Here is a 60,948-nt window from a genome sequence, read left to right on the forward strand (position 1 = left end):
GGACCAACAACCTAATGGAATCTGCAGAATACTGCCAAGGCAGAACTGACTGGAACCTCAGTAGTTCAAAGAGAACTAAAGGAGAGAGAGAGAGAGAGAGAGAGAGAGAGAGAGAGAGAGAGAGAGAAGAAGAGGGAGATGGAGGGAGAGGGAGAGGGAAAGAGAGAGGGAGGGGAGGGGAAGAGAGAGAGAGAAGGAGGAGGAGGAGGGAGGCAGACTGGGAGACAGAGGTGTGGGGGGAGGGACTGGGAGTGGAACTGGGAGGGGAAGAGAAGGAGAAGGAGAGGGTATTTCAAATAAACAATCTGATGAAAAAGCTCAAGGCTCTTGAAAAGCAACAAGAAATCAATGTCAAGCCCAGTAGATGACAAGAAATAATCGATTAGCAAAGAAATAAGAATAGAATTGGGAATGAAACAGATACTAAAAGAACAACACACAAAATCAACCAGACAAGAGTTCTTTGTAAAAGATAGTAAGATTGACAAGCCATTAGCTTATCTGTCAAGAACAAGGAAGAAGAAAGAAACCAGTAAAATGAGGTATGAAAACAGTGTACATCTAACAGAGTCTAATAAAATTCAGAACCCCATTAGGGGATACTCTAAAGACATAAACCTCCAAAAGCTCAAAACCTAGAAGTTGCTGAGTGGTTAAATGCATAAGATCTATCAAAATTAAAGCCAGAAGATACAAATAATATGAACAAATGCATTACAAACAATGAAATTGGAACTAAAGTTTTCCCTCCCCGAAAGCCAGGGACAGGACAGGTTTGCTGCTCCACTCTATGACCCTTTATTTATTTAAATTCTATTTTTTTCACTAAACTTTACTATTAATAACTTATGGGAAAAATGCAGAAACTTAACCAGGCCATAGGTTTCCACAATGAACTTCTCTGCTATTGGACTAGTCAGTAGAAACTGTGAATTTTCAAATTATTGAATGTATTCATGATCAAATATATTTTTATGTACTTATTGCTTATAATGGGCCTATTGAAATTATTGACAGTTTTGCAAAGGTACAAGGAAGTTGTAGAAGGTTCGGTTTGCACTGAAAAACTGTATTTGTTAACATTTATGTTAAAACTTTCCTGACTTTGCTATCTGTTGTGTTGGAGGCGGGGCTTGCCTCCTCTCCGCACGCACCCTCACATAGTCGGTTAAATTCCATTGCTCTTTCTCTCTTCTCAACCCGGCACTAGGAAAGCCTCTGAACAGAAAAAGTTGACAAAAAGCCTAGTCCCACATTCCTGACATTCCTGAAAGCTGTCCCAACCCCCCTCACCTGGAGTCAGCAGCCACCCCAGGCCTCCCCACCTCCACTCGCAAGCAAGGCTTGTGGCAGAGAACAGAGTTGAAGACAAGTGGGCTTTCACTGTCTTCCAGGCCATGCGTAGGTCAGACCTGAAGATGCTGTAAGACTTGCACCACCCTTATCTGTTCTGCCGGCCCTGTCTCAGAGGGGAGGGGCCATGGGAAAGAGGGCCGTCAGGGTAGTGCAGGAGTCTGTATGAACCCCACAGCACAGCAGAGACCACACCCTGTGTGGTCTGCATCTTCCTGCACCTGACTCACCTTTACTGAGGCCACCTTGCCACCTGCCTGTGGACCTTGTTTAGTTTCCTCTGCTAGCAGTTCCTTCCATATTATCCTCTTCCAAAACAGAAGGACTCTCCAGGATCCCACACTGGCACCATTCTTTCAGAAACCTTTTATCTGTCAGTGATACCCCTCCTCCTCTGAATGGTTCGGTTATTTATATCATTTTTATTTACTTTAAAACTGATAAGGCTGGCTCCTTTTCATTATGAGTTACGTTTTTCTTTCTGGGTCTTATGCTCATGGTCTGAGGATAGATTTTTTTTTCTTCCTACTGACCCAAAAGAAGTTCATGAATTGATTTGGGAATAAGAGAAGTTTATAGGATGATAAGAAAATAACAACCAAATCCAAACCATAACCAGCAAAGGAGCCAGGAGGTTTTGTTCATCTTAAGGCCAAAGTTTCCTTGGTTCCTGTAGATGTCTTGGCATTTCTGACTAATTCTGTTTCCGCTTACTTCCATCCATTCTTTAGGATGACTCTTATGTAGTAGGCAACACTGGAAGAAACACTTCTCATATGTGGAGAGCCTCATTGAGACCAGAGTTGATGATGAGTTAGGAAGTAGATATGTCAAGAGAACTTCTTTGTCTCAGACTTCTTGAACTTGGAGGATTGAAAAGACGCCAGGAGAAACCAGACTGTGTGTGACTCTGTTGTTTGTGTGTGTGTGCGCGCACATTTATATGTGTGTGTACATACATGTGTGTGTGAACAATGATTTAAAAAATAAAAGAACAGTTATGCACACACACATTTATTAAAGCAAATAGGGCTCAGTGTAGTGAACCAAATAAAAGCAAGAAATAATATTTCTGTGACCACAAAATTACCTTTGAAAGGAGTAGGTTAGCCTCAAACCTAAAAAGCCAGGCAGGCCACCAAAGCCAACCAACAAAGGAGAAAAAAACTACCCCGCAAGGGTTGGAGTTTCAAATTAAGAAACTACAGTGGTTCTGCACCAGCTTGTACTAGGAAAAAAAATGTTTTTGTTTTTAATGTGCCAACTTTTCCTAGAGTCTCGCCTTTGTTTTCTCTTCCTTGTCCCCTTCCCCGCTGTGTTTGTGTCTGGCTTTGGTGGTTTGGAGGATGGCGATTGGGCGGGGAGCAGGACTCGGTTCTCTAGCTGAGCAGGGAGGAGTGGGAGGGACTCAGAACGGCGGGTTTCTCACACACCGCCTTCCAGGCAGTCCTTCTCCAGTGCCAGCCCGCCGGACCCCAAGGCAAAGAGCAGCAGTGCACAGCCTGGGGAGCCAGCGGAGCGAAGACACCTGCGGCCCGATGCCTCTGGCCTCCCGTGACCGCATCATGGTGGGTTTGCTCAGCCGCTTGTTTTTTCTACTGTTTGGGGACTGGAGAAGGGGGATGAGGCATGGTACATGGTACGGAGACGTGGGAAAGAAGTCCTGTGTGGTAGGGAAGAAAGAGTCAGAGGAGAATTCTTTGGGTTTTGGCAGGGAAAAACAAAGGCGAGAAGTGACAGTTTGCAGCACGGTGGGAACCGGCTCTGGGGGTGTTCCGTGGGTCCCTCTGCGCCCCTAGCGCAGGTTGACCGGGATGTGCTCTGCGTGGCCTTGAGTGCCCTGGGTGAACCCGCTCGGGACCGACAGGTGTGACACCAGCATCACCTCTCGGTCCGTCGCCAGCGCCGCCGCCCTTCATCTGTGATCCAGTGTGCCTGTGCTCTGTGGGGTGGCAGCTCCAGGAGGTCGCGAACCACTGTCGGTCCCCAGGTCTGGAAGCTACTGAGTAAGTGATAGCGGTGTCCTCGCCGGCCAGGACTCCCCAGGCATAAGGCCCTCTGCGAGTCCTGGCTAAATCCTTTCCCACACTCTCCCCGGATCTTGTTCATCTCTGGGAAGCAAGATCACCGTTCCCACGCTGGGGAGAAGCGAGGAAGGGATTCCCGGGAGGGATAGCGGTCAGCGAGAGCAGCTCTGGCTGGGCTCTGTGGGCCCTCAGTGCAAGGCGTGGGCGACTGTCTCCCACGCCCGGCCGCCAGCCCTGTGCAGCTGGGTGGCCTCCTTCACTCGGGTGCAAAGCAGGGACACCGGGACCTACTGAGTCCAGCTTGTAGCCCCCATGCCCAGAGAATGGACAAGCCGCTCAAAGCCCCAGAGTATGCAAAATGCAAAGTTCCAGCCTCTGCTGGGACCGCAGCAAAGTGTGCTTGTGTGAGCCTGACTGCTCCTAAGCTGCTTGTCTCTTGTTATTGACTGTGATACATTGGAAGGCAATGGTTAGGCATCACGACATTCTCCTGGGCCTATCTGAATGGACAGCCTGTCCCGGGTCTTCAGTGTTATCTCTAAGTGACTTTTGTTTGAGGGACTGCGTCCCAGTGTGGTCACATGATTCCAGGGTATGGGTTTCCTGAGCCTTTGTTTTGCTTTCTGGGAGTTGTTTCTTCGTTTTGTATTTAAAAAGTACTTTACATCTTCTGAGGAAAATCAAATGGTTGTCCTGTCCAGCTCACTTGCAGAAGTGACTAGATGCATCTTGGTTTCCAACATATTGCTCCCTTTAAAGGAAGATAGTTTACCTACATTTAAGTTTTCATAATGGTTTTTTTAGGATCATCGATTCCAAAATAATTCTTGTCTATATTTGGACTAGCACCAGGCTTAGTAGAAGCAGTGTTCACCTTCCTATTGCATGTGCTTTGGAGACACTTAAAAACAAGCAGTTCTGAGGGTTTTGTTCATAATAGAGCAGTCTGTCATTTTTCCTAGACTGTCGATATTTTCCTCCTTCAGGAAGGATCTTGTCAGGTATTCTATTATGCAGAGTGGTAGTAATCAAGGGTAGCAAAGAATAACATGAAACTATCTAGAGTTCTGAAGCAACTCTAGTACTTTGCCTTTACCAGTTATTAAATGGTCTGGTCTACGGATTTGTTTGAGGAGTCTTGTAGTCTCAGAAACTATACCCAAATATTTGAGCTGTTGCGTCTTAAGGGAGATGGAGCAAACTCCGTTGCAATACAGAGACTTTTAGAGTCCCACAGCTAATAACGACAGAAGTTAAAACCCGTAAGCTGAACATTTTCTAGTGCAAATCTTAGCCTCTGCACACAAAGTGTGTGGGCGCAGACTAGCAGAAGACTCCAAGGGTAGTGATACAATAGCTAAACATTTCAAAAGCTGGCGAGGCGGTGGAGGGTGAGGAATCTGTATACACTACCTGGGGAAATATAAACTAGGGAAGCTACTGTGGCCTTCAGGATGGAGGTTCCTCAACATATCTAAAAATAGAAATACCACATGATCCAGCTCTACTCCTTCAGGTATATACAGGAAAGAGTTTTGTGTCAGCCCACCGCAGAGATAATTACTAGACCCTGTAGCCAAGATATGGAGCTAGTCTAGCACCAAGCAACAAGTGACGGGATAAAGACCATGCAGGATGTGTGCATGATGGGTATTTACACATTCATTCCTCTGTAGAGTGAAATAGAATTATGACATCTTCATGGAAATGAATGGCAGTGGACATCCATGAGACACAACAGACGTTCTCATATACTGAATCTAGAGTTTTATATGTATATGAATGAAATGACTGTGAGAAGGGCGGGATGGAGGGAGCCAATGAGAGGAAGGGTGGAGACGAAGAAGGACAGCTGGATCTATAAGATGTGAAAACACAAGGAGGAACCATTTTGTGGAAAAAGAAGACCCACATGATGAGGAGAGCAGGGGGGCAACTCTGAACAATGTATATCATATACACACATGTATACAAAAGGGCACAATGAAATCCCCTGCTTTGTATCCTGAATAAACCAATAAAAGAAGAAAACTCATATGTTATAGACTCATAAGTACAGTATTAAATGTATCACTTAGCAAGCTTAGCTCTGTGACATTTATTTAATAGAGCATGTAGTGCATCGATGGGTAGATTTTTTATTAGATATATTCTTTATTTATATTTCAAATGATTTCCCTTTCCTGGATTCCCCCTCCCTGAAAGTCCTATAAGCCCTCTTCCCTCCCCCTGTTCCCCAATCAACACAGTAAGATCTTTCCAGTGTATGACAAAAAATAAAAATACATTTTTCTCACTGAAATATAAAGTAGTTTGCTTGCTCGGGTGTCTCATAATGCATAACACAGAAACAGCCTCATAAAGAGCCCATTGTACACGTTCAGGTAAAATACATGATTATCTTTGACCATAAGGAAGAAAAGGAGTTATGATCTACACCCAGCAACGGGAAACAATTCACAGTACTTACTGCTGGTGTCTCATAACTATGGCTTATTAGGAAGTCTTGTTTCGAGAAATTCTGAGAAGTTGTTTTAATGTGTAGACTTCCCTACAAGCTTAAATGATGACACTAAATTATGTTGTTATGAGTAACAGATCAGTAGAATACTTAGAGGATTAAAATTTCAATAATTTGTCATAGATATTTTCAGACTTAAGAAACCTCTTTAATCGAACAGTTGAAACCATGTAACAGTGGATTGTGTCAGAAATCATGAAAGAAAAGTGAGGGCAATGGTGGCGCATGACTTTAATCCCAGCACTTTTTTTAAGTATCATTTTTTTAAAGATTTATTTATTTATTATATGTAAGTACACTGTAGCTGTCTTCAGATACCCCAGAAGGGAGCATCAGATCTCATTAAGGATGGTTGTGAGCCGCCATGTGGTTGCTGGGATTTGAACTCAGGACCTTCGAAAGAGCAGTGCTCTTAACCACTGAGCCATCTCGCTGGCGAATTTCTGAGTTTGAGGCCAGTCTGATATATATAGAGAGAGTTCCAGGACAGCCAGGGTTACACAGAGAAATCCTGTCTCCAAAAACCAAAAAAAGAAAAAAAAAAGAAAAAAAGAAAGAAAGAAACGTGAATTCTCTTATTTATATTTGCTAGCACTAGTTAGTGGGTGTCTGGGAGAAGGGAGACTATTGATTTTGTCTACAAGTTAGTTTAAGATAGCATGATATGTTCTCCCAAGTCTCTAGTGAATCTTTAAGAAATAAACAACAAATTAGCTTTAAGAATGGGTCCCCTTAAGTGAGAGGAAATGGAAAGGTACTGTAATATTTGGACAAAACAAGCTAAAATCTGTTATTGATGGAGATGTGGGGGGAGGGGTGGATTGTAGCAAATGGTGCTTTAGAATTACGGTCAGTGTCAGATACACAGGGAAATTGTTTTCCTTTACTTTGGGAGGATAGTCAACCTTTATGGAACTATTTTGATGCCACTTGATTAGAACTATTTACCTGAGAGTCTTTCCCAGGCATATCCTATTCATTATGTCTCTGCACATTTGTCTGTCATTTGAGTCATCCATAATGACAGTGATTGTTCTTTCCAGGCTGTCTAGGTCTGGCCTCTGTTGAATGTCTGGGCAGCAGTTTCTTTAGCTCTCACCCTCTTACTGTGTCACAAGAGCTTTTAGCAACCTTGAGTTCTTTTGTTGAACTTATATTTTGTGCATTTTGTGTCTCATGCCTAAGGTTAGATTATTTAAGAACAGCATGCAGAGCACAGTACTTGTTTGGGGAGCACTGTGGTGGATTGTGACCAGCATGGCCATGCTGGTGTCCTTCTGTGCTTTTACATAGGCTGTTCTACATGTGCAGAACCACCTGATCTATCATTTCTGTCACCACTTGCACTTTCAACCATCATGCCTATTACTAGCTCTACTGTCTGCATGCATTGACCTTTTGAACGGTTCCTCTTATAATCCAGACTAACAGAGACTTAAATCGCTGCTTTCTACTCTTCCTATGTGGTCAGGTCTTCACTCAGTATCTACCAATGTGATTGGTTTATATTTAGCCTTGATCTTAGCCTTCTCTACTCTCTTAAAGGACCATCAAGTTCAGAGTCCCCAGTGGTTCTCATTACTTTAAGTCTTAACTAAAACAGCAAACAAACAAACAAAAACCCTTAAGAGATCCATCATCCTTTTTGAAAGCAAATTCTCCTGTCCTTTCAAAAGCTTTCCTAATTTAAAACTACTTGATATCTTTCTTTCTCATCTTTTCTCCTTTTAAAAATGTTTCCTGTTTTTACCAGTCCATATTAGACTATAATTTCAATGTTGCACAACTCCCAAATCTTTATCCAAAGACCCAACAGACTGTGAACTTCCTTAAAACGTCTGTTTTAAAGCCTTCCTTGCTGTGGACAACCTAGAGGAGCAAGCCAGCTGCCTCTACTGCTTGACCACCCACTGGCTGGCTTGGCCTTTAGCTCAATGAATACTTAATGGGTATCATTGATTTTTCTTTAAGTGTTGACAAGGCTATGAAGTTAGATTTTCTTCTTGATTTATCATGTACCTATTACCTATACATAGTACACGTCCTAGATTTTTATCGGTTTTCTTAGACTATTCAGATAACCTTCAGTCTTTATTCTTAGTAAGTGATCGTATTTCCTAATTTCAGTTAGAAATATTGAGCTCACTTTGACAAATTATTGTAAGACTCCTTGGAGTTGGTCTTTCTTTGGTAGGCCAGTTTTGAACATAGACTGTTTTCTTGTACCAAATGACATATTACTTAGTTTTTAGTATTTCTTTTCTCTTGCCTTTTGAGTAAAATTATTTACATGTAACAGCTCTTGCAATTTCTGAGATAATATTCAGTGATTATTCATTCATATTGATGGGGGGAGGCTCTTCACTATAGAGAAACTTCTTTGAATGAACTTTTGGCTTCGCAGGAAGTGTAGTTCTCACAGCTGAGCACACACATGTGAAGACCGTGATAATGCAGTCAGGTACACTAGTTCATCGCCACTGGATGCTGTACTGTAAGTGCATGTATCTCTGCCTCCATTTCTCTCTCCTTTCTTCATTGCTCTCAGTTTTCCTTTGTTCTCTCTTTTTCATTTTTCATTTCATATTCTTACTATAGTACTGATTCCCACATCTCTTTTGCATATTCTTTCACAAATGCATTACTTTCCCCCAATTTTCTGTCTGGCTGCCTGATTTGGATTCACTGTGGCCTTGAACTTCAATGTTTCTACTTCAAAATACCCAGGGCTTGTATTAGAGATGGGTTGCTAGTGTACCTGGTTTAATTTAAGAATTGAAACACATACTTAGCACAATTATATTTAACTTTATTCTTAGCTGGTAATAACCATATTTCTTAATTTCAATTATAAAGATTGAAGTCACTTTGACATACTATTGTAAAGCTCATTTGAATGGGTTTTTCATTGGTAGGTCAAAAGAAATGTTAGTCTCTTTGTATTTCAATTTGATAATATAGATTAAACATTTCTTTCCATAGAGGCATTAACAAATTTTATCAGTATATAATTTATCCAAGTAACTATAGAATTAAGTGTAGGCAGGACTGTTAGTAGTACGGTCCTTTCTTTCTGTTTTAAAGTTATCAGTGAACTAACTGATCATTTTACAAGGCAGTCTTGCAGGTTACTAAGGCTCACGCCTTTCTTAGAGTTTGCATTCTTTGTATGATCCAAGAGTTTATGAGAATGGACAGACCTGGTCATATTCCTAGCTGGAATCTGTTTCCACTTTCGGCAGAATTGATAATAGATAACTCTATAAAAAACCAAAAGCAGTACCACTGGGTTCAATTATAATGGCCTGTTAACAACATGTCACATATCACTGCTTAAATAGTACGTTTTTAGGAATCATTTTGGAATCATGTCTGGTACTAACATTGAGCTCTCTGGGTCAGAGTCAGTGGAACGTGCTCTCTGTTTTGAAAGTCGAGGCATTGGCTGGATTTCTTGTTCTCTGTGACTTTGTATTTGTTTCCTTCCTGTTTTCCTTTCTTCCTTCTCACCTTTTCTATAATGAGATATAAACTTCTGATAGAGCTCACTCTATCAGAACTAGTGACCTAGCACTCATGATCCCCCTGCCTCAGCTTCCAGAGTGTTATGGTCACACTTACCCCCACCCAAATGCACCACCACTGAATTTTTTAAAAGAACACTGACAATTTCATTTTCAATGTATCAAATATATGGTGAATTTCATTATCTTCCCCACAAATCCTGTTGGTACTTTGTAGTATAATATTTTTTCCTTTCTTTGTGTTTAAACTCACTTAGAAGGTTTTATTGCATTGTAAAACCCAAATAATATATTTCTAATTCTACCTTTTGTCTCAATATTAACCTCTGTGACACAGTCTAGAGTCACACAGACTGTCTAGGATGTTTTACCATTTGACCTTCTTTGTCTCCTTGAAGGCAGGACACTTTTCCCACATCTAATAAAAACGGCATCCTTACTGCTTTATCTAGTCATCAGTAACAGGAATCAAAAGGCAATTTTTGTTATTGTAAGTTTCAAAAGCTTCGGTTCGTTTCATGCTTTGTAATTTATGGTGCCCTTCTTAGCGGACCAGCCGCTCTTTTGTTCTTCGCTCAATAAAGTTTATTACAGATTATACTTGTCACTGGGGAGACACAGCCATGTTGATGACACAGTCCTTGATTGGTAGGAATTTAAAGTCTGCACATGGCAGCTAGCAAAAGCAAGAAATAGTCTCCAAATTACACATGTCAGCCCTTAACGAGCAGCTTGATATGTGTGTGGCAGCTCTAATGGATTCTAAAGAACTGAGAAGGGAGACAGCTCCGCTCCGCAGTGGAAAAACTGAGGAACGGTTGTTTCAAGGACAAACCAGGAAACGGCCAGGGGACTGGGATCCACGGGAACCACAGGGCTTATATTTTAGAGTACTGGGGAGTGTGTGCCAGGCAGAGGACTAGGCAAGAGGCACTACAGGGAGCAGGCGAGTGGGCCTGATCAAAGTATCGGGCAGGTGGGGTAGCACAGGCATTTTGCAAATCACAGCTCATTCTCTTTTGAGACAAGGTCTTACTCTGACTGGCCTATCCCTAACTCATGCCTCAGTCCTTAGAGTAGCTACAGTTGTGTACCACTGCCTGGTGGGGCCTCTTCTTTAGGAGAGAGCATTTCTTCTTACTCTGCCTTGGTGTTTATGCTTCCTCCTCTTCTTGCTCTAGTCTTCTGCTTTACAGATTCAGTTTTCCTGTTATCCAATTCTGAATTGAATGTCCTGTTACACATTTTCACAACACCCTGTGATTTCCCTGTGCATTCTCTTACTATGGTATAATTGTATTTGGAATTGTCTTTTCCCCATTGGGATGACTTGGGTAGGAGATGTTAGCCTAAGTCCCCATTGTTTGCACAGACACTCAGGGGAAGTGCTGAATGTCTTATAAGCACATGGTAAAGTGTGTGGGGTGATTTGGCCTGCTTGGAGCCATGAGATTATCTCAGAGTACGTTTGTGCAAGGCACTCAAGATAAGAAGGGATTAGAGCGTAAGATCAGGATGCTAGGCGGAGTATTTGCTTCATTAGGTAATGCTGAACTGTGCTATGCTTTTTTAAGGGTGGGGGATGGGTGTTGAGGTGTACATAACAGTTTTGACTACACATTCATAAATCATTTCTAGTCTTCACAGTTCTAAATTTATTTTGGGGCTTAATCCTAATATTGTCTGGTATCTTTACATTGTTTCAGGCCTCTTACCATGTGGTAAGAAATGGTCATAGACTGCAAAGCTTTCATTCATGACAGATTTCGTACAAATGCCATCATGGTGGGAGTGAGTGGTGGGGAGGCAAACAGTCAAGCCTTGCCTGATGCTGTCTGTCCTCGTAATAGGAAAAAACCTCGACTTCACTTCTGCATGGTTGTGTTAAGGATGTTTATTTTTCTAGTCTAAACACACACACACACACACACACACACACACACACACACACAGAGAGAGAGAGAGAGAGAGAGATTGTTAGCTGCTTAGTTGTCAGTCATCAAAATGAAGCTTCAGAAATGCTTTCTTAGAAGCAGTTAAATATATATTAGAATAGTGTTCTTAACTTTGGTTTTGATGTCTGTAGTTTGTATTTCTGAAAAATATTAAATAGAAGATTCCAGAAATAAGCAATCCTTAAGTTTTCTATAACGTCTATGGCAATACATTATTATTGATTTTACTAGAACATAATATTTCCTATCTCTTGCTCTGTTGAATTTAGAAATTGATTATTATCATAGATATATATGTATACATAATAAAAATAACAGCTTTATAAATTTGGTCTGAGAGTATTTACGATTTCAAGAATCTGAGAAATCTCTGAAAATGTTACCCTCTCAACCAGTGGGATTATAGGATTGAGTTCATATAGCACTGAACAGGGAATTTCAATATTTCATTGGCAGAAGTAATTTATGAAGTTGTGCATTTGTTATCATGATGTTTCACAAAAGTCTCTGCTTGTGAAAAGTATTGAGAAGGTGGTACGCATGGCAGGGAAGGAGATTTGGATAGATGCAAGAAAGTGATCAGCACCGGAGACGACAAAATTTAATTTTCCTATATGGTGTCCCTTTTGTTCTGCTCTCATTGGAGACAGAGCATCACTAAGTTGCCTAGGTCAGCCTCCAATTCACTCTGTAACCCAAGCTGGCTTGAACTCAAGCCTCTGCTTCTCAAGTGCTAGGACATTCCACTATAACTAACTTAAAACAAGATATTTTTATACCGGATTGGCTGTATATGTTTATAAATGTGATTGACATAGAGCAGGAGTCTTTAAGACATTTTAAAATGTCTCGAAAGACTTGCCGCCACTAATTATAGCTGGCATTCCTCCTTGCCCACTTGGATGCCAAGCAGTAATTGAATGTGTGGTACAGCATCTATTTCTGGGTCTTTTTCTAGTGAATGGCTTTAGAGTAATTCTTATGGCCTAGATGTGTTGCCTTATGTTAAATATTCTGTCGTGTTTGGGAGAGAGTGGTGGTAATTCCTGATGGAGTTTGTATCTTACTTGAAAAGCAAATCAGCCTAACTGAAGCCCCTGGAGCCTCTTTTACCCATTGTCCTCCAGTATAAGGCTATGGGGTCATTTGTCTTCAACCTCTCACTTGTAGGCATGTCCATACATTGGGGTACTTCCCTTCACCCAGTTTCTGTCCTCCTGGTCCTGCCCTTAGCCGTAAGTTCCTTTGGGTTGATGTTGTCTTTTCGAATGTGCCTCTAGGCCTCCACAGGGAAGCTTTTATCCAGCGCTTCTTTGTTTGTCATAGAGCGATTGCCAGCTGACTTCAATCAAGAACATTACATGTGGGCAAAGACTGTTAACATTAAAGAAAAGTTAATGAACAAAGATAAATGAATGATCCAGCATGTGGGGCATAGGTAAGAAAGGAGGCCCAGATACAGTGTGCTGGGGAACAACCTGATTTGTCTGTAGCTTCGTTGTGGTGCCACCTAACAATTGTCTTCATTATTGGGAATGGCTAGGACATTTTTCCAGATTGACGGTTTGATTATCTAAAACCACAATAAGTCGGATTAGGTGCTTCTGGGATATCACGAAAGGTGTTTTATTTCATAGTAGAAATCATTAGCTGTTGTGTCCTAGTCAAGTTTTACACAGTAAATTTTGTATGGCTATAGTTGCATGAACCCTCCTTGATAAATGACACTTGGTTCAGGGAACACACATCTCAACAATTTTTGTTGTATGCCATGCATGTAGCACCATTTTAAATGGAATTAAATTTCACCTGCTCAGACGGTCAAGCTGGTAGCTTCACGGCAACACTGCTGTTCCTGCTGGCTTGCCATCATCTTCCTCTTTCTTCAAACCAATTTCCTCAGCTGTGGGTTTTAATCACATTCTTTCTTTCTACATCTCTGTATTTGGCCCACTTACAATTTTTTTTTTTTTTGTTTTTGTTTTTATTTGAGGCAGGGTTTCTCTGTGTAGCCCTGGCTGTCCTGGAACTCACTCTGTAGATCAGGCTGGCCTCGAACTCAGAAATCCATCTGCCTCTGCCTCCCAAGTGCTGGGATTAAAGGCATGCGCCACCACCGCCCAGCTCCACTTACAATATTTTATCCTGGAAAACCCTCTCTTGTTTTCTCTGCTCCCCTGTCTCCTACTTATATTACATAAACATAGAAGCTCAGTTTATGTATGCTTTCAGAAAGAGATCTCGAATGTGACATGAAAGTGTTGATGCAAGCTTTTGATGTCACCATGAGCCTGTTTGTTTTGAAACACCTTGAGCTGAATCTGTGTGGCCTCAGTCTCTACATGCAACCTTTGCCTTAAGGGTGTGGTCCAGGGTTTTTGTTCTAAATTTCTAAAACTCAGTTTCCTAGAATGTAGCAATGGCTGACTGGCAAGTATTGGCGAGACCTGTGGATGACTGAACAAGTGGACAATAATGAAAGAATGTATGATTGACAGGGTTGGTGGGAGATTCTAAGGAAAGCATAGGTAAAGATGTCATCAAAGACGGGTCCTGAAGAATGGGTGGTGTGATGGAGTCTCGAGCTTTGAGGACATATCTGCTATAAAGTGGAAAGAGCTGTCGTGTGTGAAGATGATGCATTCACTCACACTGGGTTACATGTGGCATACGGTAGCATCACCACAAGGTTAGTGAAATATAAATTTAGAACATACAATTTCTAAATAGATCGTAAGTTTAAATTTGGTAAAAGAATCCCCAATCATGTTATATGTTTATTTGAAATAATAAAGCAAAGATCAAAAGGATTTTATTACTGAACAAATGAAGATTGGTTTCTTGGAAATAAATGGAAAATAAACCATTATTCTGATACATATATAGAAAGAGTATGTTAGTAGGTACATAAATTGTAGTGTCATACATTTTTGGTATGACACTCAAATTAAGATATGCCAATTTCCAAAGGCCACTGTGCAGTGTGGGCCCTGAGGATCCCAGTACCCTGAACTGCCGCGTTCTCTGAACCACTGCACTTACCTGATGTCATGCAGCTCTGTCAGGTAACATGCTAGTCCGCTGGAAACTGTAAATGTATTGGAAATTACAGGGTTTCATGGCAACATGATCCATTACTCAGTACCAAGGAGTTACACTGATTATGCTTTTGCTGTCTCATAGGAATTTAAAGTGTTATGAAGCCATCAGTCGAGGAAGATAGAGGTGCTAGGGCTTTAGATTAAGGACATTTTTCAGTCTCTTCTTTCTAAGTCAAAATACAACCTTCATGATAAGAAATACTTGAATAGAGTTCCTTTAAATCCATATAAATATTAAACATGAAGATACAGCTTTAAATGAAAAACTTAAATTTGAAATGTTAAAATGATCTGAAAATTCCCCAGAACAATCATGTATAGCTTCCTCTTGTGTTGCCATGTAAGTACAAGAAAAAAATCCAGTTAACAAAATACTCATGTTAATTAATGGATATTAATAAGCATTATTTAATAACTATTAAGAGATTAAAGAATGTAAAAACATAACCAAGAAGAACAGAATTACTGTTGTAGTTTGCATATTTTATATAAAAACATTTCAGTTTTACAGTTTATCCTCTCCTGTGCATGGTGGCATTCACTCACAACAATGATTTTGAAATCTGTTGATTTGGACATGTGTACACATCCTCTGAGGATGAACTGTGCTAATCTCTAATGCACACAGTAGCCCCGATGTAGAAAATTTAACACAGCCATAGAGGCTCTCAGAATGATGATGTCATTGTATGTCATAGTGTCCAGAAAGCTTTCCTGTACTAAGAGAAAATGTCTACAGAAGGCAAGTGAGTTCAATGTATTGTGAGGAAAACAGTTGAGACCAGTGTGCTGCATCTGCCCAGCATGAGAGACTTGAGTCTGCAGAGCCCTCTCACAGGCCAGCACTTTCCTGCTTCCTTGATCCGGGGCAGCTGTGAGGAGCTGGGGCCAGGAAGCAGCCTGCTACCCTGTGATCAGTAGGTCACATATTTCTTTGAGTTCTTGAGTTTTGGGATCTGTTATTGCTGTAAATAGCTTTGTAGTACAAAACATATGTACAAGAAACTGTGCGTATGGCTAGATATAACTGCGAAGTAATGGCTGAAATAAAGATAACAGACCCTTCCATCACCTTGACAGTTTTCTTGGGTCATTTTGCAGTTCATCCTTCTCCTCACCTCTGTCCCAGGCAGCTGGAATTCTGCCTTATGTTTTTGCAGATCTGTTGTAGTTATCATGTTTTATATAAAAACAACTTTATAGTTTGTGCTCTCGTATGCCAATGATCACAATAATGATTTTGAAATTCGTCTATTTGATCTTGTGTGTATCCTTGTAGTGATATTCCCACTCATGTGTGGCTTCCCCGTGTTTCATTTGTGCATTTACTCTGTGATGGACATTAGAAGTACTTTCAATTTTTCTTTCTTACAAAGGAAGCTGGAGGGCTTAGCCAAAACCACAAATAAAGCTGCCACGAACATTTACATATAAGTCTATATTCAAATATAGATTTATATGTAAATGTTCGTGGCAGCTTTATTTGAATATAGATTTATATGCAAATGCTCATAGTTCTCTTGAATAAATATGCAAAATAGAAAAAAAAACACATCATGTTGTAGGGAATGTTTAAATTTTTATAAAAATGCCAAACTTATGTCCTTGTACCACTGGCCCATCAGCAGCATATGGATACACTAGTCATTCCACATTGTAAAAACCAGTGCTATTTTCAAACTGCATCTAGATGTGGTGGCACAGGTGTATGATCCCAGCTGAAGAGGGGCTGAGCTGGGAGGTCTCCAGCTCAAAGCCTGCCTGGGATACCTAGTGAGTTTAAGGCCAGCATGGATAACTTAGTGAGACTCAAACTAAAAATAAGTAAAAAGAGAACAAGTTATCCCTGTGGTAGATCATTTATGAGGTCCTGAGTTTGATCACCATTAACACAACACAACATAGACACACACACACACACACACACACACACACACACACACGAATTTTAGGCAGCTTAGTGTATTTTTCCTGATTTATAATACTCTACATGTGAGAAGGTTGTTTACTGGCTATTCAGGGGCTCTTCTGAGTGGAATGTAGATCAGGTGCTTGCCTATTTTTAATGTGAATCACCAGTTTTCTTACTGAGCTGTAATTTCTTACTGAGCTTTGTATATTCAAGAGTCAACTCTTGCTGATAGATATGTTTCTGCCTGGCTGCTGTCTGTCCTCTCAGTAACTTAGTGCCATATTCTAGAGAGCAATAGTGTTTGCCTCGTGCATGGCCACAAAGTATTACTTTTACATTTTCTTCAAGTAGTTTCATGTTTTAAACAATTACATTTAAGTTTCTGGTGCATTATATTTAATTTTTGTTATTATAATGTATTAGATAAGATCTTTCCAGTGTTGATTTCTAGTTGTTTCAGTGTTATTCATTAAGAAAATGTCACTTATTGTAATGCCTGGAAATTTGGATTGACATTATAATTATAATGCTTTCTTAACTGTCCTGCATGCATATTTGTCTGATATATTTGATCTTTATATCATCCCCTTCAAACTCAAACCAAACACATTCTTTTCTATCTCCCCTTCTCCTCTTCTCCCTTCTCTTCTATCCCCATATCCCTTTTCTCCTCTTACCTTCTTTTTCCTTTCCTTTTTCTTTATTTCTTGCTCTCCTGTTATTCTCGAATGGAGTCTGGCAGTACCTCCCAGGCACATCTCCCTGCCCTGTCAGTACTATGATAGCTGTAACTGCAGGCATGTACAACTGTAACAGACTCCTAACTCTCTAGAGTATTCTAGCTTTATTCTAAGTTTTTTTTAAGGCATTAGCAAATATGGACAGCTTAGCAGGAGTTAGATGTGTGCTCCTGAGAATAGGGGTGAGCAGTTGAGCTTTGAGGAAACAAACATGCAATAGTCATTTGAATTTTCAATTATATGTGAGTCCTAATGCTTTGAGTCTCATCCTAATATTGATTTAGCTAATGTGTGTCTTCCACCCGGTGTTAGTATCATTTTGGCAGTTTCTACTGAAGAGCTCTGTGAGATTTTGACAAGAATCACCATCAATCCCAAACAGCAGTTTAAGAAAAACTGGCCTCTTAATATTTTTAAAAAGATATCAACAATATTAAAAATGATCCCCAGTTCTTGATGCTTTCCCTAATATGTTTCATCGACATTTGTTGGTAATTTGGCATCAACCTTTCTAGCCTTTGGTTAGACTTAATGTGAAATATTTGTATGCATTGACTTGATAATGTTTCAAAGTAGACATTCCCAATGTTTACTCTTAGTATTAAAGTTGTAGTATACTTTCCTGTATCAGCCCTGTGGACCTGAACTCTCATTCCATTTTCTTCTTGATCTCACATTTGCTTCATAGATCATTTCAGAACTTTTCCATGATCAATTCTCCATGGACATAAAATCCAGACATTCTGTGTTGTATTTCTTCTTGACACAGTTCAGTAGCCCTGGTCTGACAGTATTGTTGGGTTAGAAGTGGGGAGAAGAATCATTATTTCTTTGCTCCTTAAAATGGTGGGAAGATGTTTGCTCTCATTGTTAGAGGTAGAGATGAGAGTATTTTGTGATTTTTCTTTCAATTGATCAGAATCAATGACATCACATTTATTGTCGAAGTTAGATTTGTACTATGTAGTAATTGTCTTCATTTATAATGACTGTAGACAAATGAAAGAGACTTCCTATCTTCAACATATTTTCATTTGAGCTTGCTGTCTGCCAACCAAGTCCGCATAACAGCATCAGTATCACTGTTAGTATCCATATCAGTATTTTAGTTTCATGACTTTTCACTCCACCACGTTGTGGCGCCTCGATTTTCTTGTTTAAGCTTCATGAATTTCTTTCCAGTCTGAAATGCTAATGATTCCCTCAGACTCCTTCCCTCTTGCCACATTCCCTCTTTTTGAACTCATCTCCCCTTCTGGGTTCATTCCCATCATATTTTGCTAATTGCTACTTCTGTGTCTAAATCATAACATTCTTCTTCAGTCCTAAAACAAGATTGGTCTCAGAGTCTAAATTTAGCCATTTTCATTCTCTGTGTGTCCCATTTAGCCTTTGAGTTAAAGTCCTGGGTTCACTGGCTTCATTAGTGGGGAAGGGTCACAGGTTAAAGGCTGCAGTGTATGGCTCTTGAAAGGACATCTCCCAGATTCAAATACACTTCTCCCTAAATATTCTGTTTACAGTCAAAAGCTACTAAAACAAAGGCACAAGGCCGCAGCCATTTGCACCTCCTGTGCGCCTGCTGTTACCCCTTCCTATTAATGTCCTAGTTATCTTTTCAGACAGAACCCCAGAGCCACTGTGGTCCTCAGATCCTCACTGCCATGACATGTCCTCGGCAATGTCACACTATCTCTAGCAGCCAGCCTTTCCTGCCTGTTTGCCACAGCTTCATTCCTGCATCCGGTGGGCAGTTCTTCTGTGGTCCTTTGCCAAAGTCTGTGTCTAAACCTAGTAACCTTCACACTACACTATTGCTCAAAGTCTACACAATCCCAGCTGCTAGTCTACTCTTCCCAATGCTCAGTGCCTGAAGGAGATGTTTCTAATGTACATTACCCATTAATGGTTTCCTCTCCCACTCTGCCTTCATCATAGCCCTTTAAGGAAATTAGCATAGGTGTGCATCATCCACATTCGTATTTGAGGGATATGAAAGAATATAATTATTGTGGCAGTCTCTAAATTCTAATTAAATTATAAATGAATTTATAATAACAACCTGTGTTTAACCTTGTTTCTGAGAGGTGATGCATAAGCTTTGATCTAGCTAAATTTTATGTATATTTTGTAATTTTTATTGCTGCTGATTTGTCCTCTATGCTATTTATAGTTGATAGCTTAATATTAATATATTTATCAATATTAGCTACATTCATTGAATGTTCAGTGAGAGCTTAAACTTTGCAAAAAGCTTTTCAAAATGTTTAGAACCATAGGGAACAGGCTCTTTGTTCCTAAGATTATGAACCCATAAAATGCGAAGGAACTAGTATGTTTCATGAGCATCATAGACTTCAGTGGCAACCACAGATTTTAGGGAAATTTAGAAACCTATTTTTACCTCCACAAAACTTGAAAGATTTAGTTCCACAAAACGTAAAAACTACAGGTGAGAACAAGAAAGTATATAAGAATCTTTAAAATTAGTTTCTTCTTAATTCACGTGACATTTAAACATGTATGCTTGAGTTGTCAAATATAAAAGCTAAGCAAATTAAATGGAAATGAGTCAAGTTAATAATTGTTTAGGCCGCCATGCCTACTTTGTTTAGATTATAATACAATTACATCATTCCTCCAGTCTCTTTCCTCCTTCCAAATCCTTCCATACATCTTTCCTCGTTCTTTTTCCAATTTATGGCTTCTTTTCACCCAATAATTGTTACTACATATATCATTATATCTATATACAGTATTCATAAATACATATACACAATCTGCTTAGTCTATACAATGTTTCTTGCATGATGCTTTCAGTGCTGACCATTTGCTATTGGATAGCCAATTGGTGTGCTTTTCCCTAAGGAAGGCAATGGTTCTTGGTTGTCTGTAGTTCTTTATGCAGAGTGGATGATGCCTTATGTGCTTTCTCCCACCCACTTCAGTATGTCTATCGTTCTTTTTCAGATTATTTTTGGGCAGTCATATAGGTGAGACTTTATAGGTATAGCTCTAGTTTTACTGGAAGACAGAATCTCAAATCAAACACCCTTTTCTTTGGCTCTTTGAAAAAATTAAAGGGCTGGTTGATCTACCATGGATAAATTTACTCTGATCTACACAACTAGTGAATGAAGGCTGGAGTCATATCTGGGCTTTAGTAAAGTGACAAAGACAGAATAATGAGATTTTTTTAAAAAAAAAAATTAGATTTGAAGAATTGAGAGGTGACTAAAACTACATTATTTAAAATGTATAAAAGATCAGAGTATCACGCAAAATAATCTGGAAAAAAGAATTAGGAAATTATAGAGAGTCAAAGTCTCTTAATATTCTGTGTCATGCAAGTAATGATGCTCAGTCCTCCAATTCAACTGAGATGAAAGACTCAATGCTAAAAGGTTGCCATATAGACAACTGAAAAGAAATATGGAGGGGCCAAGTCTGTTTCGATTATTGCAGGAACAGCTGCCCAGCATGTGTGAGCTGCTGTGTTAAGGTTAGGGAGTCTATAGGAGGAGTGTTGCTGCATTTTGATTGAGGAAGTAGTCAGGGTGAACCATGTGAGTTTGGGTTCATAGGTATATTGAACTCCTCCATCCATCACCTTTGTCTTTATTGAGCTTTGGGGCTTGTATCATTGCTAATAGCTAGACACCTGCCATCTTTTAAATATAAGAGACTGCAGACAAAGATCTCTAATACCTATTTCAGTTCAATTCTGTTATCCAATTCATTTTCAGTGACTTTATGGAAAAGATACCAAAATTAAAGTAAAAATTGAGGTTTACTGTGATTTTTTTTTTAGTTCCCTATTTTGTATCAATATGGGAGCAGAAAACATTTAAAATAAAATACAGTTGTGGTTTTGAAAGTAGGTGGGAAAGACTCAGCCTTTCCTCACACATTCCTCTCTAGTATCTAAATACACACCTTAAGTCCATGTTAAGAAGCTAAATGCATTTTTGGTCATGATTTTTTCAGAACTAATCATTATTTAAATATTCGAAGTGGATTGGATTTGTCCTAGCATTTTCTGTGTCTGCTGCTTGCCCAGGCCTAGCATGACTTAGGAAGATGTGTTCCACTGATTCAGTATTAGTAACCAAAGATCATTTTCTACCTTAAGAATAAGAGAGAACTGTGCTGTTGGCCTGAAAACTCAGGAAGGCTCTAGATGTTCACAGGGCCAACTGGTCAGTGGCTCAGCCACCAGACAGCCTTGGGAGTAGAATCCTCTCTAGGCCTTCATGACTCCAGGAAACACCTTCATTGCTGCCTCTACTGCCTTCCTGACTGACACTCTTGTGGTTGCTCTCTCCAGTCTCTCTCTGCTATTTTCTCTATGGCTAAGCCTGCTTCTTGATTAATTAGATCTTGATCATGGTTGATAAGTTTCTGTTTCTAATAGTGCATTAAAGCACAGACTTGCTATGGCGAGGTCACTGTGTAATTCTTTTTGTGAAGGAATTTTTTAAAAATCCCCAGTGTTGCATTAAAATAACCCTGTTGTCCCTTATTTTAGGCTCTTCTTTCTAAATAAGATAAATCAGTACACAATTAAGAGGTCAATTCTGGTCTCTTAGTCACACCCTAGCTTCTTGTCAAGAAGCAAGACTTCACTCCCTTGGTATTCTTCAGTCTTCAAACAGATACTGCTTCTGAGAAGTTCATGGCAATAAGCTCTTGATATAACCAGAGTTCCCTTAAGCAGTCTGTGAGAAGGGGTTAAAAATGCTCTCACAGGTATAAAACAGCACTGAGTCTTTCTGAGAAGTGAAAAGATTTGTCAGTAACAGAGTTCATAATGATTATTAACATGAATGTTAGGTGGAGTTTAGCGTCTGCTACATCATGGTTATGTTGGGTGTAACCCCAACAGTCGTATGGGCTACTCTAAAATTAACAACCACACCCTCATAATTTTATGTCTGAAATAAGAGTGTCAGATAAGTAGTAGAAGTGACATTAAATCTGATGCTTTTGAAACTTGAAGGTACATTTTGGATTTTTGTTTTTAATTTTAAAACTGCATATCTGTGGGAACCACTGAAAGTAAGGTACTGTATTTAGTCTTCAGCTAAACTGTATTTTATCACCATTTCACCATTTAGTGGGGGCGATAGCAAAAGCTTAATGTGAGGTTATGAAATTGTCCAGTGCCATTATCACCACAAGCTATACAAAGCATGGACATTACGACTGGACACATGGCTTGCCACTTCACATTTGTTGCTTTCTTTACCCTGAAAACATACTTAAATGATAAGTAGTATCAGCAATCTTATTTCCTGATGGAGATTGTTCAGTTGAGATTTGCTTTATGCCTTGATGAAAACACTGCAGTTTGTACAGGCAGAGGAAAATCTGATGCTATTACCTAAGCTCTCAACTGGCACATTAATTTCACATGTAATCATTATGAAACTAAATATGTCAGTATTAAATGAGGCATAAATATCAAAGTCTAATATATAAGTAAATATCCCAATTTTATTTAATATACCATTTATTCCAGTTGTTTAATAATCAAGGATTTGTTTTCTTTTTGAGACTTTCATCAATTTTATTATATAAGGCACAACCAAAAGTGGTCTATTAGAGCATGTGCCCTTAAATAATTCTGATTTTTACCTAACTTACAAACTTCAGTCATACATAATTGAGAGCAGAGATGTTTTTATTGCCCAAGAATTTTATATATGCATAAACTTTTTGATCAAATACACTCCTTTTAGCCCCATTATCAAGCTTCACCCCACCAAAACTGTTACTTCTAACTTTTTAACTCTTTTTAGCCCACTGAGTCCATTTGTCTACTACTAGACAATGTACCTTGATCAGTCTCAGGGGAAACATCCCTGAAGAAAGCTGACTCTCCTTTTCACAGCCGCCGTCAATGGCTAGCAGCTCTGCTGTTAGGAGTAGAATTTGATACACCAGGGAGGAAGCTTAGCTGGTGCAACACGATGCCTCAGATCTGACAAAGCTTTCTGGAGTACTACAAAACTGCATACCACACATACAAGACGTCTGGGAAAGAAGGCTTGGTTCCGTTTGGTTTGATTCTGCTTCGTCTCTGTGAGACTTCCACATCATCTATGTGTCTTAATAAATGCAATGACAATTCTATAAGGCACATAAGCTCAGTTAAAAGGCAAGTGTTACATTCCGGTGCACCTCACCCAACAGGAATAAACCACAGACTTTGGTAGGTTTGAGTTAAGAGGGGAACAAAAAGTCAGCAGTGACCTCCTGTGAGCGCCTCTCTAGGTAGAGACCTTCCTCTACTCACGGGTTCTTCCGAGCCATTCGGCATGGTAGACATGCATAATGTCTGTTTGAACACTAGATGTTAAGGACGTCTTTTTGTTTCATTGTCTTTTGTGATAAGGCCGCAGGGACTAACCCAGCCTAGCACTCATTACTTTGTTCCTCCTACCTTAGGCTCTCGAGTATCAGGATTACATTGTATGTTTCCAAACTAAGAGAGATTTGTCTGATGAACTCAAGTGCTCCAACTGCTGTAAAACACTACCAGAACTAATAGAACACTGAAACCTCAATTCTGAACATCATTAACATCAAATAACCAAGGTCAATGAATTTTTTCCTGTATTGATTGCACTCTAGGGTCTGCAGAGAGAGATTGCCTTCTGTAGCTGTGGTTAGGTTGCCATCCCAGGAAAGTGTCTTTTGGCCAAGGTCTGTGGGTTTTCTATTCAAATCACTTGTGGAGTTGGTCAACATCCTCAGAGTTTGTATTCAAACCATCTCAGCCCTATTATTTGTGTAACTCTAACCCAGTTTCCACTAAGCATCTCCAATAATCTACTAGAAAAACAGTCAGTTATTCATACTTCAGATCCTTTGAATTGAAGATCTCACTGGGATTTTCCTTGTTTTACTTAGTCACAGAGGCCTGCTGTAATGGTAACCTACATTCATTTAACCTTTCATCCCATCCTCTGGTTCTCCTTCCCAGACATCCTTTTGTGTCAGCCTAGAATCACTTCAGGTCCTTAAATGTGACCTCTTAATATTCAAGCCTGGTATTTATTATTTTTCTGAAAGTCTTTTCACATGGCTGAGCTAGATGTTCCTCTAAGGTAAATCTGGGTCCCGATTTGCATCCTTACAACACTGAGCACTAACTCTGGGAACTGATGTCCCAGATGTACATTATCTATAGAGCATATGTTCTGTTAGAGCAGAGGGCCTTTGGCTATCACTGGGCTCTGTGTCTTGAAGACTGCCGGGCAAGTGGCAAGGCAGTCACATTTGTGGAACAGAATAAATGGAGCAGAAGGAAATCTTGTGATTTTCTAAAGATGGCATGGTTCACAATTATGTAAAGGAAATAGAAGCAAATAAATGAAGAATTCAGATTTGTTGAGAGAATCTTGATGTTTGTCCTGCGAGCATCACGGAGTTAACAAAGGAGTTTCAGGCACTTCTTGGAAGCAGAACCCAGAAAGCTGTGGCCTGGCAAAGAGATGCTGTGAGGGAAAGTGAACTCAGCCACAACCCCTACCTCCTAGGGAGTGTATAGACTCTGAAAGTTCACTTTATACTGAATTGTCTCACCCTAAAACAAACACACAAACGAACAAAACAGTACTGGAGAAACTTGGACATGCTCCCCAGATTTTCTACTTGTCTTGCTTTTCTGATCAGAGGAAAAAAAAGATTTTTTTCTACTCATTTCCTACTATAGAGTGAAGAACTCACTAAGGTAGATCCGTGATTATTTCCATTCTAGTCTTTCAGTCTACCTGAGCATTTACTGTTGTCCTTCCTTCTACTTAAAAGTTAAAATTTGTACTGTAGTGTGCAACGTACCACGATGTTGAAATTTTACTTTTTATATCCCCTACCCTCAACTTTGAGCCCCAATGTTCAAACAGGCACATTGCTTCTGTAACAGGCATGTCCGGGCCTTACATGCTGCCCTCAGCACTGGACATGGTTGATACTTGTTCTTCAAGTGGAAGCTTTGCTCCCAAGCTGTTCTTAACCTCAGAGCCACTACTGAGTTTAAAATCTGCTTTTCTTTTCTATTTATTTATTATTTATTTATTTATTTATTTATTTTCTATATTCCTTGTTTACATTGCAAATGATTTCCCCTTTCGCGGTTCCCCCTCCCCATAAGTCCCATAAGCCCTCTTCCCTCTGCCTGTTCCCCAATCAACCTCCTCCCACTTCTCTGTCCTGGTAATTCCCTACAATGCTACACCTAGCCTTTCCAGGACCAGGGCCCTCTCCTTCCTTCTTCTTGGGAATCATTTGATATGTGAATTGTGTCTTGGGTATTCAGAGCTTCTGGGCTAATATCCACTTATCAGTGACTGCATTCCATGTGTGTTCTTTTGTGATTGGGTTACCTCACTTAGGATGATAGTTTCCAGATCCAATCATTTGCCTAAGAATTTCATGAATTCATTGTTTTTAATTGCTGAGTAGTATTCCATTGTGTAAATATACCACATTTTCTGTATCCATTCCTCTATTGAGGGACATCTGGGTTATTTCCAGTTTCTGGCTATTATAAATAAGGCTGCTATGAACATAGTAGAACATTTTTCCTTATTGCATGCTGGGGAATCCTCTGGGTATATACCCAGGAGTGGTATAGAGGATCCTCAGTAAGTGTCATGCCCAGTTTTCTGAGGAGCAGTCAGACTGATTTCCAGAGTGGTTGTACCAGCATGCAATACCACCAGCAGTGGAAGAGTGTTCTTCTTTCTCCACATCCTCACCAACACCTGCTGTCTCCTGAGTTTTTAATCTTAGCCATTCTGACTGGTGTGAGGTGAAATCTCAGGGTTGTTTTGATTTGCATTTTTTAATGACTAATGATGTTGAACATTTCTTAAGGTGCTTCTCAGGCATTTGAAATTCTTCAGATGAAAATTCTTTGTTTAGCTCCGTACCCCACTTTTAATAGGGTTATTTGGTTCTCTGGAGTCTAACTTCTTGAGTTCTTTGTCTATATTGTATATTAGCCCTCTGTCGGATGTAGGGTTGGTGAAGATGTTCTAAGGTCAAGAATTGACAAATGGGACCTCATAAAATAATAAAGTTTCTGAAAGGCAGAAGACACTGTCAATCAGATAAAATCTGCTTTTCAATTCCCTCTATGCAAGAGGCATTTGCTGTTAGGCATGGCAGAGAAGCTCTTGCCTAAGGTCAATAAGACCCTGTTGACATCAGCAAACCATTGTTTATGATTTGCCAAATGTCAGGGTTTATTAGGAAGAGTCCCCTTACCTGAATAATAAATTACCTTTGTCATTAACATAAACCCAGTGAAAGTCTATTATCTTCACCACATAGGAGTTAATGTCTCACTAGGAAAAGGAAGAGACATTTAGTAATTTGTGGGAGGGTGCTGTTTAAGCATCAGCTTTTGGGACAGCAAGAAACTCTTCAAGTTTCTGAGACCACACTCTATCCCTGTTTGCCAAGACCTTGTCACTAAACTTATTTTATTTGGTTTCCCCTTAGCATACCCCCCACTTCTCATCCAGCCCTATACCAGCCTCATTAAGTGACCACACTGTTTCTAAAGTGGGTGCTGACATTATACATAAAAATAATATCTGGTTTAAAGGAAGAACATCTCCTGTGTTTCTGGCAAACCCAAGACAAGCAAAGGTTTCAGGCATACTGGTGCTTGTACATCTGTTTCCTGGTGTAATTTCATCAGTCACAGATGAAGAATGCTAATTACTCTGTTTACACATGTGTGATTTAATGAGGCTAAACACTTAGCCAGTCTTCAATAAATGCAGCTTGTTTCCCATTGCTGTTTTTAAGTTAATAAAAATCATGCCAAGCACATTTTCTGGAAATGAGAACATTGTTCAGTTTAAGAAAAGGGAGAAGTTCATGGGCAGTTGGCAGGTTAGGTATAAAGTGCAGAAAGGCTGAGCAGGAGAGAACCTGTTAGGCTTGGGTGGGGGGTGGGGTTCACATCCAGTAATGGAGAAATTTATCATAAACGACTCTGCCAAGCCTCCAAGGCCAATGTAAAAATTCTAATATGTGTTAGAGGAACTTATTTTAAGAAGCACTATATTTCTGGCAGATTCAACCCACAATCTTTTTATCATTGTCTTCCTTTCGTTTTTGAGTGCCCTTTTCTAGTTATTATATTCACACTTTAAGAGAGCTGAAAATTCTGAAAATAATTACAGCTACTTCCTTTGAATAATGATGTAAAAAGAATATCATTTTAAATGGACTTTTTACTGCTTTGTGGCTTCTTCTTTTCTTCTATCCTTCACCCCTTGTCGTCTGCCCTTTCATGCCCCTAACACTAGGTAAGAGAGAAAAAAGGAAGAGGGGAAAGGGGGTAACTGTATTGTTAGACTACTTTCTGCTGTTTAGGGGTGTTAAGTCCCTTGGGACAAGTTTGATCTTCGCCTTCAGGAAGAGCAAACTGATTTCTTCTTCTCGTCTCTTTGCACGTGTCTACTTCACAAACTGTAACCAACAGCATCCAATCACCAAGCAGTCAATCAGCCCCTTCTAACGAAGCTGTAGCATTTATATACTCTCTGAAGAGTCCCCAGAATTTCAGACATCACACATTCACAGAAACTATCTGCAAAGGTCAAAACCATGCCCCTACTAGAACATGAGGCAAATCATAATCAGCTGCTGTGGACAGTCTAAAGGAGTCCCATATCTCAGAACTGGGATTAAAACAAAAGCACTCTTACATTTTTGTGTTTTTAAAGATTTCCAATTTCTCACTACCCATTATTTTTTTAGAAATAAATATGTATTTGCAATTTTCTTTTATTCTGCTTACTTTCAAGTTATCCAGAGCCAATCCATGTTCTGGGATCTAGGTCAGGAGGAAGGTATTGAGCCAGAATGTGTGATGTAGCAGGTTCTTCCCTAGAATTGTACATCATATCCACCTACACTGATCCATGTGTTGGGAAGGAGCTCAAGAGAAAGGTACTTGCCCAGCAAGTGTGATGTCACTATTATTCCTCGCAAACATTCATAACCACATTGGATCCACGTACCTGAAGCTTTTAAAAGAGTAGTGGGTGGAGAAGATGAAAAAACATTCTGTCCTTTCATTTAGATTCAAGTAGTTCCAGTGTGTGTGTGTGTGTGTGTGTGTGTGTGTGTGTGTGTGTAATTTTTTAAACTAGTGAAAGCCTTTCATGGCTTTCATGAAATACCATGACGGATATGAGTTCCATGTACGTTGTGAATCCACACAGCTATTCTTTATATTGAGAAAAAGAGGCTGAACTTTACATTTTGACTTATTTTAATGTAGCTATTTAAATTCTATTTTCAATATAAGCTAATCTTACTTTATGAACTCAGCCCATTGGAGTCAATTTGTAGTAATGGAAAGCATGCTAGTTAGAGAGACAGATGGACTTTCTTGAGAAATGTTACTTGCAGTTCAAATGAGGGAAAAATCACCTGAAGTTTCTGGCCCTCTGGGGTGGTAATACCTGTATTCTGTGCTATAAGGATTAAAAGTACATCTGAAGTTTCCGGTGCTGTGATAGACACGTAAGAATTAGCAGATGTCAAGGCTTTTCTTTTCATTTTTAATTTGTGGTTTTGATATTTCAAGAGTAAGAAATCGTTAATGCACCCAGTTGATATTGTTGATACGCTGAATTCCCGCTAGAACCTCAGTGCAGCAAGCTAGCAATAGTGCGTTGGGCTTGTGTTGGAACTGGAAATGATGTCATTAGCAGAGAAGCACAGGGAAAGCATGCTGAAGGCAATGCGTAGGACCTCAGCCTGCCTCTGGCATCGTAGCTTCCCTGGTTTTACTAAGTGTCACCTGTACATGTCTAGACAGAGATCTCTGCAATACCATGAAGAATGTGAGGCCCATGTATTTATAGACAGTACTATAAAAGCCAAAAGTGTAAAACATACAGCTGTTGTTTTTTTCTTCAAAGAAGAAATTGATATCTCTTTTCCGTCCAGAAAAATGGAAATGGTTGTGTTAATGCCTGGTTATCTTTGCTTTTTTTGAAATCCAGTCTTCACTGAATCTCCCAAAATCCTTATATTTGCTTCTCAGTCAATAGAATTCATTCTTGTAGAAAAGGCCCGGGTGCTATGCTATAGAGATCTACTTTGCAAAGGAGTCTCCTGGATGTAACTATACTGAAAGCTTTGTTGTGGTAATTGTCATATGGAAACATTTCCCCAAAGTTTTACTGTATTTCAATATGGAACAAATAAATTTCTTAAGGTCAAACTCCAGAAATATTGACCCCGTGCTGGCTAAATAAGGTGTAGCTAAAACCAAATTTCATTCTTAAGCACAGAGATAGTTTCTCAATACATGTAGAATAATGCATTAAGTATTTAAGGAAAACACTAGCATGTGCTATTCTGATGTTTAGACAGGACACACATGAAATACAGTAGTTCTAGCACTAATGAAGTAATAATGAAGATCATTCTTGGGTGGAAAAGATGGAAACTGATAGTTTGCGCTAAGGACATTTAGAGAAAAATGAGGTTTATCTTGAATTGATACTCTTTTGGCAATTTTTTTCCTTTGTGCACTGAGCTATATGTCGCATGTAAAGTCATCTATCCTTTCCCTTCTGACTTTCCACCTATAGATCACTGTTCACTGGTGCCCTTGAGTCAGCAGAAGCAGATCTTCTTCAGTCCACATCAACACCAGCTAGTCAGAAGGAAAATCACTGCTAAGCTCCAGGAACACCATGTTCTGCAGGAAGTTCAAGGATCTCAAGATCACAGGGGAGTGTCCTTTCTCCTTACTGGCCCCTGGTCAGGTTCCGAAGGAGCCAACGGAGGAGGTGGCTGGAGGCTCTGCGGGTTGCCAGGCCAGTCTGCCCATCTGCCAAGACTTTCCTGAGAAGAATGCAGAAGGGAGTCTCCCCCAAAGAAAGACAAGCCGCAACAGAGTCTACCTGCACACCCTGGCAGGGAGTATTTGCAAGCTCATCTTCCCAGAGGTGAGTGTTCCCCCTTCAGCAATGATAGTGGTATTTCAAACTTGGAAATGCTAGGGCTTACAAAAGAAAATATTTAGAAATGACGTTTCTCACTTTTAAGAGCACAGTAAACAGAATTCCTTTGAAACATATGAAAACTGTCTTTTTACATAACAGTATTCTAAATCGTGTGTAATCGTCAAAAGTTTACAATCTTGAATTCATTCCAATAGATCATCAGACTCTGAAAAAGTGTTGTCTTTGCTTCCTCTCTCAACCTCAGCTTTCTTTACCTGGAAAGTGGAGTTGTATCACACCTACCACTGTGCGTTAGGGTGTACTGAGTGGGGTTGGCGCTTGATGGGGAGATTGATGAAACAGAGACTGAAAATGAAACTCTGAGGAAAGATAGAGTTAGCAGAAAGTTGAAGACAATGATTTCAAAGATGGTATTTATTGCATGCTGCAATAAATGTATTTCATGGCATTTGGGAAAAAAAAGTATTTAATCATTTTTCCAAATCTCAGTCCTTAGATATCCAGGTTTGTTAAGACTGAAAGATATAGCTCTTCTCACTGAGGTGACTTGTCCTGCAGTCTGGGATGTTTCACCCCAAAACAGAGTGAGACACAGCGTGACAAATGAACGATGCGTAATATTTTCCTCAACGATCTCTGTTCGTTGATATCTCTTTCTGTTCTGGATAATTTTCTTGTATTTGATGTCTGCATTGTCTGACAGCATGTTAAACTTCCTCAAGATTATTATTTTATTATTCTGAATTCATTGTCATATCTTTATGGTTGATGGCTGGAGATTTACTACTGCCCTCTTTCATATTCTTCTGAATCTTCATATTACTTTACTTTGCTGGCTATGTGTTGAAGAAGAATCCAGATCGTCAACTTCTATTAACTGATTTGGATATTGGAAGTGCCTTAAGGGACTGGCCAGTCACAAGTTCTGGGAATTTTTTGAAATCCTTTATATGCCGTGTACTTTCTTTTTCTTTCCCTACTTCCTGGAGGAGAAGCCACATGTGTGCCTTCTCAGAATCTGAAAGAAACAGGCAGACTACTGCAAACTGCTCTTCTTTTTCTCTTAAGAAAAATCTAGGGTGAGGTGCCAAACAGCCTTAGTTAGAATGAGTTGTGCTGCCGTTTGTTTCTGAACTCATAAGTGCGAATGTTGAGCTCTGACCAGAGTGCCATGCAGCTAAGAGGAAGAGTCTATAGGAATTCTCACAGGGAGGAATACCTTTGGCACTATTCTTTGGCATACTTCCACAGTTAAGGTCTTTTGCTTTATGGTAGTAAATGCCCCCATGTTGGATGTGTTTGAAATATGTAGTGAACAGTCTATACTACTTTATCAACTGTCCAAATATCTACTTGGTCTTTTTTATAGATACATTGGTTTTTCATGAAGTATTTCTTGGTTGGCACATTTAATGCTCACGTTTTAGTTTCAGTTACTTCAATAACCTTGTGAAAGATATTCGAGATTCAATTTGACATCCTGGTTCTTACTTTAGATAACCACATTTAACTCTCAAATTATGTTTTCATGGGGGATGGTAAGTATAAAAATTCATTAGCTTGAGCAGATTTGTAGTAGGAACTCTCATTCCATGGAAGAGAGCTGGTTGAGTTTAAGGGGCTTTCTTGATCACCCAGTGAAACTTACCACTTCTAGTTGAAAAGCAACAACCCAGGCACATAGAGTTGTATCTTTTTCTCAAAGTGAAAGGGATAACTGATGATGGAGAACTCTGCATCTCATTGATAATTCATAGCATTATTATTTATCCTTATGAATTAAGTAATATTTGTTTAAAGAAGCATTAAAAACCGAAGAGGCTTTCAGTGAGGTACCTCAGCTGGCAAAATGCTTGATAAACAAGCATGAATGAGAGCCTGTGTTTAATGCTCAGAACTCACATAAAAAGCTGGATGTGGTGACATATGCTTGTAATACCAGCACTAAGGAGGTGGAGGATGGTGGACCACTGGGGCTTTCTGGCTAGCCAGACAAGCTTAATTGGAGAACACTAAATGATGTATCTTGTGTTACTATGGAAACAAAAACAAAGCCAAAGAAGTAATACCCATGCTTGATCACTGGAGTTTACTGGTATACACAAATGAACCTGTGTACAGAATAACACTCCACACATGCATACACATAACTGCAGAAGGCAACTGGAATCACGGCTCAGCCATTAACCTTAACAAGGGAAATCTATATATCAAACTTCAGAGCATTCACAAAAGTGTTGCTTCTAACAGCAATTGTTTCTGAACTGTCCTAGTGATGTATTCATGGCTGAGGCATGCTGGAACCAGAATTCCTACACATTCTCTATCAACAAATGACAATTGTTAAGACAAATGAATCTGGTAATAATGCTGGCTTTACTTCTAGGACAAACTTTCTGTCATTCAAGAATTCCATGAGCCAACATTGCAAAACATAAAGGTTATAGATAATTTCTTCAAATCTCAGAACAGAGACTTCTCAAATATAAATAAGGCACAGAGAACAAGCAGCAAAATAAAACAAAACCCAATAGAAGACTACTACCCTATGTATATACTCAATTCTGAGATGCATTTTAAAAACAAATAGTAGATTTAGTCCTAAAGTATTACACTAAACTTAAAAAAAATAATGTATAGATTCATTGTGTATATAAAGAAGTCTCACTCTGTTTGAATTTATACCATGGACCTGGAATTGACTTTTTGTGATGGGCTCTACTTTGTGTGAATCTTGCCTAAGGCTTTAAAGTCTAAACTCACCACAGTGTCTAAATTGATAAATCAAAAGAAATACAGCATAAAAAAAAAGAAATCCATTCCCCAGCCTTTGCCAGGAAACTCTGCCTAGAAAACCTGTGTATTTTATTTGAACCTATACCTTTTCATAATAATGACTGTTGCCCAATGTTTCCCAGGGAGCTATGAGAAAAAGCCCCAATCACCCTAGATAGGCTATGATGACAGAGCAAACAAGTGTAAGAATTCCACCCAAGTACAGCTTCAGGAACTGATGAGTTTTTTACGTTTACTTACAAGCCTATGTGTAGCACAAAAAAAGTTATGTCATCCTGAACACAATGTGAGTGATGACTTCACAAAGCTAAAAAAAAAAAAAAAAAAAAAAAAAAAAAAAAAAAGGAGTCTCATCCTTAATTCATCTTCTATGTCTAAGGATCTTCTACCATCCATAATTCCTGCATCGTGCAAAATCAAGCACAATTGTGGAGCAGCAGAAAACAATGGCTAGAATCCTAGAGAAGGGCTCCCTATGCCTGCCCCAGTTTCTGCAGCTAAAGAGTTTTAGGAACCTCTATACCTTAACTATAGACTTGGTTATCACTGTATTGCTTTATTCCCTTGCTATATTTCTGGTGGCTCAGAGTAGCAACTTCTCTTCAGTGATGGCTGATGGTCATGTCATACTCTGGTCTGGTCTACTCTAGAAGAAGCCACCCACTACAGCATTGTTATAAGACAAACTTAAATCCCCACAAGAGTTCACTACAGTAATCTACTCATGCCTCCCTAAGAAGTCTATCGTTTTATTTAAAGAAAAAATGAGTCTGATCTGAATGGAAAATCTGGAAAAACATCTGCTTCATATACCTCCTGCAATGCTGGAAAAACGTGTCGACTTTATTCTTCTCCAACTATGCCAATCCATATTAAGAGCAAGGACCTAACAAAGTCGATCTGGAGACCAGACCATGGCAAGAGCCAAAAAACACAAGAAAGGAGCTTTCTTTCTTTTTTCTGAACCTGTCACTCAGCTGTTCTTTCAGGCTTTTTGCTGTAACAGAGTCAACAGGGTCTGCCTCATATTTTACCTTCTGGACTCAACTACTACTTTCTATCCATGCTGTCACAGATGTCCCCATCTCCATTCCTGAACCATCAAAAAATGTGCTCCTCACTACACATTTAAATTCTGTTTTAATTTCTTTTTAGTGATTGCATTTTCGTTGAATAAATTTTGAATGTATTTTCTAAGCTTGATTTACATATTTAGACTTCAAAGCCCTTTTCAAAAAAGCTCTCTCTCTCTCTCTCTCTCTCTCTCTCTCTCTCTCTCTCTCTCTCTCTCTCTTTCTCTGTCTGTCTGTATGTCTGTCTCTCTCCAACATTTCAACATTGCCTTCTGTGACTAGTGGTGGAAAGTCTATGAGAGATATAAATAGATTAAGGCAAAAGGAATTTCCCAACTTGGATCATATCCAGAAAGTTCTCGACTTTGCTGTGTGTAAACTGAAAATAAGACTCAATGGTCATGTACCCATGCATAAACATGTGCGATTTTCATTCAGGATGCAAAACTGAACACTTCTCATCAATGCTTTTTCTTGTTTATCAAATAGAAACAATGACACAGTGAAATAGATCAGAAGATCGGCAAAAAGTGCATATTAGGTAGAAGCGAATTGCATATATATGTCTTGCAAGAAAGGAAACCTCATAAACACTCAGAAATCAAAGAGTGAAAGTATCAATATTTGGTAAGGATGATTAGCTAAAAAATGGGAATATAGTAAAAGACAAGGCGAAGACTCTTGAAATATACAAATCTGGTGACAGATTAGTTTTGGGGCTTAAAAAGTAAGCAGTAGAGATAACTGCAGATTGATAGACTAGACTAAGGGGAACAGGAGTAGAGTGTGTGGGAAGGACACTGTGACCTTGGGTGAGTGCTGGAGCAGATAACCTTTAGGAAGAGAAAAGAATGAGCTCTGCAATGAAAAGACTGGAAGTGTGCATAGCAAGACTTCCTGGTCCAAAGGAAGCAACGCAACGACATGGGTTCCTGCGTTAGAGAAGACCTGATGTTAAGAGCAGACATCTTCTGTCTGGGTTCAGACTAAGCTTGATTCTCTGTGAGACTTATAGCCAAAAGCCCTGGAACCCCTATACTAACCCCCAAAAGTCTGAACACATTGATTCTTCCCAGAATTGAAAAACACTTCAGAAAGAAATCTCAGTTCCCAACATAGCAAATCCATGGCACCCACCATCAAGTACATGTTTGCATTCCTTTAAAGTTGTCTTAAAGAAATGTTGCAAATCTTTCTTTTTATTTCCAGTTTGAGCGACTGAACCTTGCACTTCAGAGAACACTGGAAAAGCACAAAATAAAAGAAAACAGGTAAGCCATAACACTTTAGTTGTATGAACCCTCATCCCACAAATATTGTTTAAAAATAATAAATCCTTCCTGAATATATTAATACTTACTAGATTTTTGTTATATATCAAAACCTGAAGTAAGTGTTAGCAACTGCAAACATGAGAACAAATGTACTTTTACAGGTATCAGAAGAGAAAGAAAATAGGATTGTGTTTTTGTTTTAAGTCTGGATGGTATCCTTGGCTTTTAAAATAAAGCTGGTCCCGTGCTTCTGGCGGATAAATTGACTATTCCTGTTCTAAGTATTCAATTTGTGAATAATAAATACTGAGCTCACATTTGCAGAGTACAACTTTGGAGTTTTGCAAACCAACACCCTGGTGGCTACAATCTACAAACACTTTCATATACCTTTCCTTTCTATAATCACTTAGTCCACCCTAAGGATAATCTGGGCTGAATTTTCCTGCTGAGAAACTGCTGTTGGACTTTATGCAGGCAGCCCAGCCGAGCCAAGAAAGGGTCATGAACGGCCCAGAAGAGTGTGAATCTGTGCCTGACAGAAGCTTTCTTTACTGGACTGAGCTGACAAGCATCCCAGGCGCCTCTGCCCCTAATTCCCAGGCAGGCTGATAAGATAGCTTCACGTCAATCTTGTGGTGCTACTGGGGCTGTCAGCTCAAGTCCTTGGCAGCCAGTGTACTTGAGATTTATTCTCAGGCCTTTGTGCTCTGAAACATCCCTGCTGCTGCATGGAGATCTGTTTTCTGTGGTGCATCCTGTAAAAGGGCCCTCAAAAGTAAAATCCACAACAATTGTTTCCTTTGGCAATCTTAAGGAAAACAGATGCTGACACTGGTCCAGGATGCGGACAGTTGACCAGTAGGCTTTTCCTCCTGCCTGCTCCTGTGTGGAGTGGCTCTGCCTCATTCTCGGGCATCCTCTGAGTCCTTTTCTTGCTCATTTGCATGTTAGTGCCTCACTTTTCCAGTTTGTGCTTTCCTTGGTCTGTCAGCAGATGAACACATCTTAACCCTGCTTCATGCTGCTTATTTCTGGAAATTGTAAGTAAACAAAACACAAACAACGGGTTAAGCAGTGCACTGTCCCTGAAGGAGGGATGAAAGCCCAGTTCTTATCTGTGTAGTCACTGTGACCTCTCCTGCTGTGCTGGGAAGTGTTGCAGCAACTCTCTCTCTCCCTCTCTCCCTCTCTCTCACTGTCTCTGTCATTCTCTCTCCCCCACCATGTGAACAAAACCATAATGTGTGTGTGTATGTGTGTGTGTGGGGGGGGAGAGACAGAGAAGGGGGTTTCTGGCCACTGATAAGGCTTTCTGTCTGCTATGTTTGCTAAAACAAGGAGTATTTAGTTTACACTTCATTGTGTGCTTTTCAGAACGACAAAGCTCTGTTCTGCATTCATCTGACAGTGTGAATGTCAGAAAATGGCAGCACTTAGAGTGAGGAGCCCTGCTCTCATTCTTTAAAAAAACAAATCTGCTTAAATGATTAAAAAAAAAAAAGAAGGAAAAATAAGAGTTTGGTACTGTGATGAATTATCTCAGAAAGGATCGTGACTCTCCATATCCACATTGAGTATATAGTTATATTACGATACCTAGTCCATTTAGATAAAATATTCCCACCTAGTACCTTACATACTAATAAGCACCATATTTCTATGCACCAAAGTGATTTTCTGGCCATTTTTTTCTCAAACCGATCTCCTTTTAAAACTTCTCACATTATACTATGTTTTATTAAAGTGCTATTTAAAACAGATGTAGTATACCTGCATTTAAACGTGGCTCAGCTTAATGGCGTGTTGAAGCTTGCAATTAAATAGAGCCTTTTATACCCTTAAAGTGCTAGAATAATTTGGCAGATTTCACTGGAATCAGTCACTGTAATGATAAGGTTTCAAAAGGCACATGAATGACAAAGCCCTGCAGTTTATATATAAAGATACTGACATTCTATATTTCTGATCATCAGTGGAATATGAATGATCAATTAGGAGCCACAGAAAGAAAAAGAAGATGCTGACTTTTGCCTTTTTCTCCAAAAAATAAAATAAAAAAAATATATATATATAAACAAAATGAAAGTCCAAGGGAAAACCAAAAGGCTTTTTTTTAAAAAGCTAATCATATGGTAAATAACATAAATGACCCCACTTTAAAATTTTGCAACTGTTAAAAAGTTTCACAGTTGAAATTCTTTCAGCCTTCAATTGATCCTTACACGTGCTGCTATTCTTTTAAGCTTCCATTTTCTAGAATTCGGTGATTGATGAAAAAATTGATTTGCACCTAGTCGCATACAGTTTGCATAAAATTCAGGAGACTAAGGTCTGAAATAAAATGATAAAGATTCCTACTATCAACAGTAAGAAGTTCTGTGTTATATGTTTTAGCATCAGAAAAAGACAATACAAAATGACAGTGAGTTCTGTTGTAGGTAGATTTTTATCTCAGATGATTGTCCTTGGGAACTTAACATCTTCTCTTTATTTTGGTGCTGGGGTGGATCTTGGGCCCTCCAAGTGCAAGGTGCACTTGGCATTTAACCTGGTCCTGCCGTCATCATCCTCTTGACCATTTCCCACTCCTGGTTGCATGCTGGTGTAGTCTCTCTTTTACAACAACAAATGAACCCCAAAGTCAAATAAGCTTCCTGAGGAATTAGGTTACACTCCATACTATAACACACTGGGTTTTTCCCAGCAGTGGTCGTTTATGTCATTGCTTGTATCTTATATAGCAAGTCAAGATTTACTTCTGGAAAAGAATTCTCACATATGTTGTTTATGACCTGAATTTTCAGCACTCATTTATCACTTTTTAACTTAATTATTCCCAGGAAATCTTCAGAAAAAGAAGACCTTGAAAAAATAATTGCAGAAGAAGCAGTTGCAGCAGGTAATAAATAAAAATGTGAGGGCAGGGCAAGGAATTAGGAAGCATGTCACAACCCTGAATAACTAAGATTTCTCTAAATATGTCTGTATTTGTTTGTCAGTGACTGCCAGCCGGAAGTCGTTGAACTCGTGTGCTAATGCAGAGTGACCCTTTCTAGACAACATGCTCTGTGGCCTCAAACATTCCTCTTTTCCCGCTGTTTATTTGCTGAGAGTTAGATAAGCCTGGGCGAGAAGCTGATTCCCAGACTTTCACATTCACAGACTTTGGTTTTAGATCAAAATATGTCTTTCTCATTTGTCTATGAAAAATTCTGCTCAACAAGGTAAATTAAGAAGTATTTTCAAAGGCTGGAGGCAATCATGAGAAAATAGTCTGCCAGAGTTCTCACATTAATAATTAGCCTCAAGGGAAAGATAGATAGTGACTGCTCTTGGGCCTTTTCCAAAGTATGGGCATGAAAACCAAGAGGTTACAGGCTAGGAAAAGTAGTACTTTAAAGAAATATAGTGGTAAAAATGGCTACTTTCTATTGAACCATTCTTGGGAGACAGACTCTCACACATCACAACATTCCTTAAAGACAGTAGCATTGTTTTCCACTTTACAAAGGGGAAAAAATGTATGAAATGTCTCTGCAAAAAGAGGAGATCATAACAAAAAAAACCACAACCAATCAAAGTATGGAGTTGTGGAGCGCAGTCTCATGGTCACATTGTAGAAGAGGCGGTGGAGAGACCTGAAGAGCCAAAGGACCAGGGAATTGACTGTAAGACTGTATCTCCTAGTAATATAAGAAGTCGCACCCATAAAGCCTCACCAACATGGCCGTCCAAACATGAGCTGATCTAGGATAACACCTATGGGCAGGCCAAACTGGATGGAGAAAAGCCCCCCAGGCTCAAGCCTACACAAACAACTATAAGCAACTAGGAAATCCTCAGTGTAGCAGAAATGATCTTCCTGGGAGAAGAACAGACAAATTCATCATCCGGTACCAAATGGTCAGCCCTGAAAACATGCATACAAGTAACATAATACAAACCGAGTAGTTCATATTTAGAAAGACATATAAATATACAGATGAGTATGTGTATGTAGCAACAATTAATGAAAAAGAGGGGTCATAAATTTGAAAGAGATTGAGGAGGGGGTATATGGATAGATCTAGAAGAAGGTAAGGAAAATGATGCAACTATATTATAATCACAAAAGAAATAAAAGATAGAGTGCCCAGACTATGGAGACAAGCAGGAAGCTTAGGTAGGAGATGCTGAAGGTGAATGATATAATTGATGGGAATATTCACTCAGGGTACATCCATTAGCCAAAAACCCATCATAAAATCTCCAGACATAACTGAGTTTCGTGTTTTAAACTAACTTCAGTTGCAACTCTTACGTTGAGGTATACTCTGACCCCTGTGGGTAGGGTACACTTTAAGAAGAGGCACATTATATGGTTAAGAGAAAGACAGGCTTCCTCCGAAATAGACTTCACCTCGGAACTGTAGTTGCTTATACTTGTGAGAGATAAAAAGTCGTACACTCCACTTAACTTCTTGGTTAACATAAACCATTTGTGGATTGGTAATCAGAGTTACCAGAATTCTAAAAGCGAACCTCTCTTGATAAGCTGAGTGTGAGCGTTAGATTTGACTTAGAACTCTGAAAATAGTAAAGGGAGTTAATCACAAATCAAGGGCAGTTGCGTGTGGAAGCACTAGCCACCCTCTTCTGCGTTGACACATGTGATGGCCGACTGTGTTGTGTGCTTGCAGGTGTTCCAGTGGAGGCGCTCAAAGACTCTCTGGGCGAGGAGCTGTTCAAGATCTGTTATGAGGAAGATGAACACATCCTGGGCGTGGTTGGCGGCACCCTGAAGGACTTTCTAAACAGCTTCAGCACTCTTCTGAAGCAGAGCAGCCACTGCCAAGAGGCAGAGAGGCAGGGACGACTGGAAGATGCCTCCATCTTATGCCTGGACAAGGACCAGGACTTTCTAAATGTTTACTACTTCTTTCCGAAGAGAACCACAGCCCTGCTTCTCCCCGGTATCATTAAAGCGGCTGCCCGCATACTGTACGAAAGTCACGTGGAGGTGTCCCTGATGCCGCCCTGCTTCCGAAGTGACTGTACCGAGTTTGTGAACCAGCCCTATTTGCTCTATTCCGTCCATGTGAAGAGCACCAAGCCTTCTCTGTCCCCAGGCAAGCCCCAGTCCTCGCTAGTGATCCCCGCTTCGCTCTTCTGCAAGACTTTCCCATTCCATTTCATGCTGGACCGAGACCTGGCCATCCTGCAGCTGGGTAACGGCATCAGAAGGCTGGTGAACAAGAGGGACTTCCAAGGGAAGCCCAACTTCGAAGAGTTCTTTGAAATTCTAACTCCCAAAATCAACCAGACGTTTAGCGGCATCATGACAATGTTGAATATGCAGTTTGTCATACGGGTGAGGAGATGGGATAACTCAGTGAAGAAATCATCAAGGGTAAGGAAAATGTAACAGGGATTCAAAATAAAACCAACCGTTCCATATTTAAAGGAAAGAAATCACATGACAAATAAGCACATGCCATTTGGCTAACATTATCTAAAATTCTAAAATGATTTTAACGAGTGAATTTCTTCATATCTTCATTTTTTGGTACCTATATCATTGATTACAGATATTAAATACAGTTTGCCTCTTAAAATTTCATTGATGACGTGGGCATCGGTAGAGTGCTTGCTTGGCCTGCATAAAGGCCTGGGGTTTGATCCCCAACATCCTATAAAACTGACTTGGCTTATATCACGCATTTCTAATCATATCAGTCAGGAAGTAGGGGAATCAGGAGTTCAAAGCCGTCTTTGATTATATCTTTATCCTGTTCAAGGCCAGCTCCAGGTAAAAGAGACCTTAGCTCAAAACGAGGTGCAGGGTAAGATGGCTCAGTAGGTAAAGTTGTTTGCCACCAAACCAAGACTGAGTTTGGTCCCTGAAGTGCAGGGCGGAGGGGAGGAAGCACAGTTCCTACAAGGTGTTTCTAGACCTCCACACGTGCAATGGCATGTGAATGCCCTCACAGACACACAGACACACACACACACACACACATACACATACAAAGGTAAAGATATTAAAGATAAGTGAACAAATATAAAATCAAAATGGAGAGCTTTATAACCAGCTAGGAGCGTTTATAACCAGCTAGGAAAATCTGCTTTTGTTTCTCATCAAATAGGTCACTGGCTTTGGGTAATAAAAGGAATTGTAAGAACAAAGCATTATGCTATAACAAGTGAAAAAATGAATTTTAATCAATATATAAATATGTGGAAGAATAACTAACTTGATGAATTGCTACAGAATGTGTGTGGAAGAAAGGACGTGCTTTCATAGTAAAAGATATTGGCAACTATTTAATCTCAGGAATGAAAGTTTATTAACTCCGTGGTGACGGTGCCATTCATATCTCAGGAAAATAAACCTCCAGATGCACAGATCCTCAAAATAAAACACCCATATTGTTATATTTTCTTTTTACCAAAAAGTATATTTAGTTATTTTAAAATAATGCATGATAGCAAAATACAAGAGAAGTGGTTTGTATGTGTGTGTGTGTGTGCATGCACACATGTTTACAGCAATAGAACCAACCAAATCCCTACAACTACTCTTGTCGCTGAAGGACAGGATTTGGCCATCCATCCCTGCTGTAGGACATTGGTCTGTCTCAATGGTTTGGAGGCTGTAGCTTATTGCACTGTTTATGCATGGTTTTCTGTGTGCAGTCTCTCTCATTGATGAACACATGCACTGAGTGCTTATACTTGATTTTATTTGTCCAGTCTCCCATTGCTGAGCACTTGGATTGCTTGGACTCTGATATTCTGTAAACACGTGCATGTATACTTCTCCATAGGCTGTATATAAGTGAATTGTGTGGTCCAAGACCTTTTCTTTAAGCATTACCTCCTGCAAAGCCCTCTGGGTGCATTTGAGTCTGTACGTTGGTTTATACTTTTACGCACGTTTTGGAGAACAGCCTTTGTTAAAAGTGTCAGGCAAACTTGAAACACAGATATGGTTCTCTTCTGTAAGACCTCGCAATCTTAGGCTAAAATCCCTAGAGAAATAATCACATCCAAAATAAGTTTCTCTATCAGCCTGGAAAAAGAAAAAAAGAAAAGTTCAGATACATATTTGGAGACATTTTAATTCCTATGCTTGCCAGATGGAACAAGTAACTCTTGGGGGAAGAGAAGCTTGCTAAAATAGAACACCAGAAAAAAAAGGAAGAAACAGTAGAGAAGTGAGAAAGGAGAAGAACAGTGGAGAAGGGCAGGCTGAATTCGAGCCATTTTTTATAAGTACCATGCTACGTGCGAACTGCAAGTTAATTACCCGAGAGTATGAGGGGTTCGCAGCAACAGCACCTGTGTACTGCTTCTCAGGGCCTTAGAGCATGACATGTTTCCGGCTGTTCAGAGTAGCTCATCATTTATGTGTAGTATATCCTAGTATATTCTTCAAATGTCTGTATAAATTTCAGAACTGAGACCAAACTAGAAGTGATTAAAAAGTCTATTCTTCTATAGCTAGTTGGAAACATAATAGATGATCTCAGTTTCCACTTCTAATGTCAGACACAAAAAGATTACTCCAGTATCCACTCCCCCTCCAGTTTCAGACAGGACTGGGGAATTTGACTAACCCACTGTAACGGGTTCTCCTTTCCTTTGCAGGTTATGGATCTCAAAGGTCAAATGATCTACATCGTTGAATCCAGTGCCATCTTGTTCTTAGGGTCTCCGTGTGTGGACAGATTGGAAGATTTCACAGGACGGGGGCTCTATCTGTCCGACATCCCAATTCATAATGCTCTGAGGGATGTTGTCTTGATAGGGGAGCAGGCACGGGCTCAAGATGGCCTCAAGAAGAGGTTGGGGAAGCTGAAGGCAACCCTGGAGCACGCCCACCAGGCCCTGGAGGAGGAGAAGAAGAAGACGGTAGATCTGCTGTGCTCGATCTTTCCCTCTGAGGTCGCTCAGCAGCTGTGGCAAGGACAAATGGTGCAAGCCAAGAAGTTCAGCGAGGTCACCATGCTCTTCTCAGATATCGTAGGGTTCACTGCGATCTGCTCACAGTGTTCACCGCTGCAGGTCATCACGATGCTTAACGCTCTCTACACTCGCTTTGACCAGCAGTGTGGAGAGCTGGATGTCTACAAGGTAGGGGAGGGGAACCAGAATAGTTGAGCAGGCAGAAGTCACCTTGGAAAGGCCCAGTGCCTGTGTGAACTCCAGTGCTGATGAATAGCTCTGCATTTGGGTCACACAGGCTATATCTGGGGTCAGGCACTGTGCATTAATTATGTGGGTGTTCTCCACTCGGAAATAGCTCTGTAGGAACTAATTGTTCCTGGAGAAGTCTGCCACATTGTCTTCTAAAAATGAGCACAGAATGGAGCAAGATTAGGGTGAATGGATGGTTCTTATAGTGAAAAGGTAGAGATTAGACATCCATGGACCAGCCACTTAACTGAGGAGACTGAGATAAACAAGAACTAATTAAAGGTATGATTCACAGAGGGGAACTTTATCTTTTGTTTCTTTAGTTTTAAAGATACAAAAGGTTTATACAAACTCTCCCAAAATAGATTAATTCAACGCACAGTTTACTTGATACCTTTCATAGGCAACGTTAGCAGGAAATCAAATTCAGCTACTTAAGACATTTAATCATCTTCATCAAAGGCAGAACCAGTTAAATTTAAAAACCCTGCATTCAGATCCTGTCCTCTCCTTTTCTTACTTTGTGAACATAGCAAGTGACTTCCCAGTTGTAAAAGAACAAAATCAATAGCCCCCTCCAGAGCCACAAATAATGTACCGTGTCTCATAATCTTTATGAGCAGAAGAGTTAGAAAGATTTTGTAGATACTAAGTGTTGTAGCTCAGGACCTGGGTTTCTTTAAGGGATGTCAGAGAACATCTAGGTTTCTGTCTAGACACTGAGGATCTGATAAGACAAATGTGTCCTGGATGCCAAATATGTCATTTCTTTTAAAAAAGATATTATAAGCCAGGCAGTGGTGGTACACGCCTTTAATCCCAGCACTTGGGAGGTAGAGGCAGGTGGATTTCTGAGTTCGAGGCCAGCCTGGTCTACAGAGTAAGTTCCAGAACACAGAGAAACCCTGTCTTGAAAAACCAAAACCAAAAAAAAAAAAAAAAATTATAAAAGGGAAACAACTGAAATTTCCAGTTCTCCTAGGTCTGTTCAATTAAAAGGTTTTACTGGCTTACACTGCTTTGCCTCATTTTAGACAGCAGCAGTAAGAACAAAACGTCTATCTCCCTCTGACTGAAATCATCCCTTTGGGTTGTCACCATGGTTTGTTACGCCAGAGTTCAGCCCAACATAAAGGATATTAACTGCTGGGAAGAAGCATACATTGTTTATGGGAATAGGCAGACCCTGTCTTATTTTTGTGGAGATGCTAGAAGCCCTTGTCCTGTGAAATCTCTTACAGGAACTCTGAGGGAGTTCTGATTTTCTCTTGAGGGAGGGTGAGGAAGAGGCCCTTGGATAATTACAGATAAAATAATTGGCACTAGTTCAGTTACATTTGATGGTCTCTTGTGCAACTTACTGTTGGTTTCTGGATATGTTCTCCATGGAGAATGGCTGCTCTCACAGAACAGAGAGAAGCAAGTCTTTTCTCATCACACAGATAGCTGTGCGTGCCAAAGAAGTACTTGTCATCCCCTTCCCTTTGTTTTCTTTCTACTTTTATAATTCATAAGGGATTTTAGATGAGGATAGCATAGTGTAAGGACAGAAGAAGTTACACTACTTGAACTACAAGAATTACATATGTATTTAAGTTGATAAATAAACACTTAGCTCTCTGTAGCTACTCACAAAGTTGCCCATGGAAATAACAATAAAGATGACAGTAAGCATAGTTCATATTTACATAGCAGTTTCCTTTTGGATATCTTTTTGCAAACAAGTGCTTTCATTCCCCAGATGACAATGTGGCTTCTATCCATCCTTTGTGATTAATATCCATGTATGCCCTTAAAATTTACCAAAATTCTCAGAAATCCTGCAGAAAAGCCCTATTTCTCTTGCTTTTATTCCTAGTAATATCTTCCTTTTTCATCATACTTTTTATTGCATTCATATGACATTTTGGGATGGTGAATTCATACAAAATGCAGTTTGGTATGAATGGGAAATTCATTATGTATGAATATGTGATGGGAAATTAATCCTACTCTTATAACTTACTAGAAAGTCAAACTATTGGCTGGTGAAGTGTCTCCACTATTAGGAGCACTTCCTGTTCTTCCAGAGGACTTGAGTTCAGTTCTGAGCACCTATATTGGGTGTCTCACCACTGCTTGTAACTCAAGCTCTAAGGAACCTAATGCCCTCTTCTGACACCTATAGGCACCTACACATATAAGAGTTACAAACACACATACACATAAATAAATGTGAAATCATGAATAAAAATAAACTTAAATAAACAAATCCATTTGTTTGTTTATATAAAAGGCATTTAATATAGTTTTGTTGTTGTTTTGCTTTTACAAAAGAACACATGGTTAGTAGTAAGTCTATAATAGGGACGATATGATTATCTGATAGAGTTTTTGCAGATTGTGATGTCTTTCAGTTCACTGCCCTAAAATCGGGTTGGTACCTTATGCATTTTATGAAATAAAGAGTTCTTTCTGACACTCTCACTTACCCGGATTCTCCACAGGGCCTGAGCACTCCAGTTTCTGTTATATGACTGTGTTGTGCTGTCTTCTTCTCAGCTTTTATTTATAAGGGACAAATTGTACTATCTAGGTGGAGACCATCGGGGATGCATATTGTGTGGCAGGGGGACTGCACAGAGAGAGTGACACCCATGCTGTCCAGATAGCACTGATGGCTCTGAAGATGATGGAACTCTCTAATGAAGTCATGTCTCCTCACGGAGAACCTATCAAGGTAAGGCAATGGCTAGTTGCACATTAGCTGGTTGTCAAGAATCTGGCACATTGACTAGAGTTTTGTTTTAAAGAGAAATGTCTTCTCAAATATTTTTAGGCAGGGAAAATTTCATTATAGGCTGTTACATGACCTTATAAGATATCTTAGGTTATGAAAATGCCATTTATACAGTGGGTTTTCAAAAACAGCTTCGAAAGACCTACAGCAGACCACTGTTTTACCTATGGCTTGAAAGTATATGCCAGAGCTGTATCACTGTAGCTGTAGCAGAAAACCATCACATGCAGGAAGTTTCTTCTTATAGTGGTTGTTGCAAATCCAGAAAGATAGAAATTCTGCATCACCATTGTTGCAGGATGTGAGACTGGCAAATGTGCTCTTTACTAAGCATGTCATAGAACATGATAAAGCTTCCACAATAGTACTCATATTTGGAAACACAAGGGACAGTGTCCATGGGAAGTTGATCATCCAAAGTCCGTGCAGGTGCGTAGCGTTCATCTAACTTAATGGATCTAGAAAGTGCCAGATAATTTAGAAAATAAAGTATTTGTTTTCAGCAACAGCAGACACTATCCCCTAAGGGTACTGACTATGGAATGGCTATTCCAGTTCTGTAGAGGTTCGTGGAAATGTACAGGTTAGGTATGGTTAGTTTCATTGCCTGATAATTTTTATTTGTAGGTTCTTTACAACAAAGCTTTAATAAAAATATTATAAACTGAGAAATATTGACTTGGAACCAACAGTACTCTCTAGGCATGCGATATTGTAAGTAAGACCTCAGGCCTGTGAGAGACTGATTTCATAGATAGAATTTTATGGATTATAGGAGTTGTCTTATAGTAAATTTACTACTTAATCTTACAGGGCCACTTTTCACTGAATTACTTTTCAACAATGAGCCCTAAAAATAACACAGAATTCTATACACTCAACTTTTTGATATCTAGTTTTAAGAAAGTCCATAAAAACTAAAAAGAAAGCTATAGTAAAGACAGGTTTAGCACTGGCCTCCTGTAACCTTAGAGAAAGTCAGAAAGCCGTGTGTCTAAGCCTTCACAACATTTTCAAATTCAGCTCTTAGCTCGTTCTTATATTGCTATGTCACATACTTCCCAATGTTTACAACAAAATCTATAGCCACTGATTTTGTGCATCTCAAGTTTAAATAAGTTAGAAGGCTTCCAAGTCAGCCAAAAAGATGAGGGCATATGGAAGTGTTGGGATTTTATTGCATAAACAGGAGGACCCATTTCAAAATCGCATCTTTTCCTGCCTGTTGGGTGGGTGGGAGAAAGCCTGGTGTTACCTGCTGTTTTCTCCTCACATGCTACATGCTCCAACATGGTGGGATGAGAGCAGTCATACTCTTCCCATGGTGGCCAACATCCCAGTGAACGACTAGTAGGTGCTGCATGGCTTTCTATGACTTAAGCCTACGCAGCACACAGAGCAGTTTCCATTTATTCTATTGTTCAGGTCAATCACATGTCTGCACATAGCAGGGGTCAGACACCCCAAATCTGAAGATGACTGTAAAATAGTTGGCAACTGTGTTTTAAACGCTTCATGGCATCTCACACGAACAGATTTAGTTTCTATAGAGCTTCTATAGTTGCGTTTTAGTTAAGAGATTTCATAACATCACAATAGATAATAAAAGTATTTAGACTATTATCAGTAAGGTCAATGATTCCCACATAAATTACTCTTATATGTCCAATCCATACCAGGAGATTAATGGCAGGGTTTTTGTTAGTTGTCTTAATGTATTTTTTCTTAGTTTTGCAGCTAGGAGAATTATTTATAGTTAGCCTTAAAGATAATTACCCGGGTAATAGCAGGTTAGCCTTAGTGACCTGTGAAGTGAGACAAAAAATAGGTCTTTTATTGTCTATTCACTGCTGTCCTGGAAAATACTTGATGGATTTAGACACTCACAGAACACAATACAGGGCTGAGTGGGGGAGTGCTTTGAGCACACAGGGAGACATGAGTATGTAGGGAGGGGCTGCATATTGTGATTTAGACATTGCCTCACTTAAATTGGGAGACAGCAGTTTAAAGACTGGCCAAGTTCCTTGAGAGTCTGGATTTGAAGTCTTAGATTCAGCGATCAGATATCCCTTAATTTTTATCTGGTTTCCTCATGAAAACGTAAAAACTGTTTTCTGGTGTTTTTTTTTTTTTTCTTCTTTTGTTTGTTTTTCTTTCTAACTGTGTGCTGTGCTCTGGTACAGTCACGTGTGTATCAGTCATGAACTCTTACAACCTTACTGCGTTCCGCAGTCATTCTCAGTTACTCAGTCTTGGAGAACTGATTAGACTGGGGATGGACAACTGAGGATTGACTTCCCTGTGAGAGTCAACAGGAGGCAGGAAAGGGAGGGACCTTCCTTGCTTAGCCCCAGGGACTAGGCAGAGAACTGAGCAATGCTGAAAGATCCCTCAAATAGAGGGCGTCCCTAGAAGGTCCCCTTCGAGAGCTGCCGAGGAGTGACATTCTCTGCCTTTTACTATTTCACTTTCTTTTCCCTATAAAAAGAAGTCCATTCAGACATGTCGCGCATCTTATGTTATAGATGAACTTGTCTTCTTGAATTTTGGGCAAGGTAAGACTGCGAGATAGAGAGAGAGAGAGGGAGAGCTGTGTGGGAGGAACATGCAGGTTTTGCCTATATCTGTGAGAAGATAGACTTATACACTAATTATGAAATAAAATAATAAAATGCTATGGTAAATTCATCATTTAAGCCACTCAGAACATTAATATACGTAGAGAAACTGGTTTCAGGGAGTATACCCAAGAGAGAAGAACCTCCTCAGGAGAGTGGTGCTGAGGTTGTTTTTATGGCCAATTTAATTTTGTGCAATTGTTAGGTGTGTAAATCCATATTCTCCTAAAGACAAAAACACAGATACGGTAGACATCTAAGTTTGCTTCTTAGTGTGGGATTCTGACTTTAAGGATCACTCTTGTGTTTTATAGATAAGGAAATTACCAGAGGGAAACAAAGGTACAGAAAGCAGGTCTTTGGCAGGATGTGTCACCTAGTGTCTTGGTTTCTAATTTGGATTTCGGGTATGACATCTTGAATGACTCTTGCTCATTTCCAGCAAATGCCAAAAGTTATTTGTAAAAGTAAGAAAGCTGGAAAGATGACTCAGCAAGTCTGGTGAGTGCTCTTCTCAGCACTCAGAGGTAGGAGGAGGACCCACTCTCCAGAGTGTACTCTGACCGCCAGGGCTCGCTGTGCCATTTCCCTCACCATGACTGCTACTTTTACTATGTAGACCAGGCTGATCTCAAAACACATAGATCTACCTGCCTCTGCCTCTGCCTCTGCCTCTGCCTCTGCCTCTGCCTCTGCCTCTGCCTCTGCCCCTGCCCCTGCCTCTGCCTCTGCTTCTGCCTCTGCTGTGTTGGGGTTAAGGGCATGATCTACCACATCTGGATAATAAATACATTTTTAAAATTAAAAACAGAATCCTTTAATTACAAGTAGTACCTCAGATAATTGAGTTTTTAAAGGACATGTGAGCATCCTCATACCTCATCAAGGAACCGGACCTTTTAGAATAGCTCATTTAAAAATATTTCATGTCAATTCCAACATTTGGAGGTGGAGTCAGGAGAATCAGACATTCAAGACTCTCCTCTAGTGCATAGTCAACAGGTAGCTCAAAATAAGGAGAAACTATTTCATTTGAAGGCTCCTCTAAGTATTCATAATTTCCAAGTTCCATTCCAGACTCTGTGTGCTGTTTAGGCATTGCCTATGTCTTATTATGTATGGGTCTGAGTTTCAGGTCCCCACGTCTAGACTGTCTAGATTGTAAATACAGGGATCTGGGCCCCAGACACTCTGATTTTCTTTGTTCTCTGTCATTTTCATGTCAGAACTAAATTCCTATTTCCCAGGTCCGAGTCATTTAAGTAAAGGACTAGTGTTTGGCATAAAGTAACTTTAAAGCAAAATGATTTTTAGAGATCCCTTTTTGTTTTAGAATTGGATCTGTCTGCCTCTCCCAAGCTGACCTCAAACTCCTGGAGACACAGGTGTACCCTTCTTCATCTTTGTTTCAAGAATTTCCTTCTATAATTTAAAAGCACATCTTTCTTTTATGTAAAAGACAAAGCAGGTTCCTGGAAGCAGCCCACGGGTTCTTTGTTATTGTGCTGCAGCAATGCTGAAAAGCCTGAGAACACGTTTATTCCAGATGTTAAAGACAAGTGGGGTAAAACTGAACACCTCTTAGAGCAGAGTTAGCGGGTGTGACCTCTGACTCTGCTCTCCTGATGTGGCTTTGCGTGAGCAGTGGTGGTTCACTGGAGCTTTCAGGGAACTGAGGAGTGCTGTGGAATTAGTTACTGATTGGAAACACAACTGTGACACACAAGCAAAACCGTCAGGTGGGAGGTGACTTAGCAGTGACCTGGGACACTGTCGTTTTGCCTTCAGATGCGAATTGGATTGCATTCTGGGTCAGTGTTTGCTGGAGTTGTCGGTGTGAAGATGCCCCGGTATTGCCTGTTTGGAAACAATGTCACTCTGGCTAACAAATTTGAGTCCTGCAGCGTGCCTCGGAAAATCAATGTCAGCCCCACCACATACAGGTATGGATTGCAGTGAGGACTTGAAATGCATGTATCTCACTTGACACATGTGTCATCTCTGTTCTCCATCCCTGTTTTCTGTCTTGGAGATCTTCCAGGAAAATGAAATGAACATCTTTAGCATTCCTACTTTAACATGCTTTAAGGCTTTCACTATCCCTGGGAGACAATTATGGCATGAATTCTTAATAGACATTGCATTTTCTTTCACAATTTTTTTACTCAAAATGTGTGGTAACCTTTCTAGTATTCTAGGATAGTGGGTATTCAGATGAGAATTGACATTCTTTGGTATAATTCTAGCAGAAGATACCCAGAGGTAACATAATTATAACATTTCATAGGAGTAATGTCTAACAAACCTGATTAAGATCAGTCACTAGCCACACTTCAGGGGTGCTTGGGCTATAACGCTTTCGGCCAGATAACTACATATGTGAGGTTTCCCCTGATTCTTTCAAGTTAGTCTTCTAGAATGAGACCAGATTCAGGTAAGTGTTACCTGAGCAATCCAGAACGCCTTACTTGTAAAGAACACAAATCAGGATCGGTCAATAAAAAAGACATTTGTGGTGAGGCCTGACCGAGCACCAAATGCAGAGGCGGCACGCCCTCCCCATCTGGACTTACTACTGACTCTGGCCGCAGCAGTAAGGTCATAAACAAGGAGCTCCTGTAAGACTTGATGCCTTCATTCCCTGCTTCCCTTATGGAGGGAGGATGGACAGGCTCGCAGGCTGGGTTAATGAAACTTAGGTTCTAGTCCCCTGCTCCCGCCCACTCCTAACCTGGTTGGTATTTCTGCAATCCTGATCTCATTCTGAGTCACCTTATTAACATAAACTGAGGTGAAACACAAAGGGCTCACAGAAAATAACAATAATTCTGTAATTCAGGAAATTCCCAAGGGTTTGTGAAACCAAGGATAAGGGGCTAAACCCCCTCTTTCAGAACAGCAGGAATAAGGAAGACTCAGCAGACAAAATGTCAGATCATTAAACGGTTGGTCTATATTCTTGAGAACCAGCAATGATGACATCATAACACAGGAACTAAACTTCATCTAGGATCAAGAGGGCATTGTACGGTGTGTGGTGGCACAGGCCTGAAATTCCAGCTACTCGGGAGGCTGAGACAGGACAAGATCAAGTACAAGAATAGTTTGGGTACAGTGAGTTCAAATCTAGCCTAGGAAATTTTTGACACCCTGTCTCAAAATGAAAACTTGGGGTGGAAGGATGGAGAAGGAGGCTGAAGAGATGACTCAGCAGTTAAGAGCTGCTCTTCCAGATGACCCAGCTTTAGTACTTAACACCCCATGTAGTGGCTTATAACTTTTCTAAATTCCAGGTCCAAGATGTTCCAGGACCTTTTTCTGGCCTCTTGTAGACACCAGGCACATACACAATGCAGTATACATTCAAACAAAACACTCAAACACATAAAGCATAAATAAGTAAATCTTTTTTAAAATGTTAAAGGAGTATTGGAGACATAGCTCAGTGTTAAAGAGCTAACCTAGCATGCATGAGTCCTTAAGTTCAATTTCTAGTAGAGTAAATAACAAATACAAAAACAAACAAGCAAACAAAACTACAAAAAACAAAATAACAGCAGCCACAAGAGCAGACCTCTCTACTTCTTTGAAAATGTACAGCTGTCAACCTGAACCAACAGCTTCCTGTGCTGTGCCAACACTTTCCACATTCAGCCGGAAAATAAGCAGCCGTTCTGCATCCACAGACTTTTTTTTTTTTATTTGATATAATTTATTTACATTTCAAATGATTTCCCCTTTTCTAGCCCCCCCCACTCCCCGAAAGTCCCGTAAGCCCCCTTCTCTTCCCCTGTCCTCCCTCCCACCCCTTCCCAGTTCCCCGTTCTGGTTTTGCCAAATACTGTTTCACTGAGTCTTTCCAGAACCAGGGACCACTCCTGCTTTCTTCTTGTATCTCATTTGATGTGTGGATTATGTTTTGGGTATTCCAGTTTTCTAGGTTAATAACCACTTATTAGTGAGTGCATACCATGATTCACCTTTTGAGTCTGGGTTACCTCACTTAGTATGATGTTCTCTAGCTCCATCCATTTGCCTAAGAATTTCATGAATTCATTGTTTCTAATGGCTGAATAGTACTCCATTGTGTAGATATACCACATTTTTTGTATCCACTCTTCTGTTGAGGGATACCTGGGTTCTTTCCAGCATCTGGCAATTATAAATAAGGCTGCTATGAACATAGTAGAGCATGTATCCTTATTACATGGTGGGGAATCCTCTGGGTATATGCCCAGGAGTGGTATAGCAGGATCTTCTGGAAGTGAGGTGCCCAGTTTTCGGAGGAACCGCCAGACTGCTTTCCAGAGTGGTTGTACCAATTTGCAACCCCACCAGCAGTGGAGGAGTGTTCCTCTTTCTCCGCACCCTCTCCAACACCTGCTGTCTCCTGAATTTTTAATCTTAGCCATTCTGACTGGTGTAAGATGAAATCTTAGGGTTGTTTTGATTTGCATTTCCCTAATGACTAATGAAGTGGAGCATTTTTTAAGATGCTTCTCCGCCATCCGAAGTTCTTCAGGTGAGAATTCTTTGTTTAACTCTGTACCCCATTTTTTAATAGGGTTGTTCGGTTTTCTGGAGTCTAACTTCTTGAGTTCTTTATATATATTGGATATTAGCCCTCTATCTGATGTAGGATTGGTGAAGATCTTTTCCCAATTTGTTGGTTGCCGATCTGTCCTCTTGATGGTGTCCTTTGCCTTACAGAAACTCTGTAACCTTATGAGGTCCCATTTGTCAATTCTTGCTCTTAGAGCATACGCTATTGGTGTTCTGTTCAGAAACTTTCTCCCTGTACCGATGTCCTCAAGGGTCTTCCCCAGTTTCTTTTCTATTAGCTTCAGAGTGTCTGGCTTTATGTGGAGGTCCTTGATCCATTTGGATTTGAGCTTAGTACAAGGAGACAAGGATGGATCAATTCGCATTCTTCTGCATGCTGACCTCCAGTTGAACCAGCACCATTTGTTGAAAAGGCTATCTTTTTTCCATTGGATGTTTTCAGCCTCTTTGTCGAGGATCAAGTGGCCATAGGTGTGTGGGTTCATTTCTGGATCTTCAATCCTGTTCCATTGATCCTCCTGCCTGTCACTGTACCAATACCATGCAGTTTTTAACACTATTGCTCTGTAGTATTGCTTGAGGTCAGGGATACTGATTCCCCCAGATTTTCTTTTGTTGCTGAGAATAGTTTTAGCTATCCTGGGTTTTTTGTTGTTCCAGATGAATTTGATAATTGCTCTTTCTAACTCTGTGAAGAATTGAGTTGGGATTTTGATGGGTATTGCATTGAATCTGTATAGTGCTTTAGGCAAAATGGCCATTTTAACTATATTGATTCTACCGATCCATGAGCATGGGAGGTTTTCCCATTTTTTGAGGTCTTCTTCCATTTCCTTCTTCAGAGTCTTGAAGTTCTTGCCATACAGATCTTTCGCATGTTTGGTAAGAGTCACCCCAAGATACTTTATACTGTTTGTGGCTATTGTGAAGGGGGTCATTTCCCTAATTTCTTTCTCAGCCTGCTTATCCTTTGAGTATAGGAAGGCCACTGATTTGCTTGAGTTGATTTTGTAACCTGCCACTTTGCTGAAGTTGTTTATCAGCTGTAGGAGCTCTCTAGTGGAGTTCTTTGGGTCACTTAGGTAGACGATCATGTCGTCTGCAAATAATGATAGTTTGACTTCCTCCTTTCCAATTTGTATCCCTTTGACCTCCTTATGTTGTCGAATTGCCCGAGCTAGTACCTCAAGTACAATATTGAAAAGATAAGGAGAAAGGGGGCAGCCTTGTCTGGTCCCTGATTTCAGTGGGATTGCTTCAAGTTTCTCTCCGTTTAGTTTGATGCTGGCTACCGGTTTGCTGTATATTGCTTTTACTATGTTTAGGTATGGGCCTTGAATTCCTGTTCTCTCCAAGACTTTAAGCATGAAAGGATGCTGAATTTTGTCAAATGCTTTTTCAGCATCCAATGAAATGACCATGTGGTTTTGTTCTTTGAGTTTGTTTATGTAGTGGATTGTATTGATGGATTTCCGTATATTGAACCAACCCTGCATTCCCGGGATAAAGCCTACTTGATCATGGTGGATGATCGTTTTGATGTGTTCTTGGATTCGGTTGGCAAGAATTTTATTGAGTATTTTTGCATCGATGTTCATAAGGGAAATTGGTCTGAAGTTCTCTTTCTTTGTTGGATCTTTGTGTGATCCATAGACTTTTATTTATTCCACAAATTTTGTTTTATTAAAAAAATCCTTTAATGGAAACCCCCAAGTAACAGAAACTATTCTAGATCCCTACAGATCACAAGACTATCACACTGTATAGTCTCTTGAAAATATAAAATATAAAAGCTTGCTTATTGCCAAGTCTTGCTGTTCCTTTATATTTAGGTCCCGTTACATAAATGCGCACCAAACAGTAGCCAGCCATGTGAGTGACTGAAGCTCACTTGAAGGCTGGAGATGTGCCTCCCCTGATAGCGTGCTAACATAGTGTGCTTGAACCCCTGGGTGAATCCCAGCACCGCATAAAAGGAGGAGTCGTTGTGCATGCCTGTAATCCTAATGCTTAGAAGATGGGGTCAAGGGGTTCAGAAGTATAAGGTCATCCTTAGGTTCCTTAGTCAGTTGGAAGTCAAATTGTGCTACATGAGGCACGGTTGCAAATAAGCTCCTCCCACCAAAAAGCATATCCTACCTTTTTGGAATTCATTTTTAAAATCCATTAATATTTCAAAAAGTAATTTTCATATCACTTTTAACATTTTACCTTTTTCTTCATGAAGTCTTCCCCAGATTTCTTCTCAGTTGTATTTATATACTAATGAATTAATGAATGAATGGTTGGACAATGACATTATTTTTAATTTAGAAAATGCTTATCAATCACATAAAAGTGATGTGTTTGCTATTATTAAAATTTTAGGTAATTTTGTGTTTAGGAATTTCACTGTTAGGTAAACAACATCATCCACAAATATCATATAATCAATCTGTCTTTTCATTTGAGTCAAATGTATGAGTGAGTAAAATTTTCCATGAATTTGACTTATTGTAGCATTTCTTTTGTGAGACTATTGACTTATGGGAATCCCTTAGTCAGTCATACCTAATTAGACTAGTGTATTAATATTCATTTATTTCTGTTGTCTTCTTGTCCTGAGTTGCCAAGTGATTCTGCCAGCATTAAGTTTCATTTTATTTAAATTCTTCTCAGGTTACTCAAAGACTGTCCTGGCTTTGTGTTCACACCAAGATCGAGGGAGGAGCTCCCACCAAACTTCCCTAGTGACATCCCTGGAATCTGTCACTTTCTGGATGCTTACCAACATCAAGGACCTCATTCTAAGCCATGGTTCCAGCAGAAAGACTCGGAAGATGGAAACGCCAACTTCTTAGGCAAAGCATCGGGGGTAGATTAGTGAGCCACATGCTTATAGATTTGATGTCTTTGAGGGTGTGCAGATCCTCTGAGATGACTTTAGGATTACAGAAGATAAAAAGCAGTGTTAAAATTGCAGAGGCTAAACACAGTTTCCTCTGACTCCCATTTAAGATGGGAAAAAAAGTGTTCACTTCAGCGCTTCAACCTTCTTCTAGTTAAGAAACAAACCTCAAAAGTGACATGTGACTTTTGGGGACATAGTTTTGTTCTAGAACAGTCACTACCTGCACTCAAAATCCAGCACATTGTACATATTCCAGGCAATTGTAGTCAAGTTTAAGTGTCGAAGTAATGGATTCACCTGCAGTCTGTGTCCAATGCAAGCCATGGTTATTAAAGTGTGTGTGTGGTAGTGTCACCGTAAAATCTCTGAATAGAAACAACAGTGTTTAATTCCGCAAGAGCTTCCAGTCTCTTGACTCTACATTCAATTAGATTTCTGTGTTTAATTGTGGCATATATAACACAACAGGCCAGCACCACCTTTCCAGCTACATCTTTGTGCCTATGTACGTGTTTTCCTTTCCTTTTTTTTTTAAAGAAAATAAGCAATTAGACATTAGATAAAATGTGATATAACATAGTTCTGCAAGTATCAAGAATATTTCCATGTTTTGGCATTAAAAATATTCTCTATTGCACAATATATAATGCAACAAATACTTTTCTATTTGATGTTATATATGATAAAACATTTTAATTAATGGTAGCAATGTACTTCCTACTGACTCACGTAAAATTTACTAATAGCAAAACTTTCAGAATACAAAAACTGATAGCCCTAGTTAAAATGCAATAATATTCAAATTTAATTAAGGCATAGAATTAAACTTTGCACACAGAGAGCCCACAGAGAGGACAGTTCCCAATCATACATGTTTAAAAGATCCTCTACTGCCGTGTTGAGCCATAAAATCCAAGGGAAAAGTTTTAATTCAGAAGTAGAAAATGAGGCTTCATTTTATCTGTTTTGATAGCTTCTTAAGTATTTCAGATTCATTTTATCTTTTTGATAGCTTCTTAAGTATTTCTACTGACCATTTAAGTGTATGTGTTAAGAATCAAATTTTGTATTATTCAGTGTATTCCTATGAAGTTTTATTCTAGTTAAAGTATCCTGCTGTTTTCTACAGAAACCACTAGTATCAATGAAGAAAACCTCACCATGGTTTCATTGTGAAGATCTCTAAATGTTTATTTCTTCTGGAGTTTGAACTAATTTCCTTTCCCTCCCATACCCTCTGCTCAAGTCCCTTTTCTTCCCTTCCCATTGTGCATGTATGTATGATTCTGTGGGCAGAACACAGAGACTGTGCATGCTGGGTAAAGGCTCTGTTATTCCTCACCATAAAGCTTGGATTTTATTGCTAATGGTGACAGTTTATACTCCCTCCCAAATAAGCTCCAGTGTTAATTTGGTAAAACGATATGGCTTTAAAACAAGACCAACTTCAAAGCCAAGAGAGAGATACACAGTTGAGTTGTTGAATCAGTATTAGCAGACACCCTGACTTTCTGTGTATTTAAAAAGAAACTCAGTTTAAAAGTCCATTTCTACCTCCATTGGTCTCCAAGCATCTGGGATGACAGTCATCCTTTGCGTAGCTCTAGTTTCCAAGGGGTACAACTAAAACACTCCAGTGGATTTCTTTAAAGGCTGGTAGTGTCTCATGAAACAGTCACACTGATATTGGAGAGTTTCATAGGCCTTGCAAAGGTGCATTTATGATGTCACAATGATGTGAAGTTCAGTGAATATCTATTACGAAGGTAAAGAGGTAAATACCCTGTCTTTCTGGTACTAAAATCCAATACAGGGGAACTAAAAGGAATCACAGACAATTAAAAACATAAAACAGGATGTCATCCTCTTATGCTGTGCAGTTAGGTAGTTGCTACATTAGTAATAATTGGATTCAAATGCTTGCACATTAATTAGAATTAATTCTCCACTGTCTTTTAGAGATGGAGAGAGAGCTCAGTGAAAAAGCACCTGCCTAGCATCTCTCATGTGCATATGATGTACGATCACGCTAACCTATGTCACCTGTGTACACACCTGGGGCAAATGGAGGAACTGTATCTAATTCAAGTAAAACTATGGGAGCTCCATGTATGGTTCCTATAACTTTTCTATTATTTTGTCATTTTATCTAAATAAAAACATTATCAAAAAATTTTTCCTGGAGCAACTATTTGTCATTGGATCTTGAGACCTGCTTGTGAGCACCCATTAACTATAGAAAATGAAAAGCAGATCCAGGGGATGTCAGAACTCCTGGGGGGTCTAGCTATCTCTGGGTGTGGGTGGGTTGGAGGAGACTGGAGCCTCCACTCCTGGGTGCAGGTGCAAACCAGAAGGAACCCTCTGGCTTGGCAGGGGTTCCTATATCCACTGTGTCCTGCGGGGACCCAGTTAGGCCCAGGTATTAGGGCCTCACACGGTTGTGGTCCTGGATGTCAGAACTTCTGGGGGGTCAAGGAGTCTCCAGGAGTGGGCTGAATGGGTGTGGATCCAGAGTATCGGCTCCACTCCCTGGTGCAGATGAAAACCCTGAGATTCCATCTTACACTAATCAGAATGTCTAAGATCAAAAAACTCAGGTGACAGCAGATGCTGGTAAGGATATGGAGAAAGAGGAACGCTACTCCATTGTTGGTAGGATTATAAACTGGTTCAACTACTCTAGAAATCAGGTTGGTGGTTCTTCAGAAAATTGTAAATAGTTCTACCTGAATACCCAGCTGTACCACAACTGGGCATATACCCAAAAGATGGTCCAACATATAACAAGGACACATGCCCCACTATGTTTATAGCAGCCTTATTTATAATAGTCAGAATCTGGAAACAGCTCAGAAGTCCCTCAACAGAAGGATGGGCACAGAAAATATGATACATTTATACAATGGAGTATTACTCAGCTATTAACAAACAATAACTTCATGAAATTTGCAGGCAAATGGATGGAACTAGAGAATGTCATCCTGATTGAGGTATCCTAAATACAAAGAACACACATGGTATGTACTCACTAATAAGTGGTATTAGCCCCAAAGCTCAGAATACCCACAATACAACCCACAAACCATATGGAGCTTAAGAAGGAAGACCAAAGTGTGGATGCTTCAATTCTACATAGAATGAAGAACAAAATAATCACAGGAGGTAGAGAGAGAGGGAAGGACCAGGGAAGGAAAGAGGAGAAGGAGGTAAAAGGGGGAGGCAGGATCAGGTACTGGAAAGGACAGGAGAGAAGTAAATTGAATAGAAATATGTAGCAGTGGAGCATGGAGAACTGGGGGTAACCACTAGAAAGTCCCAGATGCCAGGGAAGCAAGAGGCTCCCAGGACCCACAAGGATGATTTTAGACAAAATATGCAACAAAGGGAAGATAAAACCGATAGAGACCACCGCCTGTAGATATGCATGTCCTCCAGTTTAGGTGTGGGGCCTCCTGCCCATCTCAAAATATTTAACCAAGATGTTCCTGACCAAAGGAAAGACAGTGACAAAAAAAGTAGAACAGAGACTGAAGGAAATGCCATCCAGAGATCACCCCACCTAGGGATCCATCCCATCTGCAGACAACAGACTATTAACTATTGCTAATACCTAGAAGCTCTTGCTGACAGGAGCTGTTATGGCTGTTACCTAAGAGGTTCTACCAGCACTTGACCAATCCAGATGCAGATACTCACACTCAACCATTGGATTGATCCCAGAGACCCCAAGGGAAGAGCTAGGGGAAGGACTGAAGGAGCTGAAGGGGATTGCAACCCCATAGGAAGAACAATATCAACTAACCGAACCACCCAGAGCTCCCAGAGACTAAACCACCAACCAGAGTATACATAGAGGGAGGACCCATGGCTCCAGATACATATGTAGCAGAGGAAGGCCTTATCAATGGGAGGGGGCCCTTAGTTCTATGGAGGTTGATGTCCCAACATAGAGGGATGCTTGAGCAGTGAAGAGAGAGTGGGTGAGTGGGTGGAAGAGCACAATTATAGAGGCAAAGGGGAGGAGGGAGAGGGGGTATGAGATGGGGGCTTGGGGAAGAGTAACTGGGAAGGGGGATATAGTTTGAAATGTAAATAAATAAAATGATTAATAATAATTTTAAGAAGTAGATCCATAGCCTTCTGCCTATGCCACAGTGTTAGAACCATGAGACAAGGGACATGCTGAATCTTAAAAGATGAAGGTTCAATGTGTGTTTTTCAAAAGCTGTTTCAGGAAATGCACAGATAACAATGAAGACTCGTGTACAGGTGACTGCATGAACAGTTGTTTACATCTTGGTAGAAAACAGTTCATGTTACAGCTTGGGTATTTTGCCAAAAGTATGAACAAGGTGACTAAAGTGCTTACAAATGTGGTGACGTCTGTTCATTCCCAAGACCCATGCAAAAAGTGGAGCATGACAGGACACACTTGCTATCTTAGCAGACTCCAAGCCCAAGGTTTGCTGGCCATCAGTTTTGCCTGCTGGCAAGTTCCAAGCCATTGATAAACCCCCATTTTGAAAACATCAAAAGGTGGATACACATAATTTATAACATTTGGGCATATCTTCTCAACTCCATATGCACACACATGTGGACCTACATGGGAGCATGCACGT

The 60,948-nt window shown here is 40.0% G+C and overlaps 1 protein-coding gene across 1 annotated transcript; it reads left to right on the top strand.

The window, feature by feature from the left end:
- Nucleotides 1-2,756: 2,756 nt before the first annotated feature.
- On the top strand, nucleotides 2,757-58,507 carry Gucy1a1 (guanylate cyclase 1 soluble subunit alpha 1). The gene is made up of 9 exons (XM_052180303.1): nucleotides 2,757-2,921; nucleotides 29,769-30,128; nucleotides 35,225-35,286; nucleotides 38,133-38,191; nucleotides 39,972-40,681; nucleotides 42,922-43,407; nucleotides 46,046-46,189; nucleotides 50,659-50,813; nucleotides 56,092-58,507. The coding sequence occupies exons 2-9, from the start codon at nucleotides 29,874-29,876 to the stop codon at nucleotides 56,294-56,296; spliced, it is 2,076 nt and encodes a 691-aa protein (XP_052036263.1). The 5' UTR covers nucleotides 2,757-2,921; nucleotides 29,769-29,873; the 3' UTR covers nucleotides 56,297-58,507.
- The last annotated feature ends 2,441 nt before the right edge of the window (nucleotides 58,508-60,948 follow it).

This window comes from Apodemus sylvaticus, chromosome 4, assembly GCF_947179515.1.
Source record: "Apodemus sylvaticus chromosome 4, mApoSyl1.1, whole genome shotgun sequence".
Lineage (NCBI taxonomy): Eukaryota > Metazoa > Chordata > Mammalia > Rodentia > Muridae > Apodemus > Apodemus sylvaticus.

Excerpts from the sequence above, each read along its gene's own strand:
- Gucy1a1 (XM_052180303.1), top strand. The coding sequence starts at position 29,874 with ATGTTCTGCAGGAAGTTCAAGGATCTCAAGATCACAGGGGAGTGTCCT. Across the intron at positions 30,129-35,224 it reads GCAAGCTCATCTTCCCAGAG|TTTGAGCGACTGAACCTTGC; the intron begins GTGAGTGTTCCC and ends TTTTATTTCCAG. Across the intron at positions 35,287-38,132 it reads CACAAAATAAAAGAAAACAG|GAAATCTTCAGAAAAAGAAG; the intron begins GTAAGCCATAAC and ends AATTATTCCCAG.